This window comes from Fulmarus glacialis, unplaced genomic scaffold, assembly GCF_000690835.1.
Source record: "Fulmarus glacialis isolate BGI_N327 unplaced genomic scaffold, ASM69083v1 scaffold9813, whole genome shotgun sequence".
Classification (NCBI taxonomy): Eukaryota; Metazoa; Chordata; class Aves; order Procellariiformes; family Procellariidae; genus Fulmarus; species Fulmarus glacialis.
In genome coordinates, this window is record NW_009204866.1 from 21239 (window position 1) to 84867 (window position 63629).

A 63629-nucleotide genomic window follows, 5' to 3' on the forward strand; every position below is an offset into this window, starting at 1 on the left:
CCTGCGCCCCCATGTCCGCTTGCACCCGTCCCACTGCTTCCTGCACCAGTGTCTTACCCCCAAACCAGAAACTAGTGCTGCCTGGTAGGAGCCGGACAGGAGGCAAAGCGCTCAGTGCAGAAGGCTGAGACCTCCAGAGGAAAGGCAGAGCAGCAGAGGAAGTGTCTCACCAGAAACGGTCTGCTCTCGGGGAGTAAATTACAGGTTGTGTGTCAGACCGCAAGTGAGTGAGTACCTGTCTGCTACCTGCTTTTCTTTTGTTTATCCGCCCTGCAGCTTTCTTCAGCATGGAAAAAACAGTGATAAGTGAATGGTGCATGTAATGTGTTTATTGAAGCTTTTATTCTCTGACATGAAGTCTCTGTGGTAAATACCAATAATGGTTGCTTTTTGCTGGTTTTGCCTTCCAAATCAATGCCCTTGCAGGTGAACAGCAAGTCTGATTATATTTCTTGGTTTACCAGTGATAAATCAACCTGGTCAATAATAATATACGCTGCTCACACTGCATTTTAATGTTTTCATACTTAGAAGTTCAAGAGCCTGTAGGCTTCATTAGTTTAAGTTTTCATAATGCCTTTGAAACCAATGGAGTTTCGTGAATGTAGATTATCTAAAGATCTTTGTATTGTTACTAATCATTCATTAATTTGCATAGAATAAGGTAAAATTACAGGTAAACCATTGAAGTGAGCATTTGGTAACACTGAAGCTTCTCAGTCCTAGCTGACTTTCCTTCCCTCTCATCCCCCAGGAAGGACAGAGTCGGGTCTGTAAGCACAGAGGCGTTTGGTCCCTGTCTTTCTGGGAGGGGAAACGGGAGCCTCCTGGGTCCCGGCTGGGACCCCAGCAAGGGCGGGGGCACCTCCTTTTCTGTCATTCTTGAGCGTGTGCCTTTTCCGCTTCAGGAGGGATGTGCAGGGCATCTCTGCTAGCTGGGCAGCTGCCAGCAGGGCCTGAGCTTTGATGTATCCAGGAACAAACCCAGTTGTAGCATCACTGATGGGCACTGCCACTTCTTGACCAGCACTTCCATCCCCACTGGTTTCTAAATGCATGTGGAAAGGCTACCACAGCCACCGCTTCAGGAGGTTCCTTCCCAGTCCGTATGAGCAAATCTACAACTAACATAGCCCGGTTTTGCCTTGAGAAAGGGGAAATGTACTCTTTTCTTGCAGGTCTTCCTCTGAGAAACCTTCCGTGCCTCCCCCACAGGTTTTTGGAAACACAGCTTGCAGAGCAGTTTTTTATTTTTCTGCAGATCTCCTTGCTGTTAGTATGTTTTTGCAGATAGACCATTACCAAGGCTGATCAAATTCCTATTATCTGGATCTCTTAATCCTTGGATGTTATTCTTGGCTACATTCAAGTTTTATCATTATGTCCCTTTTCATCCTTAAAGATTTAAGTGGAAGTGTCCTCACCTAATTTCTGTGTCGTTCTTTTTGAAGCAGTCTTATTACTTTAAGTACTGGCAAGGGAGCTGATTTTTCTCCGGGAAAATCTCATTAAGGCTTCAGCATTCCAGTCTGGAAGACATTTCTGATGTCAGCCCCTTCACCCACACTGTGCTGATGGGAGCCTGTAGGATCTGAAAGTCAGTGCTGTCCCCTTTCCATTGTCACCTCAAACTTAGCATGGGACACGTAGACATGAGCACCACAGCTGAGCTTGCAGAGGAGAAAGTCTCCTGGCATTGATGTCTGGGGGGATGGATGCCGGATACAGGCTGTGACTTTGGCTAGTGAAGCCTTAGCTTGGCTGTGGGTTGGCAACTGCAGCCTCTGGCAGGCGTTCAGCTTACTGCACTTGGGCTGCTTTTATGGGACAATAGGGAACACCTTGCTGATAATATTTCAGATCATCTTTAAAGGTTTTGTAGACCTGTCCAGAGCAAACGTTGCAATACAAGCCTTTCCTTCTTGAAATAAGCTAAACAATTTTAAATTTTATTTTTTAATAGAGAAAAATCAGATTTAGGCAGTTGTTTGGCATGAAATGTGTCAACTCATACAGTTAAACCTTGGTACCATTTTAAACAAAATTTAAAAGCTTTAACACTGAAAGTATGAGGACACATGGTGCTACAAATTGACCTCAGACAGAATTCCCAACAAGCGAACTGTGCTTAGAAACCATTAGGTCCCCAGCTCTGCAGGGGAGGTGCCAGGACGGTGTGCTCCTCTGCACGATGCTCCTGAGGGGCTCTCTGAGACAATACCAGCATGCGGTAGCAAAATGGTTGATCTTCTGCTACTTGGATTCACAGGGACGCCTGGGGAGTGTGTGCGCAGGGTATCTGACTGCTCTGCACGATTACCATGCACTGTCTCCCAGAAAATCAGCTGCTGGGCTTGTACTCCTCCTAGCATGCCTCTAATGACATTTTTGCCTTTCAGTTTACTTGTATCAATTCCTTAGTTTTATTTGCTGTAAGCAAAAAAAAAAAATTCTTGTAGCCCTTGTCTGTCAAAAATAATCATTCTGATTTAAATTACTGTCACAAATCCCTGAATTTCATTCAAATTATTATTTGTCTGACATTCACATGCAAGCAGTTAAAAGCTTGAATTATGCAGGACTAGGGAAGGGATCATCCCCCTGTAGTCGGCCCTGGTGAGGCCGCACCTCGAATCCTGTGTTCAGTTTTGGGCCCCTCACTACAGGAAGGACCTTGAGGTGCTGGAGCGTGTCCAGAGAAGGGCAACGAAGCTGGTGAAGGGTCTGGAGCACAAGTCTTCTGAGGAGCGGCTGAGGGAACTGGGGCTGTTTAGCCTGGAGAAAAGGAGGCTGAGGGGAGACCTCAACGTTCACTACAACTGCCTGAAAGGATGTTGTAGCCAGGTGGGGGTCGGTCTCTTCTCCCAAGTAACAAGAAATAGGATGAGAGGAAACAGTCTCAAGTTGTGCCGGGGTGGGGTTTAGATTGGACATCAGGAAAAACTTCTTTACTGAAAGAGTGGTCAAGCCTTGGAACAGGCTGCCCAGGGAAGTGGTGGAGTCACCGTCCCTGGAGGTATTTAAAAGACGTGTAGATGTGGTGCTTAGGGACATGGTTTAGTGGTGGGCTTGGCAGTGCTAGGTTAACGGTTGGACTTGAGGATCTTAAAGGTCCTTTCCAACCTAAATGATTCTATGATTCTCATTTCCTCAGGTTGTGAAATAACCTGACTCCACCTGCTGCATCTATCATTATAACATATCATTTAAGAAAATAATTGTAATATGCACAAATGCTTCATTCATCACAGTAGGTAGAATTCAGTGCCTGTGGCTATAGACTGCCCCATTTTTTTATCTATAAAGAAAGAGGGGTTTTTTAAGACCTCCATTGTAGAACAATCACTGATGTAGTGCATCATAGAATCATAGAATCATTAAGGTTGGAAAAGACCTCTAAGATCATCGAGTCCAACCGTCAACCCAACACTACCATACCCACTAAACCATGTCCCTAAGCATCTTCTTACACAAAGAAACAAGAATGTTAAATGCTAAGAACATCTACTCCTGTTCATAGGTTTTTTAGGCAATATCTATAAACTTGTATTTCTATTTCTTTGACCAACCGAACACTTTTTTTTTTTTTTTTTAATCAAAACTTCAAGGCTACAAAGTCAAGCCTGACTGAGAAACAACAGAATTAAGACTGTTTGCATGACCTTGGTTTGGTCAACTAATATCAGGCATTTTATTTTTCCCCCTCACTTTTTTCTCTAAGTCTCAGCCTCCCCACTCTGACCCAGTGTAGATTTGTAGTGACTGCTTGTCCTACTTGATTTCCTTGGCTCTCAGCAGCTTTGCCCAGTTACTCCCAAACTCCGGTCACTTCTCCCAGATGCTCTCAGCCCTCTCCCAGCTTCATATCCTTTTTATATATCCCCTGAGGTGGCTGCCTCCCTCTGCTCTTTTCTCCCTAATGGATGCAGGCTTTTGCTTTTAGAATTCAAATCAGGCTGTTCTATTATTATTATTAATTTATTGTACTATTATTATTATATTGTTATTTTACTATTATTATGTACTGTTATTTTATTATTACAGCTTCCCTGAACTGTTAAACCTCTTTACTCGTGCTTGGACAGGGAACAGTGCTGCTCTGTTGTGGTTTTGACTATGAGTCAGGATGAATAAACCAATGCATTGAAGGTCATCATCCAAAAAGATTGTTATCTACATCAATAAGGTTAGTATTAACAAGGTTGGAAATATTTTCCCAAATTTGAGCTTTTTTGTGTGTTTTTATAGTATAACTTAAACAGATCTTTAAAACAAGGATTTACTTCAAACTAGAAATGTAATGACAGTTAAAAATGAATCCCACTAAGTTTCTAAACTGAGAAATACATGTAATCTGTTTAGGATATAGTTTTATCTAAGCAAGTCAAAGTTTTCCGGTGAAACATTTTTTCATTAGATTTTACATTCTTCTGTAACTTTACATGTTGTTGTAAAATTCCCAATCCGTTCTGCTGTTTGCTCCGAAACAATGAAACTGTGTTGTCCTCGTCCTTGGGTCAGAAGTTGGCCCAAGTCTTGTCTGAGAACTTTGTTGAAAGACAGAGTCTTTACACCACTGGATTTCACACCTCCTCTCTCACTACAGTCTTTAGGATCATCCAATTCTCTGAATATAATTTTGATCCTCCTCTTTTCTGATGGTGTTTCCCCATTTTGCATTACCATGAGCATGTATCTTTTGCATGAGCTTGTTAGCTAGTCCTCTAGGTGTTTCATTCATGATTTCACTCCCATTAATTTTTTTCATAGACAATTATAAAATAAACTTTGATAGTTTTGTCTAGAGAAGCAGAGGCAACTGTTTCTTTGCGTGTGTCGCTGTTTATCTTTTAAATAGGAATGAACTGCGTTTTCACAGCCATAGTCTGTATCCACAGACTGAAAAATTGCATGGGATAATTACCAAGGAGTTTGTGCGGTAGCATGGGCTTTGACAAAGTAATGTTGTTATAAGAGAAGATCCTTCAGAAAGTATACAAAGTGTGAAAGAAACATTGGGGAAACATCCATCTTTTGGCATAGAGCAGACAGTACGTACGTTCCACTGCTCCAGAGCTAAACAAAGCCTCCAGGACACAGCGTTTTGCCCAGAATTTCTTTCTATCCTCAGGTTTCTATTAAATTAAATCTGTTCATGCTATTGATGAGCACTGAGTTGAATACTGATCAGATGAAGAATTGACAGCAACTTGAATGCCCTGCTACTGACTTGTTCAGCACAGAGTGATCAAGTGCATAATATTAATGGACTGTCTGTCTGCATCAACAGCTCTAAGAAATGAATCACAGGACAACCTGTGATACCTTCAGTCAAGTTCACCTCTGTGCAGACAACTCACAGATCACAGAGATGTAATTTGATTTGATGAATAGTTCAATTATTTATTTTTGCATAGAACTCTGATAAGAGTTTTCTGAACCATGGGATGGATGCAGCATAAAAATGGCATTAACAGATAAAAAATACCATCTTTCTTCTTACTTTTATCTGTCTTTGTCTCTTTGGAGTGAGTTTGTGTCTTGCTCTTAGGCTCCCTATGCCTGACAGTTACACTAAGCTAGAATATGTTTTTTACAAGGATATGAGTTTTCAATAACTCTTATACTCTTTCCTTAATAGTATTGATTATAAAGGACTTTTGAGTTTCATTGATAATACGATGTTCTAAATTTGGCACAGTCTCTACAGACTTTAATTCCAGAATGCTGCTGTTTATTCTTGGGCAAAATCTGTGTTGGAGAATTTGAAATAAAAATCAATAAATGCATGTAGCTTTTAGCACTGTACTTAATATTATATGTTTTGTTGACAAATCTGAAGTTATCACTATAAATTGTGTATGTTGTATAGTTTATGAGTGTGTTGGGTTTAATGGGTAGACATAGAGTGCAAACTATATTAATATATGAATTCTGTGAAGTTGGGTCCACTTTTGCCCGGTTCTCCACTGTTCAAGAGAATGAATTTGCTTGTCTCAGTTTCATTTGCGTAGATTGGACTCAAAACCTCTTGGTGTGAATAAAACTCCTACATTGTTATCAGACTTAGATAAACCTTTATAGAACTTAATTGTTGTTTTGGTGATACACTGCACACTCCTATATAGAAAGCTTCTGTTGCCTTTGGGTAATTTCTTCTTGCTTCTGCACCTTCTTACTTTTTTTTTACTTTTATTATTTACATCATGAATATCTAAAAAGTATTTGTAGGAAACCAAACATAGTTTTTCTTAAGACTTTTTTTTTTAACGAACATAGAAGTATTCTGCCTATACTGAAAATAGTTTTCCCAGCTGCTGCTGTCTCCAAGCCGTGACAGTGCCAGGAGATGGTGCTTGGACATCCCTCCTGAACATCCACATCCTCTGCACTATGTGAATCCCAGTGCAAATGAAGTGACAGAAAATGTTTATAGTTTGTGATTTAAATGTTTTGCTTTATACAGGTGTAATACAAAATATTATTACACCTGACAATGTGTCTAGCTCTTACTTAATCCAGGGAAGAGCCACTTTAGCTGGCTGACATGTACCTCATGCTTTCTAGAAATGTCCTGTGTTCTCACCATGCATTTGGTGGGTATCGTATCACCTACCCACCTTCGGCGCTCTGACAGTGCTTATGTGATTTCTCTCCTTCCAGGCAAGTAAGAAAATGTAGTGGGACGGAGGCAAGGACAAGAAGCCCCAAGCAAGCGCTGGGACAAGGGCCTCCGGGCAGGACTCCCCTCCCTGCCGCGCGGCCTCACCATGTCCAAGAAGGGAGCCAGCAGCCGAGCTAGGGGGGAGAAGCCGGACGCCTTGGCCGCCTTGCAGGCTGCCAATGAAGAGCTCAGGGCCAAGCTCACCGACATCCAGATAGAGCTCCAGCAAGAAAAGAGTAAGGTGTGCATCTTTTCCTTTCCTTCCCCCATTAATTAAAATAAAGGTAGTCTGCTGTTTCTGACCGCTAACCACTCTTCGGTCCACTTGTAGCTGACTTGTACGTGACTTCGACAATAAATCATCAGAGTGCATGCACCAGGAACTAGCCTTCTGTGGGAAACAAAAGGCAACCCCTTTATTGCAGATTTCTAAATTGTTCTCCTTGTATTTATAACGTGAATAGGGGAGAAAAGATCACTGAAGGCGAGGGTGCTTCGGCAGTATAGCTCTCAGTGGAAAAGCCAAGCAGTGAGGATGGCCAGTCCCTGGGCAGGCAGGACTCAGCTGTGGGCAGCACGCTTGCTTCCGCCATCCAGGAAGAAATGAAGTTGAAAAATCGCATAGCTAAATGCCAGCAAAAGATCTGGAAAAACAAACATCTGCTCAAAACAGATGGCATACTCGTAGTGGTGGGCTGAAAGCTGTCCATGTCCTGTGTTTCTCTCGCTAGAACTTTTTCTAGTAAATATTTACCTTTTACAAGGATGTCTGCATTGAGGGTTTTGAATGCAATTTTGTGTTATTCAGAAATTCTCTTTGCTTATTATTCTCTTTCACATTTACACTAATTTAATTTGGCTCATATGGTCAAAATCCTTCAAACTGGCTGCATACAATTTTCAGATGTGTGGTAATAGGTCTCAGCTCTGCCTCCCCCTGTGATTGCCAAAGTTTAAAGAGACGCAGTTTTACCCTGAGCCTTGGAGAGAGCAGCAGCCAATGCAGCTTGAGCCTCAACTTTAAGAGCTTTTAGCTGTAGCCTTCAGACCACTTCTCAGTGAAGTGGTCTGAAATGAAAAATTTATTTGCTTTTCCATAATCCCCCAAATTAGTTTCCACTGATAAACTTTGGGGGTTTTTTGTTCCAGAATGCTAATAGAGACGTGCATTATCATGCCGGGGACAGAATGATATTCTGCATTTTTCCATTAATTTGCATCATTATCAAGCATTGTAGACTATGAATCTAATTTTTAAGGAAGCTTGTAAGGGGGTGTGTGTATATATATTTAAATAGAACACCTATTAATCCTTTTGTTGTTAAGCAGCGTTTGCAGTTTTAAGACTGAGGATCCTGTTTTCCTTCCCCTTGTCCTCCCCAGCCCTTTTGATACAACGCTTCTCATCATGGCTCCTCTTGAGTTCGTGGTATGGTTTTAAATTGAAATATCATTTGACCCTTCTGTGATCAGATACAGTTAGTTATCTGTAATGCATAATTCATTGCTGAAAAAGCATCTGATAAAATGCAATTGTTTGGAGCTTCACAGTAGCTTGCACAGAGCTTCTTCTGTCTTGCTTATGCATGTGCGCACAGCGCAGTTTGGATCTGCATGCCAAAATACTGGCTTAGCATCTGGTTTCTCACATATTCTTTCGGGGATGCAGTGTAACAGCTTCTGCAGATATCCAGTTGAAAAATGAAGTAAGGACTCAGACTTACTCCACGAGATACTGGCTAATTCCTAAATGCGTATTATCTTAAATATTAGTTTGTTTCTAGCAACTACTACACACACGTTAGGCTAGTTTCTGAGCATACACTTCCCATAGTGTATGGATATTGATGGCTAGTTCAGTTGGGTTTTGGGCTTCTTGCATAACTTTATGATACTTATTTATGTTGTGTTAACTCATGCTTTTTAGGGCACTGAATTGGGCAAATTAAAGAATCAGTAAGATTGCAAGGCATTATGATTTAATTATAAAAATAGAATATGATGCTAAAATCAGCTTTGGTGCCTAGACTTTTATCCTCAATATCAATAATTTGCAAAATGACAATGATACATTTTTGTTTCTCTTTTTCTAAATATGCAGATATTTCTGCTTATGCTGATCTCCAGTGAAAGAAAAGTCTTTTCTACAAATTTGTCAGGGTTCTTTTTCTTATTTTCACAAATTAGTTTGCCCTTAGAAGACTTCTCGAAGTTCTCTGTAATGTCACAGCTTTTTCTTTACACGTGCATGGTTTGGTTCTGCAGTGTTCTCATTTGTGAGGCAGGCTTAGGCATATTCTTAACAAGGAAACCTTATTGTGTCAACTGGGGACGAAAAATGCATCTTTAGTAAAGAGAATTGACATGAACATTTTTTCCCAATAAACACTTCAGTAATTAATTACAATGTAGGGAATATCCACTTCTTAATTTTAGCATTTAAATATGTGCACAGGCTGTTTTGATAAACATTACAGGACAGAAAACACAGAGCAAACAGACGTGCGCTCCCTGCCTCAGAATAAACGTGCCCAAAGGAAAGGGTCAGCTATGCAAACACTGCAAATACTACTGCAAATATATGCTGGGAATATCTTCTAGTGCCATTATGCAGCAACCACTTCAATAAAAAGCTGAGGTGGGTCATTTTTCCCCTAAGACACATGATCTCATTTGTATCCCAGAAAATCATTCATAACCTAACTCTGTTGGCTCTTCTGGTGTGTATGCACAAATGTAACCTCCCAAGCAGGGATGTATGATCACTAGTGCAATAGATAAAATCGTAAGCTGTACATTAGTGCCTTACTAAGTGCAGTGGTTCATAGCCATAGCCACCCAGAGGAGAGGTTGTATCTTAGTCATTGTCACTGTTGATTTCGATTATGTGGAGCTGCAGTGGCTACACCAATGACAAGGTGAACACTTACTGGTGCTTCTGGAAAGAGGCTGCATCTGCCAGGGCTAAGACGGAGTTGTGCCCAAAGTATTTGTAGTAAATTTAGAATCACTTTTACAACCCTGAGTCCTCCTGACTGTGTTGCTAGATCAGCTGTGTTACTAAAGATCCCCACAGGTACCTGCCAAACCTTGAGTCCAATGACAACTGTGACAGTGCATTGAAAGTATTTGCCATAAATTGCAAGAAAACTTTTCCCTGTGAAAATGTTTTACAGGGGTTTGTAATGTGTATTTTCTTAACACGAAATGTTTCAAGAGAGGAAATTACTCTTTTGTAAGTCTACAGCATGCAGGCTGTGCGGCAGAGCTCAGTGACTCTAGTTTTACCTGGAACCTCCTTAAAAAAGGGATGTTTAATATGCAATAAAGTATTAGATCATAAAGAATCAATAAAATACCAAATGTGTAGGTCTGCGTGTGGTAATACTAACTCACCAGGCTGGGCTTTTGCTCTAAGGCACAGACAATACCACCTTAAGGTCTAATATTGTGAAGTGTTCCATACCATTCTTAGATAATATCATAACTTGTATTAATCACTGTTGATTAAAAATACTTTTTTTATTTTCCTTGTAGGTCAGCAAGTTGGAAAGAGAGAAAAATCAGGAAGTTAAGCAGATCAAAGAGCACGAACAGCATAAAAGTACAGTGGTGGTAACAGAGCTCAAAGTCAAACTTCATGAAGAGAAAATGAAGGAGCTCCAAGCTGTTCGAGAAGCACTTTTGAGACAGCATGAAGCTGAACTACTTAGAGTAATAAAAATTAAAGATAATGAAATCCAGAGACTACAGGCCCTTCTCAATGCTGTACGCGATGGGGCTCCTGACAAGGTGAAAACGGTGCTGCTCACGGAGGCGAAGGAGGAGGCCAAGAAGGGGTTTGAAGTTGAGAAAATAAAAATGCAGCAAGAAATTTCAGAGCTGAAGGGGGCTAAGAAACAAGTGGAAGAGGCTTTAACTATGGTCATCCAAGCTGACAAAATTAAAGCAGCGGAGATAAGGAGCGTGTATCACCTGCATCAAGAGGAAATCAGCAGAATTAAGAGGGAGTGTGAGAGAGAAATTCGTAGACTGGTACGTGTTGCTATCTGCATCTATGTTTTTACTAACACGTTATTGATAGTAAGTAAAAGAAAGTTCAGTGCTGGACTCAGATGAATGGATAAGGACGGGCATTCAAACTGGAGCTTGCTTCAAATCGGTTTTACAGTTACTAGTAGAGATGTCAAAAAGTTTTTTAAAAATGATTAGGATGTTTTGTAAGGAACTTCTTTATCTGTGTCACTGCCTATTAATATTGTTCAGATTTCAGATATCGGGAAGAGGCCTTGGGTTACCAGCTGGTTAGGGGAATTCTACAAAACAGTTATGTTTCTTGGCCCATGCCTCTATTTCCCCACCATTGTTCCTTGCTGATCCACCTTGGTCCCTCCCTTTCTCTGCCTTTGCTAGTTCCTGTAAACATCACATAATGAGCTTTACAGAATCTCAAAATGCTCTCTCTTCTGCATCCCATAGTGAGTCCTATACCCTGTAGGCAATGACCCCCTTCACTCTGCAAGGCGTTCAGGAAGGGGTTCCTCTCTGTGACCCACCTTGGTGGCTTTCCCCCAGGACAGGCGCTGGTGCTCTTCCTTTGGTGGCCCCACGAGCAGCAACTCAGCAAGCTCCCGACCTCAGTATGTTACTGGGATTCCTCACCCGTCATTGCTCATCTGATCCTCACTGGGTCTTTGTGTATGCTGATCAGCCTTCAATCACCTAATTGAACCAGTTGAGTCTCAGGTGCAACAGTGTGACTCTCAAAGGCAATAGCTACATACTTATGTCTTCGGAGTATTCCTCCAGTGTGTTTGGAAACTTGTTGGAGAGATTAAATTGGATCACATTGCTTGGAAAAGGGGAACTCCCTGTGGGAGGGAGCTCCCTCCAACAGGGAAGTCTTTGCAGGAGAGCCTGGCAGGCCACCAACACTTTCTGTGTTTTAGGATGATTTCTTCTCCACTGCCATTTTGGACACTTGCCTTACGATTCATAGAGTCTTATGAGTGCACAGCTGATTTGCAGGACTGTATCCCTTAACTGTTGCTGCCATTCCCAAGGACATGGAAACAAATGTAACATCCATACTCTCATGATGCATATTTTAGGTCTTGTCTTAGTGTTTATTTGAAGTTACCATCTTTTTGTTTGCCATGCTTTTTTAGAGCATTCAGTGTCTCAGTATAAACTCATCCATGTCTCTTCTAAGTCGTTATCCCTTGATTATTATCCAAATCCTAAAAAAAAATTAAAAATGTATAATCAGCTTGCAGACTGGCCCCAAGTCAAAGCATGGCAGTGTAGCCATGCTTCAGTGGATGCCCTGTAGAACCAACCCACCACAGAGTTGGTACAGCATCATCTGTGTCCTAACGAACCAAAGTGACTGACAGCGACTGACACACTATGCACTGCTCCATTAGTCAGTGGAGCATTGTGTACCCTTTATTTAGCCACCCCTTCTCTCAGACTTTAGGCTGTTAAGTTTTTTTTCTCTTCATAGATTATTTTATTTTTATGAAGAGGATATTAAAATAATTTATAACCAACTGATCTATTGATACTGTTCAAATATCCTGCAGTGTAAGTACTTTCTTCTCTAAACATACATTACTAGATGCATTGATTTAATACATCAGAATGAAAGGATGGCTAATGTACGTCCTAAATAAACTTGCTGCATTACATGAAAAGTCCACGCTAATGGCCTCTTATGTAGAAGCTATAAAATAAATATGTTCTTCGTTATAAGGAGCAGAGTGGTTTGAGGTTGTTTCCTAAATTGCCTTTGAAAATCAAACTTTTTTTTAATTCCTGCTTGAAAGAATCAGATTATCTAACTGTAGTAATTAAATTACATGATGCCATCATTTTACCAAGCCCTGAGTGCTTCCTGAATGACTTTAAGTACTCTCAGCTCATTGACTCGACTGTAATTGATTTCAGTGGGAGCTGTTGGCTCCTGGCACCTTGTAGGGGAGGGCCCTGCCATTTCAGGGGGGAACGGCTGGTGCCACGTCATATGATAAAAGCTCTCCTTTCTATGAAAATGAGGCAGTTCTCAAAACACTTAAACTGTTACTGAAAACCAGGGCTTTTTCCCCTTTTTAAGATACGGACCATCAATAAAGTACACTCATTGAGCCTCACTGGGGTTGCAATGAGATAGAGAGAAATGCAGAATAGCCCGACATGAGTGGGTCCGTCCATCCAACGGAGCGATGGGATTGTACCTTCATGTAACGGCTGTGGCAGACATCCAGCCCTGAATGGTTAATGGATCCACATCAGGATTTTAAAAGCTCCGTGATTCATGTACAGTGCATTATTTAGCCATTTTAACTTAACTTAAGGGGGGAAGTAACCTTCAAGCAAATTATTATTTCACGCCAAAAAAATACTGCTTTTTTTGTTTAGTCAGAATAGAGGAAGACAAGTTGTACTCATTCATGTTTAGCTTTGTAATGATGTGAAGTCCTTTAACATAAAGTAATTTTTTTGATTTATTTATCTCCAATAGGTACAGTTTTTCATTTCCAAATCAAGTACATCTGTGCAGGCTTAGCTTATGGAAAATACTTCCATATATAGTCAGACAAAGATTGTTTTAAAAAGGTGAGTTAGTACTAGTCTATTATTCTCCTTTCAAATTAAAACTAGGTTTTTTTCTTTATTGGACAGACAGGAATACATTTGTTGATGTCTTACTTTAGACTTCTGGAAAAATGTTAGATGGCTTTTAAAGTAACAGATGTGGTAGGAAGATATAGCATTATGCAAAAAGGAATTGTACAGCCATCAAATTTACTTCAAGCAAGTTTATTTTGGTCTTCAACGTCATCCTCTTTTGCCAAGGGAGATGCAGGGTATATATGCTCATGCTTTCAAAATAACCAGCTCTAATATGAACCTTTCCGTTTTGTTGACTTACTACAACTTTGAATGCAGTCAAATTTTCGCATCAAGCCAAACCCAGTGCCAGTGAATGAACTTTGTCCTCACCAGGTTTCTAAGGGGAATCCCTGCATTTTTGCCCTCTTCCAGAAAAGATCTTGGAGCAGGCACAGCTGCACTGCAGCCTGTCAAACCAGCTGTGCCTGTGCGCTGTACTCATCTCCAGCAGCAAAACTAAATCCAAAATATTCTCGTGGTCAAAAGGAGACTTCCAAATGCAACTGCACGCTGGCTCCCCTCCCACTCTCGTGCCAGGACATGTTTTCAGCAGACCCTACATACACAGCAAACAGGCTGTTACAGTAGAGGGGCAATATTTGCAGGTGGTAATTTTGGTGGTTTTGCACTACAGGCACGCAGAGGCTTGCAGATTGTAACAGCTAACAAGGTGTAATCTCTCTTTAGAAACGGTTCCTGCTTAGTATTACCAAATAAAAATTCTAGCTATTTATTCTAGTTATTTTTCAGGTGCCTATTATTTTTCAGGATAACTATTACTCATTGATGCCGATGGCTTTGGACTAATCCTATACAGCAGAGCTGAGCATCTTTCAGTTCTGTTAACAGCATAGGAAAGGAAATAACGTGTTTTGCAAAAGTGTATGTTCAAATTATTCTGGCCTTGTGGTTTCTGTTTGCACATATGGCTTGTGCTGTTTGTGTCTGTAAAGTCTGAGTGTGATGCTCTCCAGAGAAGTACAACTAACCCAGTTAAGCTATCATTGGCTCAGAAGCTTACGAAATGTTAATGTAAAAGATGAAAGTCCCTTGCAGATGGTAACAAGTAAGTATGGCAACGACCTTCTTTCTAAAGAATTTCTAATTTTAGTAAACTTTTTGTGCATTTCAAAACAGCTTGAAATACTACACGAATGTATTTAATTACATTTGTAGGTCTCCCACTAATAAGAGCACACCCTGTGTTAATGTGTGCACATCCAGGGAAAACAGCCCTTCAGTCAGGAGAATTCCCTGAGATTAACTGGCCTTGAATTTTGCTTATGGGGACTAAAATTCAATGTGGTAAAGAGCTTTTAAATTTTACTTAAATGTAGATTGGTCAGAAAGGTGAAGTGCTGAACAGCAATGGCCACTGCAGCCTCCCTTCCTCCTGTCTCGTTTATAAGGGGACTAAAACAGAAATCAGAAAAACTGAAGAAATGAGATTTGTTAGAGACTGGAAAGTGTTTATTTTCAATTTCAGAAATTTTGATTGATGATGACTACCAAAAGGTTTAATAACCTGCTCTGATATTTCATGTCAGACCATTGTACAGCGAGACCTTCATGGCTTCCTTATGGTAATCCAACACCACAGACAAAGAGGAGATCAATCTTTTCAGTATCCCTCTGAACCTCTATGTTTACAGGCACTTCCCTGAGATTTCTTTGTTAGGCAGTGGTAAATTAGTGAAGATGTGTGATTTAAAGGATGATATCAGATGAAAAGTGTGGGAAGCTGACTTTTTAAATATTAATTTCATTGGTGATTGATTTAGTCTTCATCTTCTCCTTTTTATTCCCTTATATGGTGAAAAAAATACCATATTTGGTATTATAAGGGTATCTCAGCAGTTATCCTGTACTGAAAGGTAGACAAATTATTCAAGGTGAATAATTCCTTCCTGCAAATGTGGATTTTTTCCACCATTTGTGGTTTGAACCTCATTTACAACAGTATTTCTTCCAACTAAACCTGGACTACTGAAGGATTTTGTTGTATATTAAAAACTATGCAACATTACTCCTACATTTTGGAGGATCAATAAGCCACCTAGTTCCGAGTTGTTCCTTTGGTGTCTTACAGTCCAGTTTTTAAAAATATTTTTCTCTACGGTCCTAAACAAGGAGTCTACTCTCTTCTGTGCTGTAACCACGTTGTTGTTGTTGTGCTACACACACCTAACACAGGGCTTGGGGCTCCTCTACGTCTGGAAGCACTTTGAAACTGTTGGCAGTGGATCTAAGGTTTCTGCTTTCAGCACTGTAGGTCTGAGACACCACACACTTCATTTTATGGCATTTACCAGTGGCACTGAATAGTTACACTGTCCTGAGCATGTCCTGAGTGTGAGGAAAATATGATGTATGTTTGAAGGCAGAGCAAAAGAGGGGAATGCAAAATAGGACAAGTGTGGGAAAAATCTTTGAATCTTTCTTTATGCACGATTATTTCTCCCATCTAATGTACTTTACTCTTCAACTGTAGTATTACATTTCATTCTGTTAGAATTTTTGTTACAAACTGTGCAAGTTGTTATTCGCTGAAAAATCTACTCTGATTAGTAATTTTTTTAATATATCAATATAAATCCAGAAGTATCTTGCAATTTGATATGAGAGGCTTTATATATAACACTACCAATTCTGTGTACTGCAATTCACACCTCACACTCCAAAAGGAACCAGTTTTCAGAAACAAAAGCCTTTAGTCACCCAGCAAAGGAAATTTTTTGGTTACTTATAGCCTGAGTGGGGCAGCAAATTACGATTTCACCTGCACCACTTAACCTTTCTATGCTTAACAACCTGACACTGCATCTCTCTCAACATCGTTCCAGTGATTTCAGTGGAATTATGGTGATTTGCAGGATGATAATAAGGGTTCAAACCCTGCCCATGAGTGTCAGTCCTTTCAGCCAGTGAAGCTGCCGGCAAGGCAGCCACAGCGCTCAGGTCCGAGAGCCTGTTCCCGGGGAAGTGTTGGGAGCCGGTGCGATCCCAGGGGAGCCACACCCTCGGCCCCGCACCATGGGCTGCTCTGCTAGAGGAGCGGTTTGCCGTGTCGCCGGGTCCCGGGTAGTATATGACTGTGTGTAACAGCTGCTGTAGCATGTTAACTGTCTGGAAATGGGCATATTACATTTACTGGGCACGTTATGAACATTTTCTGTTTGGTTAAGTATAACTGGAATTTAATCAGTCTGAAATAGAATCATTCTTTGGCCAAAGTTGTAGCAGAATCATGTTGCAGAATTAAGTTTTTGGTAATGCATATCGCACATGTCCTTGTTTAACTGAAAACAGATGACACATCATCTCCTCTCATGTCTGACAATTTGCAAGGTTACTGGAACAATGATCATGCACTGCTGACAGTGATCATCTTTTTATGAGGATTAGTTCTGGAATAAGATGTGAGAGCAGAAGTGTCCTGGGTGACCCTGGGAGGTACCACTGCACGGCTGATGAGCCGCAGCTACTGCTGTCCTGCATGACAGTGGTGCTGGGGCTATGCTGACAGCTTCCAGGTGCAGGTGATGGCTGTCAGTGTGTAAGCATTGCTTAACTGCTTCAGAAGAAGCAATGGGATAGCCATAGTTTTTTTTCTAATGCCATCCAATGTTAACTCTTAAAAATCCATGCAACATGTGAGATTCAGGAAATTCAGAGACTAGAGAGTGTATTTTCAGCTTACAGCTGGGCCAAGCTGAGCACACGAGGCTACCAGGCGTGCTCCCCCCACCATTGTGCCCATCCCACCTCTCCTGCACTGGGCCATGGATGCACAAAATGAGCCAGTCCAGTAAGCTGCCTTGGCAGAAAATTAACCATGGAAGTGAAAAAGAACAGTTTTCCCATGGATCGATATGATGAGCCAACATCTCCTATTGTATGACCTAGCACTAGCATAGGATTTGGGAGGGAGAGGCAGGGTGTGGGACCACCTCTTCTGCTAGGGGTTTGCTCTTGTGTCATAGCTTAACTGCAACGAGAAATTATCCTCTTGAGGAGCTGCCGCTCATTGTCATGCCTCTAGCAGCAACGTCAGCACGAAACGCTCTCAGCTTTCATCTCTTCCCTCAACGATAAGGGAAATGCATCAGTTTCTGGCCCCGCTCTGCCAAGAGGATCAGTAAAATGGGCTGGGGTGTTCCTGGGAGCCACAGCGTGGGTGTGGGAACGACACAAATGTCTGTAAGGAGCATTTTGCTCTTCTAAAAATACATCATGTACTTTGCAATGTGCAGCTTATTATTGCAATATATGTTGTAATGCATATTGTAACAAGATGTTACAATACTGTGAGAGGTTGCATTTTGTTTATCATCTGTACTGAAATAGGGAGAATTTTCCTTCATCAAAAAAAAAGAAATCTCAGCTTGTTCCTGTATTGTATCAGTTGTGTTCCCATCATTTGCAATGGTGGGAATCAATGTGGATTTTGTGCGTATGACAGCCTGGCTTAGATGTGTAAGCGTGTGAGCGGAGTTTAAACGCCTTGAGTTAGGAACATTAACAAGTCAGCAGTATCACTCTGCAGGTATGCTACTGCCACCCCCCCCAAACTACCTGTAAAACATAAATCATAGTAGTTGATATAAATGTGTGGTATCAGAACACCAGCTTGAGTTATTCTTGTAGAGTATTTGGCAAAAACCAGTTAACTTAACCTAGCTGGCTGTTGCCGGTGAGTGACATATATCACCTGGACAAAGGGGCAATTGCTTTTATTTCTTTGAGAGCCTTAAGGAAAACGATAGGAAAATGGAGAGGGAAGGTGAACGTGAGCACCACTGCACGCGGGGCAGACATCCCCTTCCGCCAGCCTGTGTACGTGAACCCTGTCTTTTGGCGGGGGGGTGATCGCGCCGGGGGGCAACCCTGTCTCCTCTCATCTGGGCCTTCTGTTGTCAGCCTGAGTGATGGGGGCCTGCCAGTTCAGTCCCCTCTGCTCCCGAGGGCCGAGGCCTGGGGCAGGTCTCCTCGCATGTCCTAATTTGCTGGCTCTGACACCGTGCCCGTGGGGACGTGCGTTTGTCATGTAACAGCTCCAGCTGGAAAGGGGCTTCTTGTTTGCATTTGAAACCCCTGCCTAGGAATGACTGGCTTGTATCCGCCAGGTGCTGGTAGCTTCAAAGGCGGATTTCTGGGGCATGCGGACGCGCTCCTGATGGCATCTGTGAATTTGCAGAGCGGCAAAGGTCCCCGGAACATCACAAGGAGAAATTCCCCAACCAGCGAACCTACATGTTGATTTTACAATCACGGTGGAAATAATATATTTTAAAAGACTCACGCGGCTTAAAACCAGCTGCATGTCAGACCATGATAGGCAATTGCACTGGGTAGCACAAGGAGGGAATAACAAATTTAACTTTGCATGTGATTATGTTTGCATAATTGGCATCAGCTGTGCTCATGGGCTGGTTATTAATTAGCACTCCCACATAAATATTCATCCCAAGTCAAGGCAGCCTGTTAGAACTAAGGTGGGAATATCCACAGCACGGCGCAGGGCATCCTCCCAAGTGGTTGGATGCTGCGCTCCTGCGCACTGACGCCCTTTGACGAGGGCTGCTGGTGTCTGAAGCCATCAGACACACGGGTAGGGAGCAGTCCCACCGTCCTGCACCCGCCGGTCCCGCACCCACCGCGGAATGAGGCTGCATGCGGCAGCCTGGTGGGGTGCACGCCTAGGGACCGGTGCCTCTTCCAGTGAGTGCAAGTTGTTTCTTTTCTTTGCATTTTCTTAATGTTACTAACGCGAGGAAGAAATGTGCTAAATAATATTTTTCAGTGAAATGCTTCCTTCAATTTGTACTATTTCTACAACATTGCTACTTAATAATGGGCTGCAAACATCAAACTGTTATGCATATTTCATGAACGTGAATTTAATCATATGAAGGGAAATGTGAATATTGATGTTTCTGTTGTTGTTTATGAAGATTATGTTTAAGGTTTTTTCTGGGAAACAAACCATTAGTGAAATACTATGAAATCTTTTGTATTTTCTCCAGTTTCTTTGTTCCTCCTAATTTAAAGTGTTGCCTATGTTGTAACATGTCTTTGTTTTCATATAAATTGGGATCAACTACCCAATATTCTGCTTGTTTTAAACAAATAATCATTTGATGGTGTTTTACCTTTTCATCTGTACATCCATTTAGATTTCTACCTGATTAGGTATTTAGCAGAAGGACCTCAGGGGGCATCTCTTTGTTTCATTCAAAGTTAGTAGACCTTTGCCTTAATGGAAATTGTTGGAAGCACCTTTAATAAAATGGCATCCAAAGTACATTTGATTTGCTCCATTTTACTAAAAGAATCTACATTTTGCATAACCTTGAAACACAGTTTCCACGCAGGTATTTACGGGTTGTCCTATGTTGTCTTTTGGCAAAGGCTGGCTCTTCCCCAGGGACAATGTGGGATCTCTTTGGGTTTGTAGCTCGGTTCTTCCTCCCTGCAGCTACCGAAGGGCAGGACAGCCTGGGCAGTGTGGCCCCTCGGGGAGCACCTTGGCTCTCGCCTACGGCTGGAGCTGGAACCGCAGAGCTTCCCGTGTGGCTGAGGGCGATGGGGTGACGGTGCACCTCGCCTGGCCTGGGTCCGGACGCAGCCTCCACGCTCCGCAACAGAACGACATCATGCCCCAACCCGCTGTGTCCTCTCCCGCATAATTTATTTCACAGCTGTAAGCTGTAATCAACCCCTCCACCCAGACATACCTAATGGAAGTAATTTCCTGATGCCGTTGCTGGGTGTGTGTAAACTGCCATCCCTTGCTGTTTCCCTGGTGGGCCATTTTTGCAGTTATTGGAAAAAAAGTATTTTGAGTGATCTGTTAATTCACAATGTCATTTTCTTCCAGGTTTACAGACAAAGCTATCAAAGACAAAAGTACCAAATGTTGTTCTCACAAGGCAAAATGTTCTTATTTCAAGCAGGCCACATTTTAAAAACTGATTATTTAAATTAAATGTGTGAAGTCTCGAAAACTTATGCCAAAAATCTCATGCATGTATGGTGTCTGAAACCAGATCAACAGACATTTTAGGGGATGTATATGATTTCTTTCTTTCCATAGAATCATTACCTGTAGGCACATTTGGCAACCCTGTGGCGTGTGAGCGTAATTAATACTTTATATTCATGTATAATGTATATGTATGCAATCCAGCTGGGAAGAGCCTGAGATTCTGTTGCAGTGCTGTGCATCACTGCAGACACAGAAGATGATTTTGGGCTGTGCTCAGTAATTTTTCGTTATTAGGCAGGGCACAGGCCACCTTGTCTAAACTCTCCAAACAGACTCTAAGGGTCTGATCCTGGCGTAAGCCATGGCACGTGCACCCAGCCTGCAGCGCGAGCCACCCCTCTGGCCCCGGCACACCCCCGAGCGCAGCACTGCGCCCGGGTGAACGTGGCTCAGCTCCGTAGAGAGGGAGGCTTTAATTCCACATCAGCATTCGGAAAAAATATCCAGAAAATATTCCTGGAGCACCTGCAAATTCAGCATGCCCGATCCCACGGAGATGAGCACGGCTCTCTGAACTCAGCGAGAACAGTGCGGGCAAATGGGAAAGAAGAGTATTAGAGATAGCTGGACATTTGTCATTTAAGCACTTAATGATTTTGCATCATGTTTATTATGCATAAGTAAAACCTTTCATGGAAAAGGGATAATTAAATTAATTGCTTACATGGGAGGGAGACTTTTGGAAAAATAATTTTAAAAATTTACATTCCTTCTATATTTTGAAAATTAAAAGGATATTCAGGTTTTAATATTTTTCTTTTAAAATTATGAGTCCAAATTTTCAAAAGGTGATGTCCGAGCAAAATGCTGCAAAATCATTGAAATGTTTGAGTGAACTAATCCAAATTGCGATATGAGTATGAGGTTTTAATTCTTTTTAAGATATTCTTAAATGATACTAAGAATATGGGTTATTTCCCAATCACTTATTCCTACTGAAAAAAGAGATTTTATTCTGTGGGGCCTCCGAAAGAAGAGTAATATTCATGAGTTGGTTAAGAGATTCAGTTCGTATGTTCACTGTCAAATATTTGTTGCTGTTCTATTTCCAAGAGAGCGTTGTTGTATTTTCCATGTCGAGGGGTGTTGGCTCTGTGCAACTGTTCTCTGGCTGTGTTTGGGGTCATAAGATGCTCTGTTGTTGTCAAGCCGCTGCCTGCCTGTGTGATTGTGTTCTGTTCTCCTTGTAGATGGAGGAGATTAAATTTAAAGACAGAGCAGTCTACGTGCTGGAGAGAGAGTTAGGGGTTCAAGCCGGGCATGCTCAGAGACTGCAGCTCCAAAAGGAGGCTTTAGATGAACAACTTTCCCAGATCAAAGAGTCTGATCGGCATCTGAGCAGCCCCAAGCGGGAACTTCCTTATGCAAGTGGTGCAGGAGACGCTTCAGATCATTCGGGAAGCCCCGTAAGCACTTTCACGTGGTTTCACCTACACAAACGAGCAGACAGAGTGACAAAATGGCACAAAGTGACAGAATCTTGATGAGTGCACCCTCGAGCAACAGCTTTCCTATAGCCGTGCAGGGGAAACCCCAAGGCACCGATTTCTTGCTCTTGTTCGTTAGCCAAACCTTTAAGATTTCAAATCAAAGCTTGTTATGGGAGAGCTTTTGCTTTTTTGTTGTTTTGTTTCCTGGTTTGTTTGGTTTGGTTTTGTCAGCAGGGCGAAATTTTTCTGTTCTTTTTCTCTTCCTTTTCCTCACTGTACCATACTTCTGCCACCTGACCTTAATTTGACAGTTTGACACAATTTTGCCAACAAATGATGCAAATGCATTTCTAACCAAGTCATGTATGTGTGCTAGCTTTTGGAACTGCAACAATGGATTTTGTGAGCAGATGTACAAGGCCAGTTTACAAAGGGAAATGGGGGAAGATAATCGGTGCGTGAAAGTGTGGGAAGTCCCGCAGTCCTCCTGGAACACCGCTGCTAGCTTGGGTTTTCGTGCTGCTAAGTGCTCTCGCTTTCAGTGGACCAGAAAGTGAATTAAACACCTGTTAACTTATTCTCTCCTATTTCTTTTCTACAATGCAATATCCAGAACATTAAATTTTAGTCACCCTTTCACAATGGCTTTTTTAATATAACTATGGCACCTTTCTGCTTTTGCCTTAATTTGCTAATATTAAAAAACCCTCAATTAACTGACCTCATATATCTGACGTATGCAAATTTTCTTCATTGCTGATTCTCATCAAGATTTCTTTTGCAACAGCCTTAATTTTCTCAGTAGAAGTGTAAATACTTGTACATGAGCAAACCAATCTATTTTATTCTTTGTCCCAAGCCTCTCCTGCACCTGTTGAATGAGGAACCCTCCCAAAAGTGCCACCAGCACTATGGACACTAATTTGCTTGTTTCAATTTGTACTCAACTTCCGCCAAACATCAGAACAAGTCCTAGAGAAGGGGAAAAAGTCTGTCACATTTGTAAATAGATGTAATTTCTCTCTGATTCTGAATGAGAATATGTCTACCTATATTTCTATTCGTTTATAATTTGATTTAAGCATTTTCACTCAGATAAAGTGCTACCCCTTTGGCTTTACGAGTGACCCTTTAGAACCCAGTAAGGGCCACAGCTTTATGGAAGAGGAGCTTATGCAATGGTATAATTGCATGGATTTTCCCCATTTGTACTTCAGTATTTTTAATATCATTTTCTTATAACAAAGTCCTCAGAGTGGGTGACATGTCTGAAGCACTCAGTTCAACAGTGGCATACATTGGAAACATTGCCTTAATTTCTGATGTTTTCTTTTCTATTTCCAAGTTTACCATTTGTGACTTCGTATTTGCATATACATACTTCTGCATTTGCATACTTTGTTACATTTTCACTCCTAACTTTCTGTTCATCTCATCCTGCAGTTTTCAGTAGTCAGTTAGGTTACATAGGTTACACTCTGCTGTATAATGTTTTGAAATGTTTGGATTTGGGATAAAAAAAAGTTTGAGCTTTGAAAAATATTGATATTGCGTGTACACTTATGAACAGTTATTTGCAGTTGATCTTTGTTTTAGGAACAGCAGTTGGATGAAAAGGATGCCCGGCGTTTCCAACTTAAAATCGCTGAGCTGAGTGCCATCATCAGGAAGCTGGAGGACCGGAACGCGCTGCTGTCCGAGGAGAGAAATGAGCTGGTGAGTGCAGCAGCGAAGCACGGCAATGACCGCTTGTGAATGTGCTGCTGTGGCCATGCCTTACCCCCAAAATATCGAGATATTTTCCCCTGTGCCATTTTGAAATCATTGCAGAAGTAGCTGGCTCTTCCTTATGCTCTCTATTTGGTGGTATGCCACATTACACTCATCTTTGCTTATATAACAATGAATTTTTTAAATGGCATTAGCTGGAATTATTTTTATTTATTTGTTTAAATAAATACATTCCCCACATGGTATGCTTGTTGCACAGACTGAATACCTCATGAAGGAGGAACGATCTGCTTCCCAATGGAAAATACCAAGAATTTTTGATCAATTCTGCTTTGCATTAGGAGGAAATACCGGTAGTGTGATAGTTAAAGAAAATGATTAATATATTTGATGAAAAATAACAGCTCCGGAGGTGTTAATTCTCTCTTTATCTTTCAGTTAAAACGTCTTAGAGAAGCTGAAAGTCAGTATAAGCCCATTTTGGACAAAAATAAACGCCTTAGTAGGAAAAATGAAGAATTGTCACATGCCTTACGTCGAATGGAAAATAAATTAAAATTTGTAACACAGGAAAATATAGCTATGGTAAGTCTCTGTATGTTCCAGGAAGAACATATAGTTTAGTACTCACAGAGCTGATGAAGTCAGGCATCATCCCAAACTTGCAAGTTCGATAGGAAACCCTTTCCAGTGCTTGCTGAGATGTTCTGCAGTGCGCTACTGAGTGGTTTGTGACTTGAACAAGTTTTGTTTTACATAAAATGTTTTATTTTAGCTTTAAAAACAAATAGCTCTGAAGAAAAGAAATTGCATGAGCTTTGCACATTTTGATCAGACTGCTCAGTCACTGGCTGCTCAGCTTCCACATGAGCACAAATCACTCTGCTTCACCTTTGACTTTTGTACCAGAATCACCTCGTAATCCCTAGGAAATCTGCACTCGTGACTCTCTTCCCTTTTTTTCAGTTGAATATTGTTAGTGGGTGACAGCCAGTAGCAAGTAGCTTGGCATTGCATGAATGTAAGAGGGCTGGGGTCATCCCTGTGGCTGCTGCAGCTCCGGGACTGCTGCAGATCAAAACTAATGAGAGGAACCCAGAGAGAAGCAACATTGGTCCCAGCTCTCTGAATTCCTTCTCCACGCAGAGTAAGCCACACGGCTCTTGGCGTAACTAAAGAGCAGGTTCAGCTAAGCTGCTCCTAGCCCCTCTCTTTGGTGCGATGGCCCCCCATGCCCGCTGTCCTCCCTGGTGACTGCGAGCTTCACATGGCAGTCTGAGGAGCAGGAACACCCGGTGTGTTTGCAGTCTAGCTGCATCGCCCAGCAAAAGGGGAGCAGGATAGCTGCCAGAACAGCCATTAGATTAGATGCATCACCAGCTGTAAGCAGAAGGGTTGTGTACTGTCCTTTGGCAAAGCCTTCTGATAATTTCCTCTTCTGCCGTATGGGTTTCTTTTAGAGGCAAAGAGCTGGAACAATAAGGAGACCAAGCTCTTTAAATGATCTTGACCACAGCCAGGAAGAAAGAGAAGTTGATTTCCTGAGACTACAAGTTATTGAACAGCAAAATATCATTGATGAACTCTCCAAGGTAAGAAATAATACTGCCACTCTCATGCGAGGTCGACTAAGGCCATAGCAGACGAACAGGAAGCCTAAGCAAGGGTTGCTTGGGGTTCTGTGAGCTAACAGGCATAGCTTGCATCAGTGGAATGTGGTAGGCATTTCTATGATTACTAGTAATTGAGCTGAATATAAATTATCTGTGGCATAGTATTTGAAAAAATCTTTTCAGTCTACACTGCACTTGCATGACAGAACCATTGCAGCATGTCCAGTAGATATGCTGATGGCCGGATCCTGCACCTGCGAGAGAAAATGTCAGAGCTCCTTTAGCTGGAGACAGCGTCAGGGCTAAAGATTGCTGTGTGAAAGGGGGGTGTTCTGCAATGTTGTGTTTGGGTTTTTGCTTCTTTGTTAACATGTTCTCAATCTTTGGAAAGAGAAAATACTGACATCATAATACTCCTCAGGAAAATACCTTCTGGTTCATTTTTTATTGGTTTGTTTGTTTGTTTGTTTTTTTAAGTCTGTACACTTACTGACATTATTTCATTCTTTTTCATTAGACACTGGAAACTGCTGGCTATGTGAGGAGTGTCATGGTAAGAATGATGTTAACTTCATCCTCATCTTTGTATGCTTTAAATTGCTGTTCATGAAAAGCATGCAGGGTATAATAATATTTATTATCACTTACATCTTCATTCAGGCAGCAAGCTAACACAGTGTTTTTCTCAGCGTAGCTGTTGTCAAAGGCCGTATCAGCAGAAGTTGTTCACCAGAGAAAAATATAGTGATAGTGGAGAGGAAAACTCTGGTGAGAGAGGAAAGCTTTTTTTTCGCCATTAGGATGACCACAGAGGCAAAGGCCAGCGTGGTCACCCTGTCCTGACGGCTGACAGCGAGTGTCCTCCATCTCTGGCACAGCTCTGCCATGTTGGAGTTGCATTGTTTTTAGAGTCTGATTACCACTAGCTTTGTCTCGCATGTTCTCAGTCACTGTCCTTGCCTGACTCATTGCTTTGTTATTATCGGTAAAAATTTTGTGAAGTTAAGATCCTTAGAGAAGTCAGCTGAGACTGAAAGTGCTGAGTTCAGTCTCTCAGTTTTGTGTAGTTGGGCTGTTACATGTGTGCACCTTCCAGAGGGCACTAACAGCCACGGCACCAAGAGCCAAGGGCAGGAGTTGGCCTTGGCTTCTCACTCCTGGACAGAGAGCCCGTCTGCCGGGGGACGGGCTGGAATGCGCATGCTTGCTCATGGAGCAGTGCTGAAATGAGGCCTAAGCTGTCCGTGTGTTGTGTTGGTTATAATCAGCTTTCTTTTGCTATTTTGATTTTCATGAATATAAAGAGCAATTGCTACTTGTATACGGCAAACTTGGAAGATGTTGGAGTAAAGCTAATATTTGACTGATGAAAACATGGTTATTTCATTTTGAGGCAATGGCCAGCACTGACATGACTATTTCTTGATTGCTTAATGACTACCAGTACTGACATAATTAACTTAAGTAACAGCTCTCTGAAAAAAAAGCTAATGTATGTATCTGATTCTTTCAGGAACGTGATAAGCTGTTAAGGTATAGGAAGCAAAGGAAAAAAATGACAAGAATTCCTAAGGTAAAAAAAAAGCTTGTATCATGACTGATGTACCATGCTGATGGGCGTGCTGGCTTTCCGGGGTGCTCCCAGCACCTTGAAGCCACGTGGGGGGACGTTCTTCTCATAGGTCTAGAAACAGGTCGTAATCTTAAATTTGGGTTCAAGGACATTCATAGGCAGTATTGGGATAATTCTGACAAGACCTGGTAGGGGTAGGGGAACCATTTGCATTGCATGTTACAAGCATTAGCATGCTCTGCGGTTACCCTGAGCAGTTTCGGTGTCCCGTGGGACTTCCGTGGTGTGTGATTGTCTTAACATGAGGCAGATTTTGTGAATTTACATATCTCAAAATGATCTTTTAATGGCACTGCCTGAAAACATATGTAGGTTGTAAATAATTCATCATGAAGTTTAGTAACATGCAAAAATTGCTGGTGACAAGGAGCAACGGTTAGAGCTCAGGGAAAAAGAAAATGTTAGTTACTGAATACTTGGCAGGATGTTAATATAAATATTAACACTGTAACGACATCATAAGGTCTAATGCCAGGGACCTGAGAGTAAGCTGTGCCCTACATATGAACAATTAAGGTGGTGATGAAGTTAATGAATCCATAAACAACGAATTGCAGTCAATGTGAGATAACTCCTTAATTCCTGTCACCCTGCAAATGGTAACCAGGCCTTTGAAGGAGAGTTACATTTTGTCTCCTTCAAAAGTTATCCACTGCAAATGAAAAAAAAAGCCAAAATCTAGATATGTTTTTTGAAAATTAACAATTAAAATGTGTTTGAAATGTCATCTTTGACTTTCAAGCATTTAACAATAACTCTTTTTTACCAGCACTACCCTGATTCTTTTAAACAGAAAGCAGATTTGAGTGGAAAAATGGATTTCTTCAAACTGTGAAAACATTGCTGTGGTGATTAACTTCAAATTTTCAAGCAGAATATTTCTTGAAAATCTAACTTTTCATGTGACAGTTGTGGTAATGGCAGGAGGGACATCATGGTGGTGACGATGGATTAACAAAGACATTTCAATGCACAACTCCCACCTCACGCTGAGATGAACACATAAAGAAGTGAAAAGGGTGATCTGCCTTAGCTAGAAAAATCATGAGGAAAATACATTAAAAAAAGGCAGGGGCTTTGAGGTTGCCTTTCATACCTAATAACAAATACGACAATTCCATGATATGAAGTTTTAGCTATTGTTAAAGCACTACCATTGGGATGAAAAAGCTTTACAGAGTACATGTAAAGAACTGGGTGGTTTTTCAAAAAACAATAGAGTGAAAATTACCAATAATTTGGAATTCAGGTTCCTCCAAAGGTGTACATGTTCCTATCCTACAAAGGCACAGGGTTTAGCCATGTGTCCAAAGTTGTTGCTGTTCCCCCTATGCCGTCAGGCTGGCGCAGCTGCTGACACCGCTGCCGCGTGGCACGGCTGCACTCACTGACACCTTGTCTCTGTCAGAAGCCGGTTGTGGAGACATTTTTCGGCTACGATGAAGAAGCTTCCTTGGAGTCTGATGGTTCCTCTATCTCGTATCAAACTGACCGGACAGATCAAACCCCTTGCACTCCTGAAGATGACTTGGAAGAGGTATTCATCAAAAATATGTGTTATTTTGTTTTGAAACCTCACTACTAATTTTTAATGAAATTCCTGGTCTGTTATATCATTCATCACCTCTGACCAGAAAATTAAAAATTTATGTTAAATTTAATACTGTACCTGTTTGTTAATATCTGTGGATCTCAAGTCTTCAGTAATTTCACAACTTTTAGCCAAGCTCGAAATATTATATCCTAAGAATATTAGATTTATAATGGGTTTGTGGGTTAGGGGTCTAAAAAGACTGAGAAGTTGGACAACCCTAGGAAGATCCGTTCACACTGATATTTACTGCAGGTTTATGCACATGTAGTTTGGTTCTATTTGTCATTTTGACCTCAACACAGAGTGCAGCCTTAAGCGATAAGGTTTGTGTTTCTGGGAGGAGAAGTAAGCAGTCACATAAAGCACCAGTCTCCAGAGGAAAGGCTGTTTCCTCACCAGTATATTGAGGTCGTGACTTTTCTGGAGGCTCTGAATGCAGAGTACACAAAGGTAGCTGGTACTACAAATAAAAGTGATTATTCCTGGTGTTTTGCAGGGCTTCCCTACAAATGCATTCCCGAGTGTGTGTCAGATCACTGTGCCATTACACGTTTCTGAGTTTAACAAGAATCTTGTAATAAACAAAAAATTGCTAATAATGACTTGCAGCCTTTTATGGTATGGCTGCAATTTTTCATCTGCCATTTCACCTGTTTCATGGGTTGTAATTAGATCTGTTAAAAGGGAACCTAAAGAATTCCTATCTCCATCATAAAAGATACATGACTGGTTACCAGGTATGTGCTGCACTGCAGGAATCTGATTGTATTTTTATATGTATGAGCCTATTTTTTTTTCATTCCTGTATTGATATTTTTCTCCCTGTTCAGACAGTACGAAGTTTATGCATGCAACCAGCAGTATAATTTCATTTCATGTCGAATGAATTATTCCGGTCAACCTGACATGAAAGCATTCAATGCCGGATATTGTAAGGAGAGTGAAGAAGATGAAGGGCTCTTTTCATGTTGATGTCATCATTTCTACAAGTATTAACTCTAGATTAGTGTTTTAATAATTGAGTGAGACTGTCAGGCTTGGCTTATTCTTCAGATTGGAAACCTTTTGTTGTTTCAAGAAAGTTGTATTTTCACCTTTGAATGTGATGACTTTGCCTGTTACAGTAATAAAGGGCAATTCGGTCACTAGTATGTTAGATGGAAAGATTTTATCTTTCCAAGGTGGGGGGAATTATCTTTTTTTTTTCTCTTGCATTTTCTTGAAGTAAGTGTATGCAAGAGATGTTTAAGGGACAAAAGAGAAACAGTCTGAGGGCACATAAACAAGATCCTTAGTACTGTGCTTCCCAAATTGCATTTTGAAAGTAATAATTTTGGCACTTTTTAGAGAAAGCAAACATAACCCACTCTTATAATATTTTTACTTTCATTGCAGAAAAGCAACTGGTGCAATGCATATTTGTTTTTAATTCCAGGGCATGGCCAAGGAAGAGACGGAACTGCGATTTCGGCAGCTGACGATGGAGTACCAGGCTCTGCAACGAGCATACGCCCTATTGCAAGAACAGGTCGGAGGAACATTGGATGCAGAACGAGAAGTTAAGGTCTAAATGGCTTATATTACATGAAAATAAAGGATTGTAATTGTATGGGGGTTTCCGACTGTACTGGCTCAGGTTGTTTCCAAGCTAAACTGGGGTCAGCCAGCCCCTCCAGCATGCTGCCGGCTGGGAGTGCAGGGCAGGGGACTCAACTGGGCTGGCTGCCAAGACAGGCTTCGGGATTTCTAACTCCCGCCAGCTTGTCTGGCATCCCCCATGAAGTGCTGGTTGGCTGGAGGAACCACCATTACTATGGTTTAGTCTTTTCACCTCTGATCAGTTTAAGAGAAATTCAGAGGGACTTTTAATGGGAAATCCTTAAAGTTAAGCTCTTTTTCTATAAAAATCTAGGACAGATAGCCTTAAATATAATGCTTGGTATTTAATTCCTTCTGGATTCTGTAAGATTACATGATTCCTCATAAAATGTTTAGAAAGCTTATAGCTGAAATTCTTTTTCTTAATTAAATTGCAAAGTGTGCTATGCTATTCTGCCTGCCTATCTGCCTCACATAGCCCATGTGGCTTCAAACATCTGGCATAAAATGTTACGTTTATTATGAGTATGTTGTATATTGCAAGGAGTTGGCCGGACTCATCATGCACAGAATGCAAGGGTCAATACAGTAAATAAAGGGACAAATTCTGTTCTGAGCTAACAGTTTGAAGTTTAATAGGAGAAATGTAACTGCAAAGTCTTAATTTGGCTCTATATCTATTGTGTGAACGTGTTATCCAGGAACGCTTATAGTAGTTCGAGGTAAGGATGATAATGCTGGGAGATACCCATATCATCCAACCTGGTGCCTCCAGTGGGGACACCTCCGGCAGCTGCGGCACAGCACCACGTACCACCGAGCTGTGACTGTCCCAACCACGGGCAATTCCCTGGCCCCAATTAGACATAAAACAAATGGCCAAATTCCTCTAGCTGAAGCCCATCATTACAATAATATTTTGGCTTTCCTAGCTATATAACTAGTCTGGTTTTCTTCAACCGAATTATTCAAAGAATTAACTTCTAATTTCACCACTGTCTCCACTGGTGAGTACCTCTCAGCCACCCAGATTTAGCAGCATCCCTTGTCTCCCAGCGACCTACCTGTTTGGCAATCATAGATACCCTCACGCTCTCTGAATGCTCAAACTGCATTAAAACTAACGTTCCCAGAAGCATGCGCTCTGCTCTGAAGTGTTAGGGATTGCACATGTAAAGAAAATTGTAATGAAACAAGTACATGCCCAGCTTGAAAAGTTACTTGATTTTACTTTTTCCATAGTGAGACAAAAAGAGAGAACGATGCAGGTAATGCAAACATTTTCATTGTAAATAACAGGATAAATAGCAGATAAATGGTTTGAGGAGAGAAAATGTTCTATAAAACAATATTTAACAAATAAACCAGCTAATAATAATTACATTTATTCTCCAGAAAACAAGTGTAGGAAGGTGGTGGATATTTAAATAAGCATGAAGCTACAAGTATAGTAAAAAATTACACACAATACGGTAAGACCATAAGATAGGATACTAAATGCATAAGGAGGAATGCAGTTCGTCAGTTTGTAACGTTACATTTGTAGGGTCTGTTCTGAGCTTTGTAACTCATCAAAAATTTAAAGGAATCAGGTGTGCCCAGAATTGTGGCATAATAATTTTCATTTCTCTTAATGAAGAAATGAATCTTTGCATTACACTGGCTTTTTTAAACACCTTGTTCTAGAATAGGGAAGGCTGCTCACCGCAGACTGTCATAACCAGCTGTAAGAAGCCATTTATATTTTGCTGTCCTACTGTCTACCTAATGGGATGCTGTTTATGTTAATCTTCATTTAAGTCTCAAAATTATTATCCTGTCTTACAGACTTCCTTTTATATTAACGACTAATGCTATGTGTCTGGCTGCAAATTTATTCCGCCAAAGAACTTTAAACATTATTTGTTAAAAGTATTTGATGTTTTAAGTATTTTCTGTATCTGTGTTAGGTTTTGTCTTTTAGAGAAAGTTTGATTTATTATTTTTGTCTTTTTCCCTCGTATCCTACAGACACGTGAGCAGCTCCAAGCAGAAATACACCGGTCTCAGGCTCAGATAGAAGACCTGGAGAAGGCCCTTGCTGAGCAGGGGCAGGTAATACATGCGGCCAAACACCGGCCCTTTCTCCAGCCTTCGTGCTGGGGGCGGGAGGGGGCTCTAGAAACGTGCGTGTTCATGTTAGCGTATAATACTGCAGATGCTAGTGAGTGTCTACGTATGTATAGAATAATCCTGGTGCAACTTTTCAATAGCTGTTTCATTTCATACAAAGCAGACATACTAGGGAAGCAATTACCATCCCTGCCAACGTGCGCTGTAGTGACCTACCCTGCACAACCCCCATCACCACTGCACCCCTGATTTAGGAGACGTTAATGTAACCTGCCAAGTACTATTTCAATAAACATGTCAATTAATTGAAAAGAAAGCACTTAATACATGTGGTCTAGTTGGTTTCAAGGAGAGTGAGGCATGCAAGGGCTTTTGAAAACGCCTCTCTCCACATTTACATGTGTTAGTATCTCAAACATCAGTCCCCAAAGCCCTGAGTCCCCATTAGTGCTTACATGCTAACTCCTGAAGTCAACACCCATTAAAGCCCCATATATCTTTGCTGATCTCAGCCTTAATGCCTCACTTGCTCCGGCGTAATGGAGAGAACAGCAGACAATGCCTGCGTGAAAGGATCTGTGATGCACAGATGCTACAGTAAGGGAAAGCAAAGGTCAGCTGGTAAAGGGGTGCCTGAATTCAGTACATGTACAGCTGTGAAGTCAAAACGAGTGCGATGTATCTATAGGACATTGAGAATTTCTCTGCACAGCTGGAGAGGAATTGAATTCCCATGCTCATTGTCACTGCCTGAAGTCCCAAAGCACAGGGTCTGTTTGGCATCCAGCTGACAGCCGTGCCCATCAGTCCTCCTCTATCCCTTTACTGTCCCGACCTTAAAATTGCTCTCTGTTTTTTTATTATGCATCTCCTGAAAATTAAATCAGTGAATAACAGGTCAGTTGCCTTATCAATTTGAAGACGTATATAACTACGAGAAAGTATTATGGTAAAGAGAGGAAACAATTGTGTTTGGCAAGAAGTTGGTCTACTTTAAAATCTCACAGACCAGCAGTATTTTTAATACCTAGGAGAAAATTGGGAAGGTAAAATAAAGGAAGAATATTTGTTTTCTAATGAAATGTTTATTTAGTGAATGTAAAAGTAAGCTTTCCTTGCCAGCAGTTTTCCTTGTAGCTCCACAAGATTTTACTTTCTTAAAAGGAGAAAAGCAGGCGTTAAATTAGAAAGTGGTTAAACATTTCAAGGGAAGGAGGAAGTGCACAGCATAGGCTATGTATTTTCAGCAAAAACAAGGTAGTTCTCATCATGTGAAAAACTTTGCTATGGATGCTTTCTTTAAATTCAGAGTAAATTTGTGTATTAGGACTATTTGAAGTGTCCAATTCAGCTGTTTGTGTAGTTCGCCATGCAGCCTATTCATGCAATAGCTTGTCAAATCACCTCAGTCATTCTTTCAAAAAGGATTAATTTGAAATACAATTGAATAATCTACAAAACTGCACTCTAGGAAATTTAGTCTAAATGATTAACATGAAGCACATCACATTCAACCAAACATCTACAGAGCTCTGCCTTTTTCATCCCATCAGGCATTATTAAGATGTCTTATTTTTGCTTTGATGTGGTAAGGCTTACACTTGGTAATTTTCATTTCTGAATTCACTGCAAGGTGTCTGCTTTTGCATGACTGACTCATTCAAGGCTGGCTCGGTAGTCTGTCATCTTGGTCTGACCTTGAGATTTCACTCTGCAAAGCCAGCCCCACTCGAGGTCTTGGCAGGTTTGGGTGCCACTGCAACTTTCGGTGGGTGACATTCAGCCCCTGGTACAGACTGCATTATACTCCTGGCTGTTGCATGCCATTTGGATCTCTTTGGACTGCAGGGCTGAGGTCTAAATATTTGCCATTCACATACATCCTTGCCTACCTAGAGTTAGAAAATTCTCCCTCGTAATGTTCCTCAAACAGAAAAGGCATTATGGCACTAGGAGTTTCTGCTTTCCTGCCTCCAGAGCCGAGTGGCTCTGAACACTCACAGCGCAGTCGTGTGGTCCCTCGGATGCAGGAGGATCCTGCACCCAAGTCCACACCACCGAGATCGGGGAGCATCCTGGCAGCAGGGTGGCAACTCAAGCCAAGCATCTCTACTCTACCACGCAACACCCTCCTCCTCATGGCTCGGGTGAACTCGTCAGTCCTGGCACCGAGGTTACACAGTCCAGAGATGTGCATAAAGTAGAGTAACACAGGAAAATGTTAAAAGGAAAGTGCACCTTAAATTGGAAGAGTACAGCGTTTAAAACCACCTCGCACGCTGGCATCCAAAGGTGATAAAGAAACAGGCACACCTCTAGCCTTGGGATAGCCTTGAGAATGAGATATTGCAGACTGCAAATATCCAACCCCCAGTTGGAAATACAAGAAATGTTCCCAGGCTGCTTCTAGCTTGTGTCTTACTTTTCCAGGAAAAAAAAAAAACAACCCTCCTCCCAAAAAAACAAAACCAGAAACATGAAATGTTTTTTGAGAACTTTAAAATATTACCTTTCCAGCTTAACCTCTTATTATTGTTAACCTCACTGATAAATAATGTTCTGGGTTTTGTGCCTTTTATATATCCATCAGACTAAGAATTTAGTTTCAAAATAAGGTTTATTTTTCCTAGTGTTCAGAAATATGTAATTTATATTCAGTATAACTGAAATTTAATAGTAACTGCATAGCTAGAAATACCCTTCTAATGCAAACCAATCTTTTATCTGAAAGTGGTTTTTTAATCATTTGAGTGTTTCTATTCCATTTGTATACTACAGACTGTTAAAATAAGACAGGAAGGGTGAGCTTTCATATCATAGGAAATAATGGAATTACAATTTCATATGCAATATTATTCTGTCCTTCTTCTCTAGATGTGTGATTTAATGAAATACTTGCTACTGTGTTTGTGCTAAACATTGCCATCTTCACCTACAATATTGGTCATTTCTTTTTCAAGGACATGAAGTGGATTGAGGAGAAGCAAGCGTTGTATAGAAGAAATCAAGAACTGGTAGAAAAGGTGTTCAATGTTTCCATTTGTATTATTCAAGTAATATTTGTATCTTAAGGAATGCAGAAGGTGCAATATTTTAATCTGTATCACACAGCTCTACTGGAAATAATTCACGTATAATAACAAGATCCTTATAAACCTGCCAGAAAAGGTGGTTTTTTGGCATTCTCTATTGCCCCATAAAATGTCCTGGTGTGAGGTCATGTGAGGATGTGGTTGTGGGGAAAAGCCCCATGTTCCCCCAGCGCTGTGCGGTGCCCACTTGTGCTGACCCCAGGGGTGGGCTCAGACCTTCCGTGCTCGCGCTGACCCCGGCGTTTCCCCGGCATGGTCAAAGTGCGGCGGATCTTGAGTGACACTCTGCAAACGGTGCTAACACATGTTGCTTTATTTTGCAGATAAAACAAATGGAAGCTGAGGAAGCTCGCTTAAAACATGATGTCCAGGACGTTAAGGATCAAAACGAGCTCCTGGAGTTCAGGATCTTAGAACTTGAAGTGAGCACGTGTTGCAGCCACGGTCCTGCCCGCCTGCCCTGGGCTGCGCGAGCCATGGCCAGGGGCACCGCGGCTTTGGGAACTCTCCCACGTTTACTGAACAAGACCAAAGGGTTTGGTACAAAGTGCTAATGAAAGAGGAAAAAAAACCCAAACAAACACTCAGGGACCAATACTGGTATTCTTGATAGGTTGTTCTGGCAGTCTTACTACTTAAGTAATTTTAAGATCCAGAAGATTGGCTCATGATGTAGATACACATTTTGCTATACTCCATCTGTTCTGAAAATGCAAAGAGATAAAACCAGAACAGATCATACATGGGAAAGAAAAAGGAACTTTTTTTTCATTGCCAAAAATCATTGCTGTGTTTCACCTCTTGCTAAACCTGCAGAGGAGTCACATGGCCTAGACCGCTCTGTTTACTCCACTGAGCCTTCTGTTTTCTGTATCATTACCTGTATAAACAGAATCTACAAGCTCTTGGAAACTGTTTTCCAAATTCTCCAGAAAGATATTAACAAAGCAATCACTTACAAAAAAAAAATTAATTGCTATTTATGTTATACTATGTGTAAGTGTATAGTTTTGTTCAAATATATTATGTAGTCAAAATAATAGGTAAGTGGTCATAATCAGTGCCCAATGAAGAAACATGGTGGGAAAATGTTAGCACTGTTAATATGTACGTCTACCCTGCTTTGCAGTGAGGTGAAGGTCTTCCCTGAGTACCCTCACAAAAGCACATGGTCTGGCCAGAGAAATGGCTCTTGCACATGGCTGTTAGTGTCAATAGCTACAGGATGCAGGAGGAAGGGTTTCTGTGCTCTGTGCACCCAGAATGAAGCCACTCTGCGATAGCATTGCTTTGCAATGTGTTCAGTTAGAGTGAACCTTTTTCAAACCATATTTATCAAGTTCTTGGTGAAGCTGCCATTTGTGACATACTGTAGTGGGTAACCAAGCAATTATTGTCATTTCTCAGGAGAGAGAAAGACGATCGCCTGCCATCAACTTCCATCACGGTCCTTTTACAGAGGGGAAAAGCCCTCTCCAAGTCTACTGCGAGGCAGAAGGTGTAACAGTAAGGGATTCTCGTTTCGTACTTTCCTTTCCCTAAATAAAATCAGACGCTCTGTTGTGACTCCTGGTTTTCCATTTCTCTCTTGTTAGGACATAGTAGTAGCAGAGCTGATGAAAAAATTGGACATTTTAGGGGATAACGCCGTAAGTGTATGTTCCTTTAATAAATTGTGCATGCTTTGGTAAATATTTGTCCTCGTGTTAAGTTAGCAAAGCCTTCTTGGTTTGCTACTGCACAACCTGTCCTCCCTGTGGTCAAAGTACTGGCCTACGAGCTAAGCGTTTCCTGGCTTTTTAAGATTTTGTTAATAGCCTTCTTACCAGTGCCATGTGCAATCTTGGTGTCACAATATCGCTTTTAAATTTTCAATGATTTGGAAAATATTTTGAAACTTTGGTGTTTTTTTTTTTCCTGGTCACTGTCCACATGGTTTATTTATTTGCTTACTCTGCATTTGCTTTGCTTTTGCATTTTAGCAGCTGTGTTTTAATTTTGTCTAATAACCCATAAACCTTTGATAGAAACTAAGATATTAAACAAAAAGTTACAACAGCAGCATGAAAAGAAGAAACAGATAATAAGAAATTTGAAAGCATTTCTTCTTTAGCAAATGGAAGTGATTAATTATACCTATAGTTATGTATATAGAAGATATATATGCCCTTGTATATTTTTTTCCTGTACTCTCATCTATCAGCAGAGCCACAGCCCCCCGTGGCTGTAAGGGGCAGAGGAGAGCAGAGGGTCTCACAGAGCCCTCGGCCGCTGCGGGGCTCCTCCCTGGGAGAACTCCGCTGCAGACATCAGGTCTGCAGAAAGGTCCCCACCGCTCTCACAGCTCCTCACCTGAGCTGCCCCAGCTCTCCCCCCTGCCTCTGTACAGTTTGGATACCAGCAAAAACGCCATCCCCAGTGCCATGGGGGCAGCCTGGAAGTATCCCTTGTCCACCTCTCCAGTTAGACCAGCTGGGTCATCATACCTCCACCGTCCCCAGTCTCTGATACCTACACGCTCTGCCCCACAAAATCAAGCCAGAAGTTAGTGGAGGAGCTGAAACACATTGAAGCAATTCATAATCTTCACGACTGCTGCAGTTAATGATATTCACACTGGCAGAAATATCAAGAATCCTGAAATCTTTTGTGTGCAAAGAATGAAAAAAAGATATGTGTAAGCTTAATCACCAATGAGTTAAGACTGACCCTACTAATGTGTGGAAAGATAATACCCATTAATCTCTTAATGCCTGTGCTAATGTTGTCTTGAATGGCATTATCAATGTCAGGTTAGTCCCGTGCAGAGTGTTTTGGGACAGAATCCCAAGCAAGCAACTTGGAGACAAACAGGAACAGAAAAAGTTATAGTTTTTCTCACATTTTCTATTCCCTTTCTTTTCCTCTTGGCTTCTTTACTTATATTAACGGTCTCTAGTCTATAATGTTATTTCCTCCTGATTTTTTTTTTCCTATTACATACAAGAAGTTAATTCCAGATGCAACTCAAGGGGGACTTCGAAGTTCTCACCTCATATAGCTTTAAGATAACTGTAGACTGTTGTTATCGCTTGGTTTTTTCTTGTTTTCACATGTTTAACATAACAGACTCAGCCACTGACGGCAGACTCTGCCCCATGGGTGCATGTTGTCATGTCTGGCTGTTAGGGAGTCTGGGAAAGTGAACCTGTGTCCCGCCTGTGTGCAAGTGATTCCATCCTTTTCTCACTTTACTCACATTTTCTCACTTGCATTTCTATAAAGCCCCCCTGGCAGCTTCTAGTTGCTTCCCACTGAACTGTCATGAGTTAAATATTGCTTTGAGTAAGGCAAACCCTTGAGAGAGTACCTCTAGGAGTAGAGCAGAAACAAAGGTCAGAGGGGTGCAATACATCCCCTGCAGCCCAGGCGGTCACTGGGGACAGGCACAGAGAAAGCGGGGCTGAGGAACACAGATGCCCTCCTCTTCCCCACACACAGGGGAACTATGTCAGGGGATAACTCATAGAACAGGAAAGAACACTGTTAATATTCTGTGTGGATGGGTTCATTTTTAATGTAACATAACTTGTTTTGAAAAAAAATTACTTACATTTATGGAAGAGACAATTTTCAGGGGTCCTCAGGAAAGGTCTCTCCCATCCCTGCTGGATAGCACTTTCACTGTCCTCAACCTTGTGCATTAAATTGAAGTTCACCATAGTCACCCTTCTTACCAACTTCCTAATTACCCTGTGGGAATGATAACACATGGAGACTGGCCCATCTTCCTGTACCTGACAGCTGAGGGTCAGACTCGGCTCTCTGGATCTGAGCAAATGTGGGTCCCAAACTAGAAGTATCCGCTTTTGCTACTGTAGATGTGGCCAGAGTAAGACCGAGGTTTGGGATGAAATGCAAAACATAGTTTCAGTATTTTCATTAAAAACCAAAACAAAACAAAACAAAAAATTAATTGAAAAACTAACATCTTAACAAGTGTTTTCCAAAATCATCACTTTTGGCTGTGCAGAGTAGGATCATGTATTAACCTACTGTGCATATAACGGAACACAGAGGACTTAAGACTGCATCTCTTTTCTTAATGGCACATTGTGCTGAGCTTGATTTTGTCTTGTGTAACTGTGTGTTTATTCCCAGTTGGGGAAAATAGATCCAGTGTCAACATCTTTTTTTTGGTAAATGTCAGAATTTTTAGAAGAATTAACTATATGTATAATAACAATTCAGCATGAATTTACAGTTGTTTTTACAACAATGTTGCATTACAATGCTAATTTTCTTTGCCTTATTGTTTATTGTTCCTCGAACATATTTAACTTCATATTTATTTAACACAGCAGTAGCCCAAGTAGTAGGTTAATAACAAGACACTGGGATTTGTTGTAATTATATTCTGCTTTTGGTGCAGAATCTGACCAATGAAGAGCAAGTAGTTGTCATACAAGCGAGGACAGTTCTCACGTTGGCTGAAAAGGTAATAACAACTGCATCACTCATCAGTAAACGCGTGTCATGAAAGAATCTGACCCTCTCAGAATAGCTCACTTGAAGACACTGGTGATGTAAATGATAGTTTCATCACAAAATGCCCTGATTCTTTATGTGAAATTACACTTACACTAGTTTTTGTCAAAATAAAGGCAACATTCAGGCAATACAGACAGACATTGCTTATTTTGAAATGTTACTTAATTAGCAAAATGATGTTAGAAGGTAAACAGCTAGGCTTTGAAATCATGCTTTTTTCCATCACCAGTATATATAAAAGAAAAGATGTAATAATAAAGTTAATTTTTCCTCTTTTATTTAGTGAATGTAAATAAGTACTTGCAGCGTGTGCTGACACACCCTAATGTCACAGTGAAAGCTGAATACGCAGGCGTGCTGCCTCTGCTCTTTAGGCTTAAGCACCTGATCTCTGTTTTTATGCACAGTGGCTACAGCAGATAGAAGTGACGGAGTCTGCGCTGCAGCAGAAGATGCTGGATCTTGAGAACGAAAAGGTACAGAGAGACAAGGGGAACGAACTGGTAGGAGAGGCAGCAGGAAGAGCAGTCGCGTTAGGGCCGCGGCCGTTGCACTGATTGCCTCTTCCTTGTGTCTCCAGGAGCTGTTCAGCAAGCAAAAGGGCTATCTGGATGATGAGCTCGACTTCAGGAAACAGTCCTTGGACCAAGCCCACAAGGTGAGGAAAACCAGTCTTGACTGAATTATGCCATCTTGATTAACTTACGTTGTGTAATATGTGTAGTCTGTTGTTTATAGAAAAACTCCCTGCTCATGGAGTGACCTGAGGACTAAATAGGCTGAATTTTAAACAAACCATCTATACCCTGAGCTAACAGTGAGTTCCTTATGAACCAAGCTCCTTGCGTTTGCATGGTCCTGGTAGGATTGGGACCCAAATACTGATTTAAGAAACACAAGTTGTAATTTAGAAGTAGTTTTGGTAAATGACTGATAAGAAAATGATGTTTTCAGTAATTTCTCTTTTCCTTCCAAAATAGAGATTTTGACCTAGACAGCCTCTGTAACCAAAACAGCTAGAGATATTATGTGATTCTGTAAATTTGAAATGAAACTGCTTTTAGGTCAGGTTCATCATGACCTGATCCTAACCCATTTCATCCATCTCTTTAGTCATCACGGTCTTGTTCCCTTTAGTCAGAGAAAAGTTCAATATATGCTCATGAAAGACATAAATGCATGAATTTTCATATCTATTTATCTCATTCTTTCAGTTCCATTTAAATCTTGAGCACAGCTACACTTTCTGAGGAGCAATGAGTATTTATGCCTCTTTTTCTGGATACCTGTTATCTATTCATATCTCAAACCATTTGGGGGAGCTTTTACTCAGTACACTTTCCGTTCCTGTAAGGATGATTTTTAAGACTGATTTTGCCAAATGCTGAGCTATATCTGGAGCCAATGTCTATGCACAGTGGAAACCCTGGAAAGTACACAAGCCCCTCTTACCTGCAGTCTTAGCCCTAACACCAGATTATCTCCTGCAGCCTTGAGCTGTTCTGAGAAGCAGTTTGGTGCAGCCAAAGGCTGAGCCTGTAGGATTCATCTTCAAAGATAAGCCCTGAGAGAGAGGTGATCCTCTGGGTCTTGGGTGAGTTCTGAAACAGATCCATAAATCAGAGTATGCAGAAACTTGCAACAGCAGCAGAGTGGGAAAAATCATATGGCATCACTTGAAACTCCTGGTAACATCATGGAGTCTGCAGAAGAGCTCGGACGCAGAGCCGTGGCTGTCGATTAGGGTGTTACTCAGCACCCTTGCGGCTCATAGCCAGCTGCTCGCTCTCCATCCATGAGATGGATCTCCAGTTCCAGGATCTCAAATTTGCCAAAGAGTCCAACAACAACTACCTGCTCCTTGGCAATGCTGCTTGTGGAGAAGGAATGAGTGTAATGAATGTGTTGCAGCCCATGCAGAAGTAGCTGAGGGTTATTTGCACTTTCCTGTATTCTTTGAATGCATCACATGAGTGTCCCCAGGCAAAGCGATGGGCTTTACTCCCAGGCACAAGTGCAGCCTGAAAGCAGCAAGAAAGCTTTGTTCTGCCCTGAAATTCAAGTGGCAAAAGCTCTTTTGATTTCTATAATTTGTTTCACTTCCATGTTTCCTTTGTGCCCCTTGAGATGAGGAGTCACTAATCTTCCCCTGCTAACTGCATCCAACAAGATTACCAGCTGTAACCGCTAAGCTTTTTGCACGGTTTTCACTCCCTTTGGTTGCTCCGAGAAGCACTTGGCTCACACAGAGTCTCCTGACACTGCTGCCCCTCTGGAGACCATGAATTTCCGCAGGCTCTTCTTTCTTCACAAGTCAATATAATCAGAGAGGGATAACAGTTGTATAATCGAGGTTTGGGGCCCAACAGAAATCCATGTTTCAAATAACAGCATTTTGTTGAGACAGTTACGGTTAGCAAGGATGTTGGCGTTATTTTTAAAAGTGAAAGCAGAATCTTCTTCTGAGATCTGATCTGATCTTCCCCACAGAGATACCATGGCTGCTGTCTTTCAGTTATCATCAGTATCTATAACTCCTGCCATGATGTTATTATTCTTGTAAATGCTTGTATTCTTCTGTCCTGAGTCTGTTAAAAGATAGTAAGAAAACCCACCAGCATCCTCAGGTGGAAAAAATTGTCGATTTTGAATTGAGCTGAATTATCACAAGAGACATCTGTGGCATTTTCAAACACTCTGTCTAGAGGTTCAAGACGCACTATTGCAGCAGTCCTGTTCTCCTGAAGCTATGGAGAGCTCTGCAAGAGGCCATCAGCTTTGGAGAGGGTGTGCAAAGGGGCCATCATTTGCTGCTTTGTCTCTTGCTCTATATCAAACTTGCTGAAAAAGATTTTGTCTTGTTTTTGGCTTGCATGAAGGAATAGCATTCATCTTGGACTTTGAAGCAGAAGTCACCTGCCCTAGGAGAGTACCAGGCTCGGTGACTCTGGGGAAATGTTGTCAATCTTCCATATCTCAATAAATCTGGAGGGTACATCGGTCTTTGTGCAAGAGAAATTTTCTGATGCAGTGAAGTAAAGGCTCTGCAGCCTGAGACTGCAGGAACAGAGCCCAGCTACCACATATATTTTTCCTGAGCATAAAGCCTCTTGGAGCTGACAGCTCTGCCAGAGGAAGTGCTGGAAACGCCTTCACACGGGGCATTTTAAGCTAGTTGGTACAAAATGCTGCAAGCACACAACGGAGAGTCATTCCTTTCTGGCAGGAGTATGACCTGGTGCTGCCATATCCTCTGCTGCTGTGAACAGAATAGCTGGGAAAGGTGAACTGAGAGACTGAACATTACATTTAAAAAATATCTGTAACTCACAAAATAAGTCTTTTAAAATCCCTTTCCTTTTCTTTTTTTCCTTTTTCCCTTTTCTCTCCACAGCCATCTCCCTATCTCCAGAAAGGAGAAGTTGACACCCATGTATTTTTTGAGAGGCAGACTAGGCTAGGCCCAGGGGCTGTCCCAGTTCCAGTGCTGCTCAGAGCCCCACAAGATAAAAGCAGCCTGAAGTATTTTCCCCCTGGACTGAGTTTTCTGCACTGTCCTGTGCGGTAGGCTCAGCACACAACCCCTCTACTGCTCCCACTGCCTTACCGGGGTTTTCAGTTCCTCACAAAATCCTCATCGGACCAGAGACAAGGTCAAGCTGACAGCCTTATATTGTTTTTGATTAGCAAATTCTGGAATTAGAAGCCATGCTCTATGATGCCCTGCAGCAAGAAGCTGGAGCCAAAATTTCCGAACTTCTTTCAGAAGAGGAGAAAGAGAAGCTGAAGAGCGCCGTAGAGCAATGGAAGCGGCAGGTGATGAGCGAGCTCCGGGAGAGGGACGCCCAAATCCTGCGAGAAAGGATGGAGCTCATTCAACATGCACAGCAGGTAGGCGCCGGTGCACGGGCACGGTGAGATTCAGGGTGGGACGGTCCCTCAGACGGAAACGTAATGAACTTGTGAGCACCAGCCTCTCCTCATAGAGCGGTACCAGAAATGGCTGGTCCTGGGGCCAGATTTTTATTTGCCTTGGATAATCCCTGCAAACAGGGCATTTTGATTTTTATAAATTTGTCACGCATAGTGACGTTCACGGAGGACTCATCTACAGCTTAAACCCAATTTATTTTTTTTAGAAGCACAGCACATACAATTTATATCTCCAAAAATAATGCATCTTCTGGGTACATCTGTATTTGGTTGGTTAATAAATATTTTTTTATTTGAAATCTGACAGAGAATTAAAGAGCTAGAAGAAAGAATTGAAGGCCAAAAAAGACAAATAAAAGAGTTAGAGGAAAAGGTAAGGTAATGCAGATGAAACAGTTATTGTATGTGCACATGACCATATATTCATTTCACCTTGGCTAAAGAAAGAATCTTATAAAAAGTTTGTGTTTGTTAGTGCAGTGAGCTAATGTGAGAGTGCTCCAGGAAACCATTTTGCATTTGCATTAGTCCCTCTGAGAAGGAAAGGTTACCAGCTTAAATTGAGTCTTTCCTTCTGTTATCCTTCAGTAAAGCCTGAAACACAGGACTTGGCAAGGATGGAGGGGTCCATCTGCCCTGGGAATGGAGTGATGAAGAGCTGCTGGATGGCAGCGGGGTGAGGTCTCGCACATGCTCCCGGAAGGAGCCAGGGATCTTTTCTCCCTGCCGTCTCCAGCATTTGCACGTGCAGCTGCACTGACCTGCCTTCCCCAGAGGGAATGAGGAAGCTCCCTCTCCCCTCCTCTCCTCTCCTCACTGGCAGCCACAGCAGTCACCTGTCACCATGGTTAATGTCATCGAGCTTTCTCCGGTCAAGTCATAACTGTTGAATTTTACCCTAAAATTACTCTCATCTGAAACCATCTATTTCTAGTGAAATTGCCATGGGAGAACTAGTTCAGGTACAATAGGGACTGAGCTGGACTTTCACCTGAAACTAAGCCCAAACCTTAGCAGTGTGGGTTTGGGGGTTTTTTTGAGGTGTCAGAAGAATTCAGCTAATTTTTTTCCTGACCTCTTGGCTGCAACTGGGCTGGGCTCCGCTGGGGCAGGAGACGACTCTCATCAGTCCGAGGGTTGCTGGGCTCTGGCTGAACTGAGCTGATCCCCGAGCCCTCAGAGCTTACTTCACACTTTGTATTTCTTTTCAACCAAGAGTTTTGTTGCACTCTGTCTGTAACCACGGCTTATTTCTCAGCTAAACACACTATAAACTCTTATTCTCTTTCTTCTCTTCCATTTTTTCCTCTCCTCCCTCCCCTTTTCAGTTTTTATTTTTGTTTTTATTTTTCTCTTTAGCTTTCATTCTTTGGTCATAGTCCTTCAGGCCACACACAAAAGGTAAGCCCTGGGATCACCTCTGGTCTCCCCTCTTCTTCTTGTTAAGCATCAGAGCCTTCCCCTTGCTGCTCAGGCTTCAGCAGCATTGTGGGGGGTCTCCTGGGTGCCCCAGATAACCCAAAAATGGAAATCTCTAAAGCCACTGCTCCTTCTCCCCGCATGGATGCGCTGTCTGACATGTTTACAGATGGATTAAACCCCTTGCATTATCTTGTCCTGTCTTCAGGCTAAAAAACCAGAATGCCTTGTGGGGGGGACATGTCATTTACAAATGTGTGCTTCTCCCAGCATCATGCCTTAAGGCACTAGATATTGCCCAACCCCACATTTTTTCCCATGTCAATAGGAGATAAAATGCCAATCTGTTTGTGCTTCCAGAGATGGTAGAAATTATCACGTCATGGATGGCATTGAGGGGAACATTCCCTATTAGTCATCAAAGTCAACGGAATACAACACAAATCCTTTTTTATCAGTTGTACAATTCAAACACATGCTTACAAATATAAACTTTACAGAAATTTCATGCATGTTATTTTTGCCCAGATATACTTTTTTTGATCCATATTTTTATGTATTTCTCTTGTTTCAGCCTACTGAAGAAGCTAGAATTGCTTCTACTGTTATTAACAGGAAGACAGCACTGATTACCAAGACAGAAAAAGAGACATTGCCATTTCAAAAACCCCAAATATCTCTCATATTTTGCTACTGGCGATGGAAGATGCAATATTTCTGACCTTTTCAGACTGAAGCTGAACTAGGGTATGTGGAAATTTCTGCACAGGTGGTGTCTGCACCCCTGTAACCTCTGACTGAGCATTTTGAAAAGCTAGAACCAAGCTGACAAAGAAGAAAGCCAAAAACCCCCTCCCTCTCCTACAGCCACAGACTCCTTCCTGGAGTCCTGGCTTTGCTGCTTGAAATAGCTCTCAGCTTTACATAAGGAGCAGTATTCTAATTCAGATAAACTGAATATATTTTGGTTCCCTGCTAAGCAGGTAGTAAATTGCTTCTCTGTAGAAGTGACCGTGTCCTGTTTTATATTTCACACATTTATATTTGTTATTCATAGTTATTTAAAAATCTGTCTTGAAAGAAGATTTTAGGAAGAGTTGCAGAGGAGTAACTCATGAAAAGATAAATGTATTTCTTCACAACACAGGGTATGTCCAATGGTTGGTTGCATATCCCACAAGCCCAATTTTAGGGAAAAACGTGAAGCTATGTTTGAACCCTTCAAGATATCAAGTTGTAATTTTGGGGCTAATTTTCAGTAGACCATGGCTCACAGCATGATGAGAAAAATGGCACAATAATTTATAATTTGCTGTCCCTAAATGATGACAAAAGACTTAATATTGTCCCAACAAAAAGTTCAACCTGGAAAAGAGTGAGTGGAAAGCATGTTATCTCTGATCCGCACGCTCTGGGCTGGGGGAGGCAGCAAAAGGGAGCAGAAGATTTTATCACCTGGAGGCAAGGGAACACAAGTACCACAGAACCCGAGCCCAGGAGGCTGGTGCAGGAGCCAGGAAGGAAAAATGGATCCTCTAGAAAAACAGGTGAAGGAGGGAAAATCCAGAAGAAATCCCACCAGTGTGAGTCGCAAATGAGAACTGCAGCTGAGCGCACAAACCCGGGGCTGTCGAGGAAGGGCAAGAGCAAGCTCCCGTCCACAGCTTCCCACAGCTGTGGTGTCACGAAGGTCCTCGAGGCGCAGGATGTGGGTGGGAACTCCCCGTCCCTTGGAAGCACAAGGCAGGAAGCAAAACCAGAGCTCCTGACAGGTAAGACTGATTAACTGGAAACCAATTTATTGTATAATTATATATACTATGTAACTTCCTTTGCATGGCTGTTAGTCCCTCTTGCTCAAGTTAAAATGTTTCTGATGATAATGCAGAGAAAATTTTGAAATGAACAAAGACTTCATGTAAACATTATTTATTTATCTATCTATCTTTTACTTTAGTAATTTAGGGATTGAATTTCAGTATGATATAATCAAAAATGCTAACTTTATTTCTTTAGATCAGTGGTCACTCTTAACAAAAAAGTACTAGGAGGTAATGAAATACACTGTCAAATTTGTATGAACAGCAAGCAGTTGTGCTACTTTAAAAATGTATATTTTAAATGCAATAGATTAAAATAATTTTCGTTTTGGACTGAAAAGACAAATAGTATTCAGAAAAGTATTTTAATTCACAATTTCACTTACTTTTTTTCTAATTTATGCTGGTAATTAGTTACTTGGCTGGTAAAACATGACGGGGACAGTAGCAGCAGTCAGTGGATCTGCTTTAAAGGAGTAATTGTCTCTCTGCACTTCATCCCATCAGTTTTCTTTTTTTTTTCCCCCAAATAGTTTTTCTAAGCAGAATGTCTATCAAATCTGAGTTTGAACATCTCTCAGATCTTAAGCGTTTGACTGCAGGTTATTGATTTGCTGCTTTAGATAGGATTGCTGCTTTTAAAATCAATCAGACATAGAATGTCTACATACAGAGGGATGCATTCAGGGAGTCTTAGAAATTATTTGTCTTACGTGGTGCTCGCTAATGTAATTTGTGGTCAGGGTTAGATTTGACGATGCCCTTTCTTCTTCAAAACTTGCAGTTGTACATCTCAGCCCTGCTAGTTTTTAGAGAGGGGTCCAAACCCTTCGTTCTGTCAGTGTCACGCCAGTCTCCGAGGGGCTGGTGTTTCCTGGGCAGTAAGATCAATGAGATCTATGCATTTAGTAACCCAAAAAAGAACCTTAATGCAGTCAAAGGAGGGAAATAGTTTAAATCAGGAAATGGTTGAAATGAGTATATGACAATGGGAGGGCTTTTTAAAAACCAGAACAGGTTTACAAAGATGGTAAACTGAAACCGAGAAGAAAGACTTACCCAAGTCTTTCTTTCATGTGAGACGTGGCGTGAGCCTTTCCCGGAGCGTTGGCAGGAGGGTGGTTAACCTCCAAGTCTCAGACTGCTCCACCTTGCTATGTAGAGGCATTTCAGACACTTGCTAAAGCAAAAATTAAGTGCTCACACATGGGGTTGGCAAACTTATAGGCTCTGAGTTGGTATACCTTAATGTGTGCTTATTATTAGAGGCTTTCAGGATAATACCGTTATTATACCCTTAACACACCTACACGTCCGTGTTTCAGCAGTGCTCATCACACCGCTGCACGATCTCCGGGCTACGACAAAGGGCTGAAGCGGTGGGTGGGAGCTGGTGCGGAGCAGGCTGTGGCGGGCTGCGCCCCAGCCTTTCCCAGCGGGGTGCTTGGTGCAGCCCGGGATGTGCTGGAACGTGCTCCGGAGAAATGAGAAAGGAAGGGAGAATTATTGAATGGGGATCACGGGCTGTGAGCGACACAGGGTGCTGGGGACAACATAGGACAGTGGCGTCGGAGGCGACACTGGCGCAGGAGGCCAGTCAAGGTCCAACGAGTGCCTTTTTCTGGCTTTTCTTAGTTTATGACTGCTTTATGCCAAGCTGTAGAGAAACCCATCAGCGGGATCAGCCACCGGAGGGTGCTGCAGGCTAAAGGAAATTGGAAATAGCGTGTACTGTAGGGTGATAAACTGCTGCTTTATGGGCTGTTTTGTTGTTTTAAGCAGTTTTAGGAAGTTGCTTTAGGCAGTTACCTATCTTAGTTATTTTTCAGTGTATGTTTAAGTCATACTGGAGATCGGAGACTCCCAGGGATAGGTAGCACTTGCATATTTCCAAATAAATAAGTTGTCAGTTAAACTAAGAGAAACTTTTCTTGATACTAACTTTTGCATTTATAGAAGGGCTTGAGCATCCCAAAATTTGTAATCTTTTTCCTAATTATCTTATTTTAATAAAAGAAACATTTATTATAACTCTATTTGATATTTGTTTATTCAAAAGAAATAACATCTCATAAAGATAAGTAGCATTTTTAAAGAATTCTACTTGGAAACTGTACATTACTGTTCTGTGACACAAACCTGCCGTTTCTTCTCTTTATGTCAGACATAGAAGTAAGTTCTGCTGCAGCGGCCATTAACTGACAAATGCAGTAATTAGTGTCTCCTTTTTGAAATATGCAAATAACAGAGCATTAGGCTCTAAGCTAAAGCAAATGCATTTCTGTTCTTCTGTAATGAGTTGAACCACATACAGACATCTCAGGAGCTTCCAAAAAAAAAGAGACATAACTTGCTGAAGCCCAGGTTTGCATAAGGAAAATCTGTGCTTAATGCACAAGCTTGTAGTTGAATGCACATGCTTTGGGAATTCAGCAGCACGTGTCTAAGCATATATTCAGTCAAATCCTAAATGAACGTTGGGAGTTACATCCCAGCATTAGACTCACATTTCATATATCTGGCCAAAAGTCTTTCTGGCTTCAGGAGAAAACCCGTAAGACCCTGCATATCATCAGAAGGAAACCTGTCCCTCAGGTTGGAATGGCTCAGGACATGATGCTATTGGGTTTCAGAAGATAATTTTCCTTGTTCCCCACTTTTTTGCTGTCTACAAGCTTGCTGTCCTGCTCCCCTCGACCTCACGAGGTGTGTACACCCCTCCGGTCTGTGGCCCCATCCACCACCCCGCAGGAGGTGGCTACTGACTGTGCCATTCCCCCAGCCTCTTGGGGGAACCCCCCATGGTCCCAAAGGCTTTCGGGGCCAGCGGTACAGCATGAGGGGGGACCCCTAGGACCCAAAGAGCATGGGAGGTCTATGCGGATGTGTCCCGCCTCCCCAACCCAGCAGGGAGCCATGCCCCTGGAAGAGGGAGTTTCAGTCCTTCCCTACCCCTCCCACATTGCCTTTGCTTTGGAGGGCTGGAGAGACAAACAGACTCGAAGTCCCGTTCACCCCCAGGCCCTGACTGGGACTTAAACAAACATGAAGGAAGAGCTCCAGCACAATGCCGTTGCCCGCAGCCAGCTCTGCCGAGCAGGAGGTGGTCACAGACCGAATTTCTCCATGGTCAGAGTGGGCAGCGCTTTGTAGCAGAAATTACGGGGGTTTGTACAGTGTGGGCAATAATCCCTCTGCTCTTGCTGGCAGTAGCTGTTTGAGTAAAAAAAATTGTCCTGAACACAGAGTAGGCTCTTAGGTTGTGGTTTCCAATGTATCGATGCAATTATTCCCTTTATGGCTAAAAAGTTTTACCTAGTATCATATGCTTTGTGTGTGTGTACACAAATGTAAAATGGAGAGCTGTGAGACTGGTCCTTGAAGGAGTCCATAAATGTGTGCATTTGAGGAAAGGGAGTAGTTGCCCATCACTACCACACAATATCTTTTGTAAATAAATTCCTTCTGATAAATACATTCGAGATGTATACATTCATGTTAACCTGGACTGAAGACAGACACAGATAAAATTGGAATGACAAAAATAAGTCCTGTGTTCACCCTTACAAAGAGATATTCCCTCCGTGAAGAAGGATCACATCTGGGCGATGATTCAGTTTGATTCATGACTGTAAGGTTTCCTGTTGGTGATAGAAGATAGTACTGTAATTACAATCTCAATTATTTTAATCTTAATTAAAACATTGAAAATATTAATATTAAAAGGAGATTATTTACATTTTTTCAGTGATAGAAGGATGGAGAGAAGACCTCAGTCTAAAAGAGGGTTGCCATGTTTAATTGGCACCTGTGGAACAGCATGTGCTTCAGGAGCATGGGGAGATGCCTCTCCCCAAAAAATCATCAGTGATGTTGACCAGCAGTGAACCAGCTTTAGGCTCATCATGGACAATGATTTCAGACAGTAACCCATGTATTTTCAGGTCCTCTAGCCCTTGTGTTTCTTACATCAGTATAATTCCTTTTAGAAGTAGTCTTAACATTTTTAAAAAAGAATATACAACCTACGTCCTACGGTACGCAGCAATTAGAAATACTAACTTCAAATCTTCAGAATCTGATCTTTTTGTTTAACTGTGGGTAGTACGTGTGAGTGTGGGGGGCATTTCTCCCAGCAAAAGCCTACAGAGCTCCCGCTGGGGTCACCTTCTTCTACACCAGTGCTGGATCTCTCCATGCGAATCTGTTTGGTTTGTAGATAATTACTTTTCTTTAAATTACTTTGTGCATTGATCCCATAATCAAATTGCTTTTTTATCGGTGTGCTTTAGTTGTCAGAAGAGGTTGGGGTTTTTTAAGACCAGCATCACATTTTTCCAGAAACGATCCACAGGGGAGATGATGAGCTACTGGAGCTTAAATTTTCCTGTAGTATTCTGTCAGCTGCCTTCTGTATATATATATTCATGCATTTTGAAAGGGGTTGTAATCGGCCTTCTTAGCAGGGGTATGGAGATAAGGCTAATCAGCTACATTATTACAATACTAATTGGCAAGTCTTTGCTGTGCAGGATGACCCAAAACATCTTTGTTTAAAGTGAACTGTGTAGGGGAAATTCAAGCCTTCAAGAAGCCTCCAGTTGAGCAAATGGCATTCAGGGGAAGATATAAAAGAAATTACTCAAAGGCTGCTCATTTTTACTGCGCTGTAAATTTTGTGAACCTTTCTTGATCCCAGCAAAGAGCAGAATTTGGTTCAGTAATAATGAAGCGATTTCCAGCACATTAATAATCATCAATTTATATAAAAGCGTAGGGTGTCTCATTGCACAGTATTTCTGCTTTAATGTTTCAGGGGTTGTTACAAACTGAAATGCATAGAAATGACAATGTCAGTCTGAATTTACAGATGAGATGAGGTGGAGGTCCTCGGGCAGGAGTAACGACATCACTGGTACTTAAGGATAGCTTCAGCATAGTGCAGATTTGAGGCGCATCTGGGAAAGCTCTTTGATCATGGAAAGGTCTCCGTTTATAAAGAGGCTGCTATTTACTGTTTCACTAACTCCCACAGGAAAACAATTTGAAGCAGACCTGCTGAGATTTTCCTTCTAAGCAGAGCATCTGTTTTATTATGGCGCTAACTTTCTGTTGTGCTTCCTGGACAGGTTAAGAAAGGGCAGTACCTAGGACAATTCTTCACATTATCCTTTCTACGATCAAGAAGCCCACATTCCTATTTTGTCATAGTGATATCTGAGATACAGCATAATTAATAGGGGTGTTCTTATGTCTGGGAGAAGTAGCGAAGAGCTTTCTCAGAGTGTAAACATCCTGTAAATTTGTGCACAGCAGTAGCAATTCCATGTCATGTCTGCTTCCCCCTCAAAACCTTGGGAGCTTCCATCCCCTGCCTTTCTCTCAGAAAGAAAATTACAGATATGCTCCCGGCAGAGCCTGGAGTTTTGAACAAATCCCCACAGAGACATTTCTACGTAAACTGACCATTTTCTGGCATGCTTCACGGACTAGACACGCTCTACAGTGACTCTTTGTTTCACACCTGTATCATATCAGCAAGGGTTTTTGTTAGGGAAAAACAACAAATCAGTAATTATAATGAAAACACACATTCAGCATAACTCAGTACAGAACTGAGATTTGCATTGTAAAAGCCTAGTCCACGGAGCTGTTTTTAAAGATAATCATTCATTTAATCATTTTCCAAAGTACTCTCGGGCATAGCAGATTCAGTTGTCATGAAGTCTAAAGTGTTCTTTGCCTTAATTTTATTCTTGCCGAGTCCTTGTAAATAACAAGAACACAGATTTTTATAATGTACCAAACAGTATTAGCCCGAAGAATTAATTAGCTGGAAAATCTATTATAAAGTGAACTTTTTTTTAAAAAATGTGTATATTTATAAATTAATATGTTTGTGTACACACACCCCCTACATATATATACAAATACATTTATACATGCATAGCATGAATTTGCAAGGCTTACAGCAGTCAAAACCTTTGGGAAAGTTGTTATACTGATACATAATAGCAAAGGAAGAAGAAAAATATTTTTTTGAGCATACTCTAGCATAAATTAGCAGGAACCTTTTCTTGGTTCTTATCCTTCACTTCTGATAGAGAGCCAAGACACACAACAAAACACTTAAATATTATCTGGAGAATCAAATTTTAAGCGTAAATGCAAATTAGCTAGATTAAACTTAATTTTTTATGACTGGTTCCCAGTGCTGTTAGGCACAACTTTTTGGGAATTCATGCTCTTTATTCATAAATATTTCACATAATAGCCCTGAAAAAGTGGTACCGCTGTTTGATAGTTTCATGTCATGGACATTATGTATCCCTTCCAATGCTATTATAATATGCATATAGAGAAGCATAAAAACATATTGTGAAGATTTTGGGTTGAGATGTGTTGGGAAAAGTCACAATTCTGAAGATTTTTGGTTAGATAATTAGATGAAAGTAATGAATATTCGACTTACTATTTAGCATTATTAGCTATTAGGATGCTGTGTTATCGAGTCTTAAACTTCTAGTTTTATGATTTTAGTCTGGTTTTGTAAACACACAGAAACATTGTGTGTCTGCCTGCCCAGCTAATCCCGCTGCATGCAGATTTGGGGCTCGGGGGTAGAGAGGGGACAGCCTGGCCGGGGGGTGGATCAGATGCGGGATGGCTCCAGACTGGCTGTGCCGGAGAGGTTAATGTAAGGGTATACATGGGATGGTGCTCTGTTTCCTCCATAAAACTTTGCTGCTTATAGGGTTTGGGTGTTAACTGTACTCCACTAAAATCAAAGAGAACTCTTCTGCTGAATCCAGGGAGCAGGATGTCTCCTTACACCTCTTATGTGCGTTGTGTCAGCTTGCGAGGTCAGCCCCTAACCCACCTACATGCCTCCAGACCTGCACATCCCAAGCCCGCCACATTTGCTGCATGTATGCAGATGATCTTTAGCACATGTATGCAGTGGGGTTGATAGGCAAAGTGGATGTGTCTGCACTTCTGGGTCATTAGAAATGCCAGATAAACCTCCCCCAGGAAAGGAGAACATGTCTAAGAAACTAAGACCTGTAACAGCCTTAAGCAGATCTGTAGAGGCAGATGCAGGAAATTTTGTTCTGTCAGTGGCTTTTTCTAAAGACAGATTGCCCCAATGGCCAGTTTCCTTCTTGTTATAAACAAGAACACACCCTAGGGATACGACAAATTGATGAAATTAGTGTCAGAATGGCTGTCAAGGAGATACTAGCATACAGAGCAATGCTGTGATGGTCATGAATGTAAGAGGACTGTAAAATATCCACACATCATCGAATCAAAGCAACCTTTTCAACCTACGCTAATTGTACCAAGAGAGTGACTGTACAATCCTAAAGGCTGTCAATTTATAATTTAACAGATTTCTGAGAGTGTTAATGGTAGCTATGTTTCCTAAAAACTGCCGTGAAAAGGTCATCTAGGAAAGAGAGCTATGTTTCAGTACGATTAAGCTGCCTTCAACCTAGAGGACCCAGGGGTTCCTTGTCAGGGCTGAGATCGGGGCTGCCGTCTCGCCCTGAACTCTCGCTCTTGGGCTGCCTTTCCCCCAGGAGCAGCCTGAGTTACGGTCGGGGTGTCAGCCTGCATTTTCTGCATTAGCTCCGCATTTACGGCTTGACTAGGTTCCCCACCGCTTTGAAACCCTTCCTTTTTAAATGTCATGTATTACTGCCGCAGCTGACCTCGTATTTGTGACCTGGTGATCTATAATAAGAAATAATGCTTGTGAGCAACCAGGTTCTTCACAGATTGTCGTGGTTTTGTTATTTTTCTATCTTTCAGAGCTGCTTCAATTATTTGTTTCAGATTGTGTTGTCGCAATTGTCGGATTGCCTTCAGAGCCGATGTAGTACAGAATAGGTGAACCAGGGGATGTTTTTATTCCCTGTTATGTTGTGTAATTATGATTTTCAAACAGTACGGAAGACTTGGCCATGAATTCAGCAGCGGAGTAGCGTTCTCCTAGCGCAGCGGAAGGGACCTTTGCAATACCTGCTTGTGAACGGATCTGGACAGGGATGGATGCTCGAGCTCAGCCCCAGGCCTGGGCAGTGGCCGGTGCCAACCTGCCTCCCTCCACTGCCAAGGCGGGCGCAGTTAGCTCTGGCATTGCCTGTTGCTGCCATCAAAAGGCTCCATTTTCTGCAGATTAATTTTGAAAGCACAAAAAATCCATTGCTAACTATTTGACTAGGCTGAGTGGAGCTGAATGGCTTCTTTGTCTGCAGTTTTCACAGGAGTCCCCCAAATATGAAATTCCCAATCCCCAGCTGCCCGAGGAGACGCTCGCAGCTAAAGGCTTTATTTCCCCATGGGCCTCTTCAGCCCTTCCAGCTGTGGCAGCAGATGGATGCATATGCTACATAAGGGATTCCAGTCATAAACTTACTGCTTATACATTAAAATAGAGATTTCTGTAAGGGTTGAGTATTAAGAAAGTTTTTTAAATCCACATTATTGCAATTATAGAAGACAAATATTTTAAATTATTTTCTTTAGTTGGAAAACAAATTGATGCTATTTATGTTTTCTGGGTATGTAATAAATAGTGATATTACCTAATATTTTATATATAACACAACATGTAAATGTATTTTATAGCTATCGTACCGTATTTTCCAATACCATAATGACTGTCTTCTAACAGATTTGTCTTTTTAAAAAGCATTCTAACATAATTTACTAATTACATGAAAAGTATACATAAATGTATTACAAATTCACTCATAAGCACCATTTACCCAAATATTGGGAAATACCCCAATAATTAGGGGATGATAGCAACAATTAATGTAAACTAGGTTTCTAAAGGGCAAAACAAATAGTTTTCAGTGCAGAATCAGCCATTATTCTAAAAACAATGCAGGATTAAAATGGATAAATTTAACCCGTTCTGGTGGGAGTACAAGAACCAAGGCCATGCTGTCATGTGCTGCTTTTTGGATGGTACAGGAGTCATCAAATAGTTTTAACTATAAATCTTCTCATTCTCTGTTACACACTGCTTCAAAATCCAGCATGAAAAGAAAATGCTGTAGACTGCTTCTATGTACATATATGTATATGTGTGTGTGCAAAATTAATAGTATCCAGTTTATTTCCAAAATACTTCATCACAAATAAATCCTTTGTAATGGAAGGAAACAGCTTTTAAAAACCTTGCTATTAAGCATCAAAAGATCAACAGTTTTTGTGCTGTAGCGTATCTGTGTCGGATTTCCTCCTATCTTCATTAAAGAAAGATGGGTAAGCCTAATTGTGCTGCAAGAGCCCCTGGCATTCTGCACTTCATTCTTCATTCAACTTTATGAGTGTGTTGCTGATGCCAGAAACCCAGCTTTCCCTAAATGTGGGTCTGTTTATGTGGGTCTGTTTATGGCATAAAATTTTGAAGAAAAGTGAACAGAAATGGTTAAAAAACAGATGTACTGGTTGTTACCCTCGTTAGTCACCATCTCAGCAGAGCTCCAGTGATGGGAGGTGAAGGGTGGATCCGATCTAGGTCAGGGCTTGGCGCAGGCAGCTCGCATTAGAGAGGTGATGCCTGAAATCCCCAACCCGCCCTGACGGCAGCGCCAGCTCCAGCCTCGCCCCAAGCCCGTGAAGATGCTGAAAAGCTTTGGGGGGGGCAGGGCCCCAGGAACAGCGTTTCAGATTCCAGTCCTATAAATATTTATGAAGCGAAATGCTTTTATGCTCATGAATAGTTCTTTTGCGTAGCATATGTTCACAAGGTTTATCAACATAAATGGACCATGTCGAGTAATTTTCCTTCAGTTGGTATATTTGACTATTGTAAGGGGGGAAAAAACCCAGAATTTTCCAGATTAGTATGATCGGGAACAAAATACACCATAGATATATTCACTGGGATGTCTTGCAAAAAATTGCTCTTAATTCTTAAACGCCGAAATCAAAGTGAAAATTAAGAATTTAGTAACAAATTAAGTGGACAGTAAAAGACTGCTGATTACTGAGATTCTTGGAGCTAGTAACCGTTACTCATGCCACAAAAGCGTTCTGAATGAGGCCTTAAATGCAGTCGGTCCTGCTGCCTGGTATTTATTGCTGGCCTGGCAGCTGGCAGGGCGAGCAAACGGCCAGGGAAAGGCAGAGCAGGGACTGCGAGACGCCGGGGCTGCCGGGGCTTGGCGGCGGGCGAGCAGGTGAGGATCGGGCTCGCTCTTGCACTGCAGGAATCAGGCAGCATCAGATCAAGCTTTCACATAAAGGGAGAACGTGGAAGCTGACTGCGAGCGCTGGTTCTCACGGGAGCTGCTGCGCTCACAGGTGAGCATTGCAGGCAAAAGGTACAATGAAGTTTTTAGAGTCAAACTAGCTTTGCCCACAGCACTTTCTTTTTGTTGTTAGCTTCAGGCAGGATGATGCTCCTGTAGAAGCCCCTGAATTTTTGCAGAGACTTATTTTCACTCAGTAGAGAATTAAAGTAGGGAAATTGCATGAGGGGTCTTCAACCACTCATCTGGCTCGCACAGTCAGTATTAGCAAAAAATAACATCTTACAAAATAAGGTGCACTTCTTCCAAGCTGTGGTTGCAGCTGTAATTTGTGTAAGTATTGAAAGATCCATAACTATTATTAGCCTGATCTTTAGCTACTGTAAATCACCATAATTTCATTGGAACTAGCAGAGAGTTTCTTCTTTCTCATCAGAAAAAAAGGAAAAAAAAAAAAGGAAATAAGACAAAAAAAAAAAAGGAAAAGAAAAAAGAAAGATTGTCCGTTTTTCCTCACCAGGGACCTGCCCCGCCATCTTCCCTGACATAAAACATTCACCAGTCTGTGGAATCTATTTGAACTAAATGGCCACCTTTTTTTTCTGTTTGAAATGGTTAAATATCCCCCATCAATATTTCATTCTGCTCATGATTTCTCATCTTCCTGTTTTTTATGACCTCCTGCCTCCCACGCAGTAGATACCAATGGGGTATCTGCATTTATAAGAAGAGGGGTTGAATATGCCATAAATTTACTCATGCGTGTGGATCTAGAGGGAGAGGAAGGGGAGAATAAAGAGGAAGCCAAGCCTAGCCCATTTTTCTTAACATGAAAATGAAATTCCACCTTTTTATTCTCAGCATGGATGATAAGTGGGAAGACGGGAGAATTTGCATTCACACATGCAAGTGACAAAGCTTGTGGTTTCCCAGGTGAGGCTGGGATCCAGCCCCCACGCCCGCAGTGTTTGTGTGAGGGCTCTCTGAAGCCGTGGTTTCTCATAGCGTATGATGAGGATCACAGGAGACTGATTTACTGGCCCACCTACCTCTCGCAGAGGGCAGCTGGGTTCCAGGCGTGTTCAAGTTTCACAGATGATAAAGAGCCTCAGGCTCATACCCGCGGGCTCTCCGTCGGGAGAGAGGGGTGATCTGCTTTAGAAACGCCTCCAGCATCTCTTGCCCTCCCTGCAGTGCCCAGGGTGCCCGAAGGACCGGCCAGCAATGCCGCTGCATGGCACCAGGCTGGGACGAGCCCAGGCTCACGAAAGGCGTTCAGCTGATGGGTGCTGGGGACTGAAGCCACCAACTCAGGTTCATCCTTCTAATTCCTGGCAATTCAGCCCTAAGCAGAATGCCTCCAGACTAGAAATGACTATTTTAGTCCCAAATTCACTTTGTCTTTGACCTTTTCAGCAAGACAGCCGCCGAGGTGACCAGCTGTGACAGTGGGCACACCATGAAGCACACTTCCCGGTGACATTCCCTGCACATTGCTGGGGTGCTCAAGTAAACGTTATTTCACATTTTCAGCCAATTTAAACTTGCACCCATGTTTCAACTGATTATTAACTCTGGCTAACGTAAGCAGAGTAAGATAGATGAAGTATTAAGTTAGCGAGTTGAATTACTGCCCATGTGTCTTAGTTGGCTTTTTGTTATTCTCCGACCATTTCTCGTATTTTCCCCAGCAATTGTAAGAGATGCACGTCCAACGCTAACGCTGCCTGCTTCTCTCAGCCATATGGTCGCTCGTGCTGCTAATGCGCGGGTCAGTGTTGGCTGCGAGGGCAGATGGCCCATCTGCTGAGCATCACTGGGGATGGCCTCATCCATAACCGCCAGCCTCCTCGCTTCCTACTGGGGGCACACGACAGGCAAGATCATGCGAAATGGGATTTACAGCTCAGGGTGGTGTGTTTAAACAAACTCCCAGCAAATCCCCTTAGTACCATTTATAAATAATGAAACATATATATATCTATATATCTCTCTCTCTCCTTCCATTGCAGTCCTGGTAAGAGGCTGTGTGTAATACTAACAGGCTAATTAAGGCAATCATTCCTTTTCCATATGAAATTTTATCCATAAACTTTGATGAATTGCATTTCTGGATTGCTCTATTTCAGTGAAGCTGCAGTTTTTCACAAGCAGTGAACGCTCAGGTGCACAAATATTACAGCTCCATCCATTACCATTTTTGAAATGCTTCTTTTGTCCCATTTTTACAGCTTTCTGAAAAAAAATCTCTTTGGTGGAAGATTGCATGGTGAGGGAATGATAACTGTGTTCCTTTTAAAATAAGCAAACGTCAGCCCTCCAGACAGTGCCCCAGACAGCATTTAAGTGACATTTGAAATGGCAGCGGACATGATCTTGAGTGAGCACACAGCACCGTTGTTTGCCTTCACGTAAACTCGTTGTGACTTACCCTGCCCCGGCGCTGCGCACCTGGTTGCTGTTTGGAGTGACGTACTCATGCATAAAACGAAGTGGCATCTTTAAAATTCAGTGTTAATTACTCTTGATTTCTCTAAGTTCTGTGTCTTTATAGGAATTGCTTATTAAAATTCTTGAGGTTTTATTTTCCACCCGTCTCGAGGCCGCCGGGTACCTGCAGGCTGGGCAGCCGGGCGGGCTGGGGTCAATTCATACCCTGCGCAGTGCAAGAGGGCTGTGCTGGGGTTCAGTGTACCTGCCGGTGAGGTTGGGGGGAGAAGGGGTGGGGAATGGGGGTTTCTCTTCCTTTCTAGTCTTTGGCTGAACTATTCTGATTTCCATGTGTTTGCCCTAGAAATTCCCGTTCTGTCTGACGTTGGTCTCGTAGCTAAGTGTGAAAGAGAAAACGATGAAGAACAGTCCAAGAACGGAGCACACGAAGGGATAGAGCAGCTCGAAGGCAGCCACCCTTTCCACCTAAGGGCGTGATGTCCTTTTGTGCCATCTCTCCTCACCTGAGGAGGTCAAATTTGGCTCCACGGGTTATTAACTTGTCCTCTCCATGACACAACTCCTTCTTCTGTCCACTATACTGACATAAAACTACCAGTAGGGATCAACTATCTCTGAAGTAGCTTATACTGCTGTGTTGTCTCTTTGATGTCCCCCGTGCCTGGCAGTAGAATTTAGCATATATCGCTATCCTGGCGACGTATGGAGATGTATATCCATACAGCATGGCCATTGAATCCCGGGTTTGGAAATGGAGGAAGGGAATCATTTCTGCCTGGAGGGCACATTCTGCTACCGAATTAGGCAGCCTTTACCAGCTCTTTGTCAGCTCAGAAATTTAGCTAGACTTGTCTTAGCCTTTCCTTCCTTTAATGTAACAATCTGTACCCCTTCCTCTAAATAATAATTACCAAACAAATCATCTGATTGCTATTTACCGACTGTAATGCAGATGTGGCAGTGTCTCAGCGTGTTGCAGGTCGCTGCTCATGCACTCACTCTCTTTCGGGGTCCCGATCCGCAAGCACTTCCCACGTGCCGGGAATTCTCTTGCACCAGTGGGATGCTCCGAAGGGCAGGGGTGTGGGCGCTGCGGGAGGTGGCGTTCAGGAAAGGCGGCCTCAGAAGTTGCATGAAGCTAGATGGGGCAAATCTTAAATTCATCATTCATCATTATCATCATTATGTTCTGAGCGTTACCTGAAACCTATTAGGGGAGTATTGCTTAAGAAAAATGAATAATATAATGTATGGTACAACCTATAGAAAATAGTACATTTAACATTTAATAAATTATCTTTTTTTTTCAGAGACTAACCAGCAATTGGATAGGCCTACTCCAACTGTAGACTTAATTGAGAGCTACTTAACACAATCTAGTAAACCCCATGAAATGGAAATGTTGCAGTGCTTGGGACTAAAAATCGTGTGCTGGAGAGAGAATCCCAGTTGTAGCTAATCCTGATACTTATTTTATTCTGTAGGTACCTGGACCGCTTCCAAAACTTGTGTTGGGTTTATAAAGCTACGAAGAAAATGCCTTGATACTGAAATTCTAAAACCTCTCCTTGTACATCAGTCGTCTGTTTTAAACCGGACAGTGTAAACAGCACAGGGAGCTAAACTACAAAAACGTAAGAAAATTAATTGTTCGGAAAAGTGTTACACTTGTACTGAAGTAATATGACATTTTTAAGTCAAAGGTTATGGATTTTGATATCAGCATATGATTATATTATAGAAGTAATTTAACAAATTCCAGTTCTACCAGATACAAATACAGATACCGGGATTACATTGATGAGCTACATTTTTACTTCTGCATTTCATGCTTAAAATATGCGTCCATTTTGAGTTCTACTTAAATACTTAATGTCTGAAAATATTTTATTTACTTGGAAGAACTGCAAACAACAGTTGAGGTAACTGCCTGCAGCCTAAGGCACTACTGAACCTCGCTGGAGATCCGCAGGAACGTGCTATGCTGGCATCTCTGAAAATGCCTTAACTGAGAGGCCTGACGATGCAGCACGGGAATTCGGGAGCTGCTGGGGGTGTGAATGTGGGAGATACCCGGCACAGTGCTGGGGACTGGGAACGGCGACGGCCAGTGCGTTGGAAGAGGCCTGGGTACATTTCATCACTGCTTGCTCAGGCCATGCTTTTGCACCTTGTGTGTATGTGTCTAGAATTTCAGTTCCGTTTTCCCATTAATTAGACTTTCTTAATCAAGTTTTTTTTAATTAAAAAGCTAACTGTACGGGACAGGTACATGTGTAAATAAGGGATTATGCTTATGTATATGTTAATATTTACATGTAAAAAGATATGTACATAGGAAAGAAAAAAACGGCTCCAAGAATGTTTTCAAAACTGTTTCTTTCTTACACATGCACAAAGAGGAAATTCACATAAATGTGCTCCTTAATTTCAACATAAAGGTTTCTGCTCAATTTTCAGTCACTTTGAGTTTGATCCCACTGGGGTTTTGTACGATGAGTTTGTACGATGTGTCTTTGAGCATGGCACGGAGCCATTCTGCAGATGGTGCCACCCTTCATCCATAAGATGAGCTGTGTCAAATCTCGTTTGCAGTCTTCTCACCTCTGGGTCTTGTGCATCTTTTAAAAACAGGGTCTCAAAGCCACAGAGACCACGGGGCGGGGGGGGCATTACCCAAATCTGGGGCTTTTTCCTGCAGATCCTCCGTCCCTCGGTGCAGGTGTAAAGAGCCAGAGGAAAGCCGGGGTTTGCAGCCCGGGCAGGGACCCCCAGCCCCTAAGGCAGGGGCTGCCAGCCACTCTATTCTCACCTGTAAGCATCTTTTATAAATTCCCCAGATGTCCTTCAAATAACGACAAGGCGGGGCGCAGATAAACACGTGTATCACTGTGCGTTACTGATACGGCACGATCGCTACGTTTCACTTACGAGAATTTGAGCAGTGTGTGTAGATGCGCTCGCCCCGGCACACAGAGTTCCTGAAGGAGCACCCAAGCGGTCGGAGACGCTCCCCGCCTGGGTCCCGCAGCCATGGCACAGCCGGCTGCCGCGTGCGCAGAGCAACACGTCTAAACTGAAATCCACTGGAATTGCAGCTTGCTTTGTCAACAACCGAAAACGTGTATTTCAGGCCTGTACTTCTTGTTCAAGCTGTTGGAGGACTGTGGCTATTATTTAAAGTATTCTGCTCCAGGAATATCTGTAGCCTTCAGTGTACCCTCGAGTGCCTTACACAGCTTGTGAACAAAACTGCTGACGGTGAAGAGAAAATGCACCCGAGAGTCGCTCTGGGGGGACCGATGCCAACTCCCTTTGCATCCCGAATGCCACCACCACCACCTCGCGATGGGCAGCAGCGTGCGTTAGCACAGAAATGGATTTAGTTTAGACTCAGGAAATCGTATTGTGAATATGTGTATTAAAGCCTGTACTTACGTATTGTACATTTTATAAAAAGGAACTATTGTAAATTTATGCAAAATGTAAACCAGAGAAAATGTTTTTTTTTTCCGATGGCCAGTGTGCCGCGACTTGTGTTCTCTAATATAATCTCCTAATAACCATATCCTAAATACGTAATGTTTGGTTCAGTGCTGAAACAGTAATTGACAGGCCTAAAGTTGGGCTGGATTGATCAATTACAGAATTTTACACATATTTTTGTATTGTGATTCATATGATATATATCAAGAGACTTTCTATTCATTTGTAAAATACATAAAGTATTGTAAACTTTTAATAAAAAGATCTGTTTTAAACCTTCAAACGAGATGACTGTTTTGGTTCTTTTCCCAGATTGCACAAAGGAAGCCTTCATCAGTTACAGTAACTTTGCTGACTTTTGTTTTGTAATGCAATAGTTTTTAACCACTTTTTAAGGCCTACCTGAAAAACTGATTAAATCGTCAATAAAAATACCCTGGCAAACCCACAGCAATGTAACTCACCTCCTGCTCGGCGGAATATTAACTTGTTCTCCCGTCGCTTCACTGCCGGTGGGGTCGAGCCCCC

The 63629-nt window shown here is 41.9% G+C and overlaps 1 protein-coding gene across 1 annotated transcript; it reads left to right on the forward strand.

Annotated features, from left to right (window-relative positions):
- The first annotated feature begins 6770 nt into the window (after positions 1-6770).
- JAKMIP3 (Janus kinase and microtubule interacting protein 3) lies at positions 6771-45033 on the forward strand. The gene is made up of 21 exons (XM_009575154.1): positions 6771-6905; positions 10202-10699; positions 21578-21793; positions 23414-23533; positions 23987-24133; positions 25009-25140; positions 25679-25714; positions 26675-26734; positions 28203-28331; positions 29824-29952; positions 31998-32081; positions 35060-35122; positions 35515-35613; positions 36599-36697; positions 36787-36840; positions 39603-39668; positions 40129-40197; positions 40302-40379; positions 43409-43612; positions 43962-44027; positions 44983-45033. The coding sequence occupies exons 1-21, from the start codon at positions 6771-6773 to the stop codon at positions 45031-45033; spliced, it is 2535 nt and encodes an 844-aa protein (XP_009573449.1).
- The last annotated feature ends 18596 nt before the right edge of the window (positions 45034-63629 follow it).

Excerpts from the sequence above, each read along its gene's own strand:
- JAKMIP3 (XM_009575154.1), top strand. The coding sequence starts at position 6,771 with ATGTCCAAGAAGGGAGCCAGCAGCCGAGCTAGGGGGGAGAAGCCGGAC. Across the intron at positions 24,134-25,008 it reads CACAGGAAAATATAGCTATG|AGGCAAAGAGCTGGAACAAT; the intron begins GTAAGTCTCTGT and ends GGTTTCTTTTAG. Across the intron at positions 40,380-43,408 it reads CCTTGGACCAAGCCCACAAG|CAAATTCTGGAATTAGAAGC; the intron begins GTGAGGAAAACC and ends GTTTTTGATTAG.